Below are 71,144 nucleotides of genomic sequence, written 5' to 3'. Positions count from 1 at the left end.
GAGGGATGAAATAAGCTTAAGTGAGAGAGCTGAATAGATATATGGAAATATTGAAGGGTAATATTGTAAATTTAAATTAATAAATTAATAAATTAAGAATGTCAAGTCTTGTCAAAATATATATATAAATTGAAAAAAAAAAAATAGATGAAGAAGCAAATCGTCGGTCCCGATATGACTCAGAGCAGTACATGTGTTTTATTTACTATTTTTTTTTCTTTTTTCTTCCTGACTTTTTTTATTGAAATGACAATGCTACCCTCCTTGTGCTCTGTAAAATGACTATGATAACCTTTTACTTCTCTATGATTAGTTGACTTGTCGTGTCGTTGCCCGTAAACCTTTATATTGTTAAAAGATATTCTATTGCCACACCAACTTTTGCTAAGAGCATTTCAATTCATATGAAACTAACACTAGGGGTGCAACTTCATTCGGTTCAAACCGATAACCGAATCAAATCGTGAAATTTGGATTGGTTTGATTCGGTTTAAATTAATATCGATTCGGTTTCGGGTTTAGAAAATAAAAAATCGATGAATTCGATTCGATTCTCGATTCAGGTAATATAAAAATCCGAACCAAATCGAAAACCGAATTCCTATTAATTTTAAATAAAACATTTAATTTTTAATTTTTAATTTTTATAAAACTAACATAACCCTCATCTCTCTCGTTTCTCTCTCTTTTTCGTCTCTCACGCTTGTCTCTACAACCTGTTGCCAGCAACTGCCACCGACTGATGAATCTCTCTCTCTGATCTCTGCGACCTGCTGCCAATCTGCACTGGCTGATCACTCGTCTCTCTCACTTTCGATCATCTCTGCAACCTGTCGTCAGTGGTTGCCATGGGTTGATCAATCTCTCTCTCTCTCTCTGTGATAGATTGCCAGCCTGCCACCGGCTGATCTCATCTCTGTGACCGACTGTCAGCCTACCATCGACTGATCTCGTCTCTGCGACAGGCTGCCAGTCTGCCACCGACTGATTTCTCTCCCTCTACGACTGCGATTCACGATCAAACCGTAAGTCTCCTCGCAACCCATGGAATCGAATCGAACCAAACCGAATAAAGGTCGGTTTGGATTGGTTCGATTTTAGAATAATTCGATTCGATTTTGGTTCTCATATGATGGAATCGATCTTGATCGATTCAATTTTGCTCTAATCCGAACCAACCCGAATCAAGTTGCACCCCTAATTAGCACATATATTGGGGTACTTTTAGTAAAAGTTGAAGTGGCAATAGAAACTCTCTTCTTTTATGTTATAATTTATTTTAAAAAATTGCAACGTTGATATGCATTGTTTAATATTTCATTAAAATGCATAGAATAATTTCATATAATTTATAATATTACTTACATCCATCAATCTTGAATCCCAAATAATAAAATTGCAAATTGTAACAAAACTTTTGATACATTGGTTCAAAACAGCAATTTATTCACCTAAAAAATTAATATATTGCATACACAAAAATTTATTGGCGCTAGGATAAAAAATTGAGAGTTGCTATTGCCACACCAACTTTTACTAATGCCTCACCCATTTGTATGTAAATCACCGAAGAATTGCACACAATTGGTGTGGCAATAGTAGCTCTCTAAAAAAAAGATCACATCCGATCCCCAAACACACTTGAGTTGGTGCGTTTGTTTTCATTCACTGCCATTAGTCTTGGCTGAAGTTCCGGCTGTCCTCCTATTCAGACACGTGTCCTACAATGGAGAAAAATGGTTTGAGTGGTGGTTGCGAAATCGTGTCCTTCGGACATTAGAGTGAAAGAAAATTGAGTTGTGCTGAGGTGACACAAACGGAGGCACAAAGATGACAAATGACATGGTGTCGCCCACATTACCGTAGATGTTTTTCGACAAGATACAAATAAAAAATATCTACGGTTATGCACGCACCACCACATCATTTTTTACATATTTTTGTTTCCGTTCGTGTCATTCCAACATTTTTCAAGAAAATTAGGTAGAGAGACATGATAGGGTCAACAAATATTTGAAAACTGACAAATCCTTGCAACTGTTTACATATGAAGAAAAGAAAGGAAAAAAAAAAAACACCTCTGTCAAGAAACTTTAAACTTTGGTCAATTAACTCTTGAATTTGATGGAACTTTGTGGGTGAAAATAAGTCTTTGTACCTTAGGACAGAGTGTTATTCAGACCCCATATACATTTTGTCACCACTTGGTCTTAAAAAGCAGCAAAACTCTCTTACATACCTTAAAAATGAAAATAAGTTGGTTCTATTTAATTAAACTGTGCTTTAAAAAAAGGAATCATACATTCCATTCTTGTTCATAGTTGAGTTATAATTTCACGACGAATTTTGTAAGTCTCATAACTTCCAATTAACTATAACCAAATCTTTACTATTATAACGACACAAGACGGAGTGGCGGACTAGAAGTGGTTTGATACCAAAATTTGAATTTCAAAATTACCCCTAACTTAACATTTGAACTTAATATAATTGAAGTCATTTTCATCAAAATCCAATAAAATTGCAATCTAACGACTTCTTTACTTTTATATGATGAGAGAAAGTGGAGTAGAAATGATTACACTATAATTTGGATTCCAAAAATCCCCCTTACCTTAACATTTAAACACAATATAATCAGGGTCTCTTGGTCAAGAACAAAAAAAATTGCAATTGCACCCCTAAAATCGCGTTGGGAAAAGTTTTCAAAATATGTAATCTTCAAAATCACCTTTTATTTAATATTTTAAATTACAAATAACCCCTTTAGATACATGTGTGTTTGCACATGCCACCTTCCAGTAGTTCTTAATAAATATAATCATTTATGGGTAATAACTATTTAATAAACTTTTAACATTTATCACCTTTAGATCATATGTGCAACTAAATCTACACAGATGAAAGTTTGGGAAGATTATCAGTTAGATTAAAGTATATAAAAAAAAAGGTCTAGTTTGGAGTATTTAGTTTCTTCTTATTCAAACAAACATTCCATGGATGTTGAGCATGCAACATCACCAGATTGATGTAATGGAAAATGAGGAAAGAATCCAAATAAGATATTTGATTATCTCTATTATTACCCAATAAGTTAGGAAGATTAAAAGTTGGATTTGGAGAAGTGGACCAGAGAAATCAGATAAGTATCTACTGGGGTTCCACACAATTTCTAATGAAAATCACTTGACACAGGAAGACAAATAAAGATTTTTAGGTGATTTTAGATATGAATAATTCTGAAGTGACCTCAAGATTATACCTCACACACCGCACTTTCCTGACATAGAAGTGTGTAGGAACCATAGATACTTTTTATTGAGATATGAGTGAAAACTATGGTTCCTACACACTTCCATGTCAAAAAACTGAGATACTATCTTGAGGTCACTCCAGCATGACATTTTTTTGTTAATATAATTAAAATATAATTTCAATAAGATGGTCGAGATGACCGATGCAAAGAAACAATATAAGGAGGGCGCAATTAAACAGAGGCAACGCTACAAATATGGTCTCATCTTACAACAAAATCTTCAAAACAGCCCCCCGCCCCCCCCCCCCCCCCCCCCCCCCCCCCTCAAAAAAAAAAAAAAAACTCATTGAATGCATTGCATCAAAAAAGCAGCGAATGCAAGATACTCCACAAAAGTCTCTCGGCATCTCCAAAAAGCCCCCCAAGTTTAGATGACCCTACCCATGTTTTCGAAATGTTGATCATAACCCTATTGACCTCGCTCTTTTCCAAGATGCATATGTAAAATGATCTATATACCCTCATCGTCAACCTTTGGACAAGACCACCCCGATTCTTCCACCGAAAACCTGTTATCTTTGACCTCTCTCTCTCTCTCTCTCTCTCTCCTTCAACCTTCAAGCCTCGAGAACAAGATCGATAAAAATTTTAAGTAGAAGAATTGAGGGTTTTTTACAAGAGGTTGAAGAAGATGTATTGATGACAAAGTGTTAAACACATGAGATACATCTTCTAATGATTTGGATGTAATTACTTTTTGTTTATTTATGTAATTTTTGCTCAAATGCATTTTCCAGTCCTTGTAATGTCTATATCAATAAAACAGTAGAAAAAATGGGTGACAACTGCAATTTCTGTGCAAGGTGGTCTCTGGTCCCTAGGTTCATAAGAAGAAACCCATACCAAAGAACACAAACAAACATTCTGATAAAGAAAAAAAGAATAAAAACAGTAAAGCCCAGACTCTCCAAAATGAAAAATAAATTCAAATGTTTGTTTCTCTTGTATTTTTCTCAGAGTTCGAGGAAACTGGGTCGCATTCATTTCCCAACCCTTAACAGCCCTCTTGTCATTCTTGGAATGGTGCCAACTGTAGTTACTATTTAGGTAGTATGGTCCCTGTTTCAGAACAAAAATGCTCCACACATGCACCCCTACCCACATTTTCAACACTCTGCCTGTCCTGTAATAAGAAAGAGATGTAGCTAGTAGCCTTGTACTAAAGTATGCTATAAGTGATTTCTTGACAAGCGACCGAATTTTAGTTTAAACCAGAAATTCCAACCCAATTGTCATACTATTTTCTTTCTTAGTTTTTCTTAGGTCTTAGTATTTTTTTTTTTTTTTTTAAAGTGTATGGAAGGCGAATAGTTGTTACCTAAAGGTCACAATTCATTCATAGAATCTAGTTTATAAACATTAAACTACGTAACAAGGCACTAATTCATGCATTTTTCAACTTCAATACTTTTGTTCGTCCAGTGTTTTTTTTTTTTTTATGTTTTAGCTGTATTTTCTTTGGCCGGCAATCTCAACCAGCCTGGTTAATGAATTTTTTTTTTTTTTAAATCTGTAAAATTTTCTTTATGGCTTAAATTTCAAGTTCATTTCATTAAATTTAAAGAATAAATAAATAAATAAAAGGAAGACAAGCTAATGAATGAGCCCAGTAACTCAGACGGGAGACCTGACTGCTCATCAAAGCATCACAGTTGGGTTGTTTCTTTCTTCAAAAACCGAACTTGCATCAAATGGGTAGATTGGTCAAACTCATCCAATCAGCCAACTCTCGAAATTGGATCAATGACATATATCGTTATTTATTAATCATTATAGTGGAAATTGAAAACCAAGAACTCTGAATATTAAGAGAACGTGAAATGTTTAATTATCTACTCTCCAATTTGGCCTCTGCAGTTGGTATAGAACAAAAAAAATCGCATTCAATACCAAAACAACGGTACAGGAATGATACTGTCACAACAGTCAAAAGTTTGTAAAATTAAATAAACATGGAAGCCGACATCTTTAATGTGCATGGGTACCCGTATGCACAGGTTTTGGATAAAGCTCCATCAACCCACACTAGTAGGTCAAGGTAATATATATATGTGCAACAAAAACATAAAAGACCTGGAGATTCAAAGTCTTCTTGCTGTCCTAAGGTTGTATTCATGCTTTAGAAGATTGGCCCTGAGCAACATCGACCTAACATCACGATCGAACTCACTTCCAGTCTGTAGGACCCGTTGGAATGTCGTGTTCCTCTGATCAGCATGTCGAGCGTACAAAATTTTATTATGCGAGTCAATCCGAGCCTGTGGATTTGACCAGAGTGATCAATTAAGCATAAATGTATATTTTTTATTTTTAAGATATAAGAATATATGGAGAACAGATAAATGAAAGTTTATAGATAAAATCCCCTTGGTTAGGAAGACCATGGCCAACACCAAAACAAAAAAACCAAAACGGCAACCTAGGAATTTAGTCCAATGAGAAGATCCAATCTAAACACAAAATCCACTCAGAACAGCCGTTTTTAGTACCCATGTCAAATTAAAACTTGAACTGTAAAGGAAAAGGGGAAGATCAGTCCAAACCATACCTGAATCTGGTTGTCAGTAATCAAAGCTTCTAGTTCTTTCTCAAGCCCTGCGACATTCGTTTTGAAGGCACTGGCCATCATTCGCAGATCAACAGACAGGAATGGGTGTGTATATTGGATGAGGGCTTTGTGACGGATTTGGTTATATAGTGTCTCAACATGATCATGCAAATGGATATCAAGCAATAAATTTGCTTTGAGATTTTCAAGATACTCAAGGCATGAAGCATAATGGCTGCAACAGCAAAAAACAATTAGTCAAAAAGTGAAAGACTAGAATGTTTAAACCCTCAAGATCTATTGTAAGGGTAGACCGAGGTTATTACATGCCAATCAAAGAAAGCCATATTTGTGTCAGAAAAGAGCGGTGCAGTTGACTAAAATAACCAAGGAAGAGCTTAACAAAACATATATTTAAGGATGAAAGGGAACAAAGGATTCCCCAATAAATAGCACAACCGACACAATAACCAATAAATAACATTTCTATGCTACTTCAAATTAAGGGTGACAATGGTACCCAATTACACATTTACCCGATGTACCTGAAACTGATTAAGTCGGTTTTGGGTCTACCATGATGGACCCAATAATTTTTCGGGTCCAGTTCTGTGTAGCTATCTTAAGGACCCAATAAGAATCAGGTCTTCATTAGGTCCCCAATTAGTAAATTATTGTTTTTTTTTTTTAAATATAATATATTGCAAAAAAGGCAAGCAAAATAAGTAAATTATTGTTTTTTATAACATTAAGAATAAAATTAGTAGGCTAATTAAATGCTAACAAAGAAATATCTTGAAGTAAATGTGCTTGAACTAAATTAAAGTATAAAAAGTGACTGTGAAGTCTTTAATTATTGCTTATCAAAAAAAATCTTTAATTATTTATCTTTCCAAATGTGAATTCTTTAATTATTATTTTTTTTTCTCTATGTGAACGTCCATTCATTTTTCACATTTTTATACAATTTCAACAACAAATAAATAGTTCATATCATAATTTTCTATTATTTTATTTACTTGAAGAATTCATTGTTAATCTTAAATTTCAATTGAGGAATTACAAGTTATATAGTTACATTTATACATAACTGTCTGTTTCATTGGATACTTATTATTTTTTTATCATTTGAAAAAATATAATCCATCTTAATGGGTATCGGAAATTTTTTAGGCCGGTTCTCGTTCAGAGAATCTCACGGCCGGAACCGAAATCGATAAGAAAATCTCGGTTCTGGTTCTGGTTCTCGGTACTTGGGGAACCCATCCAGAACCGACCCGTTGACACCCCTACCTCAGATTCAAGATAAAACTACAACATATCTAATCATTGTTACTTTCTCTTCAAATTTAGTTGACCAGCCTAACTTCTTTACCAAGGCTGCAAATGGAAGCTTAAAAGTTTTTTCCTTGGAATTTTGTTCCATAACAATTTCCATAAAAAGAAAAACTAATGCTGTTTTGATACTTTTCTAAGGAAAAAAAATTGTAAGGTTCCCTACAGAGCCAAAAAATAAATATAAATGTGAAAATGGAAGAACCTTGCGGCAAAAAAGATAACTAGAGGAGGCAATTCCAGGCAAAGTTCCATGTTACCCAGACTATGCTAGTTTGTCAATTCCAACACAGCTATCGGTAATTAGGCATACCAACCTGCCCTACAAATAGGATTATCAATCATCTACACAACCTTTGAGATGCACAGACAGATGTGTAGAGTGACAAGAATAATCTACAAATACATTATCTTTTTATCTTGAATTAACAATGAGACTATAATGGGATAAAAAAAAAATATTCTCATTGTAAATGGTGCCCAATTTACTCATTTCTCCTGTCGGGCAGAATGATAACAAACACACTAAGTCATGATAGAAGTTAAGATGCAGATGACGGATAACCGAACAGTCATCAGTTTTCATATTGCTTTACCTTGAATAGAAATCATTGATAATCTCCCTTACTTCAGGTACTAGCTCTAAGAAGTTGCGGAAGTTGAGATTGTCCATCACCTTATTCTGCAGAACAAGGTAACAAAAGAAAATAATTTAGGCTCTGTTGTCTGTCCTGTAAGTTTGAGAATAAGAAAATCACAAATTTAATTTAAGAGGTAAAAATGTTAATACCTTTAACTCTGTCCTGTCAAAAGTAGCAAGTGCACAAAGTCCACCATATGTTGCTACGTCTTGGGGTGCAATGACTTCTGTGTAAGTGTTCCCCAATTCAGGACCTGTTTCCAAGAACTGCACGCAGACCCAAAAAAAAAATATTATGGTAAAATATTGTTTCCAATAGAAATCAAGAAGATCTATACAAGTTCTGTCCCTACACGACATGCATCTAGCTCTCAACTCCAAGCTTCTTTTATCATGGTCTCAATAAATAATGAATTTATCAAGAAAAGGGAAAGCAATTACAAAACTGAATCACTGAATGGCCAACATAAGTCTTAAATTTCCCTCACAAGTGAAGGAATTAACTATATCACAAGCTGCATGAAGAAAATGGACAAAATTGAACATAAAACAAATTCAAAATCTGATCAATAGCAAAAACTCATCTACATGGATCCCAACAACCACTTTATTCAAATTAATCAAAGGATAAGAGTTGCTTTATCTATAACAAAAACACGCATACACACACACACACACAAATGTGAAATTTAGTGGCAACATCCTCACTAATTGTTGTACCAGAACCTAATCATAAATCCTACCCCACTACATCCCTAGCCCCTCCTTGAACTTTATCCGCACTTTGCACGGGATATGCAAAACCATTCTTTATGAGCAGCCTACACCTCTTTTTAATTTGCAATAAAAGTCCCTCAATAATGTCCTCACCCATCCCATCTATTTCAAAATTTCCATAACAACCTCCCTCATAAATTCATATTACTCTTGACATTTCATAATACCATGCCACTAATCACGCTTGTGCACTTAAACCAACTCAAGTAAGTTCATGTCTTTCCACCCTTCCCTCCAGAATTACTCAAATTGGACATCATCTACTTTTTCTAAACTCAATTATAAGGAATTAATAATAGATGGAAAATATTTGAAAACTTATTACAGTATTATACGACCACAGCGGGGGAGAGGGAGAGGGAGAGAGGGGGGGAGAGTAATTTCCCACAATGAAATCTTTGTTTGCACTCTCACAAGTACCAACAACTTTCCATGTGCCAATTTAATATTTCATCTCTCCATGACAAAACTTCTCCCCTCACTAGTAATGAAATCATCATTTGCTCTGTATGATCCTAAATAATGATTGAGGCTTTCATTGAACTTCATCTTTTGTCAATAGGGTTCCTTGCCCAGCAATTATTAATATTACCATTGCAATCATAATACTCTACACCTTCGTTAGCATTTGGAAACATGTTTCAGATCCCGCTTTTGTCTTCCCACATTTGCGAGAAGTTTTTTATCCACCAAACATGGTAAAATTTCTCTTGTATCCTCATTTTTCAATGAAAATAACAAAATCACCCTCCTCATCCATCAAAGGGAACCACTTAACGCTTCTACTTATTTCTACTTGCACTAACCAAGCTCTAGTTGTAGTAGGCATTTATATGGAATCTCGACTCTAAGATTCCAAAACTTTGCTGCAAAAATTGGGGACAAATCATCTAAGCTGCTTCTTACAAGAACACTTCTATCATTTGTCTTCTATTTTTTTTTTTCTTTTGTTATCTTCCCTCTTCTTCGAAGTTGTATTTTTTGCATAACATAATATTACAGGAACAAATCTTAAGGGAACATGGAATGTGGTGCGAAAATTAACAAGGTTTTGCTAGGATTTCACTATACATGCTATTAACTAATAATTAAATTTTAACGCAAAATTCCAATCCCATGCTGACCCTATTTAACATTTTTTGCATTTCTATAAACTCCAAAAGAAACATATCACTGCAGCCATATCAAACAGCTATAGTTTGCCAGTTTAACATATTAAACAACTTCTTTCACGGTAAACACTTATAATGAACTATTCACATCGAAGGTACGTGGTGATGATGATGATGATGATATTGCAAGGAGAGAAAAAAAATGATTCACAAACAAACCTTGCGAGCGGCATGTTTATACTTTTTAGTCTCCAAGTGGGCTAACCCTGCAACACAACGTAGTTTCGCAATTGTAATGGGGTCCAGAGCCTCCGGAGCTTGCTCTGCTTTACTGACATAGTTTGTGACATGTGCGAACTGGCCCATCTCAATGCTGACTAAAATCGCATTCAGACACATCTGAATGATGTGCTTTGACGTAGTGCAATAATCCCGGGTACGAGCATAATTCTTAAAAGCGTCCCCAAGTGCACCATGCGCATAGTAAAAATCTCCAAAATCATTGTACCCCATTCTGATGCTCTCTTTGATCAAATTTGTCTGCTTAAAATTAAATGTAAAGGATCAAATAAACAAATGAGAACAAAAGAACTTTAGTTACATAATTTGCTAATAAAGATATCAGCAAGCCAAATCCCACAATGCACAAGGAGAAAAATATGTGAAATTTCTCTCATATGTACCAGCAAACAAAAGTCAAGTAGCAGTCTTACCATTGAAATCTGTTTTCTTATATAGGTAAAGGTGTAGTGGTTAGCAAGTGAAGCTGGGTTCAAGGGGTTTTGAACCTTAGGACATGGGTACAACACTCCACACATCTTACCAACTTAGCTAAGTTGGCACTTCAAAAACCGGCAATTATCACAAACAAGGTAAATCTAATATCACCTCACCATAGATATCTTTTTAGAAGAAAAAAATCCTTTCTAATACATCTAGTCGGATTTGGCAATATAACTATAGAAAGAAAGAGACTAAGGGTATGTTTGATTGCACATGGAAAATAGGGTGGAAAATGACATTTTTCATGTATTTGATTGCATTTTTTCATGAAAATTGATTTTCCACCTCAATCAAAAAGTCCACCAAAACATGGATTTCACTTTCCCGCCCATATGGGTGGGAAAGTAAAATCAACCCATATTTTCCATCCCCAAAATATTATTTTCTTCTTCCCCACTAATATCTTTTTCTTCCTTACTACCATAGCCACCATCACACTAACGTCGCCGTCATCTCTCTCTCTCTCTCTCTCTCTCTCTCTCTCTCTCCTTCTCATTCCCTCACCTCCACTGCCACCACGTTCTCCCATCTTCTTCCTCACCTCCGCAGCCACCACAACCACGTCCTCCCCCTCCCTCCCTCCCTCCCTCCCTCTTATCATTTTCCAAGCCTCTTCTTCTCTGCCCCAAGCCTCTCCCTCTCCTCTCATCTTCTTTCTCCTCCTCCTCCTCCTCCTCTCCTTCTTCCTCATATGTCTTAGATAATTTTTCCATGATTTTATCCAAATAAAATCAAATAGGTATATTTGATTGCATGGAAAGTGACTTTCCATGGAATTTAAAATCCATGGAAAAATAATGGTGAAAAATAGATAGGGTTGGAATATCAAATTCCATTGTTTGATTTAACTTGGATAAAATCATGGGAAAAATATCTGAGGAAGATGATAAGAAGAAAAAGAAGAAGAAGGTGAGGAGGAGGAGGAGAAAGAAGATGGGAGGAGAGGGAGAGACTTGGGGCGGAGAAGAAGAGGCTTGGGAAATGATAAGAGAGAGGGAGAGAGGAGGATGTGGTGGTGGTGGCAGCGGCAAAGAAGAAGACAAAGAGAGAGAGAAAGAGAGATGGTGACGACGGCGAGGTTAGTGTGATGGAGGCTATGGTGGTGGTAGGAAAGAAGAAGATATAAGTGGGGAAGAATAAGATGATATTTTGGGGATGGAAAATATGAGTTGATTTCACTTTCCCACCCATATGGGTGGGAAAGTGAAATCCATGTTTTGGTGGACTTTTTGATTAGGGCAGAAAATCAATTTCCATGGTAAAATGCAATCAAACACATGAAAAATGTCATTTTTCATGGAATTTGATTTTCCATGTGCAATCAAACATACCCTAAGCTAAAATATATTTCCATTTCAACACATGATAATAAATAAATATTTTTGTTCCTACTCTCCTATTTGAGCTACATGTAAAGAGATTCCACACAAATTTCACACCATCTGTCAACCTGAAGCAATTGTCCTTCATGCAAGCTTGGACCTGTGGTGCAAGCCTAAAGCTCACACACATATTCTCTCCTAATTGAATTAAACAACTTAAATAATTAAAATAACATCTGTAAACATGATTTTACGAGTTTGCTTCTGTTTTTTTTAGTGTTGGCAATGTTGGGTCTTTCAAGAAAAGGCTTTTATGGCATCAACTGCCTTTTGATGTTTGTTGGAGCCTATAAAATGAATGGAATTATAGAATGTTCGAAGGGAATGAGCATTCGGTTTAGCATCTCTGGTTTTATCTTTATTTGGTGTCTTCTTTGAAGACTTACTTTTCAGATGGGATTCGATTTGTTATCAAAGGGGCTAATCTTTGTAACTTCTCCTCATCAATGGTCAATTCAACCATCACTCTCTCAATATAAATTACACTAATGTATTCCAAAAATAAATAACGAGAAAGATGACAGCTGCAGCAAATTATTACAGAAGGGTCTTGATATATGTTGAAATAAACCAACCAAGACAATGGCAACCAACTTTGATATCAACGGTACTAATCTAGTTGAATTTGGTGACTTCATCTTTTTATTTGTTCTTAGCCTGTGACTTGATTTCATTGGTAATTGCATGTTATTCTAATTTGTAATTTCTTAACTTCTATCTGGTAATACAGTAATAATTTATTGTGTGGTGATTCTGTCACCCAGGCATTGGCATCAGTACATTGTATTTCAACCATGTACTTTTGTCTTTTAAATGCACTTGGAACAACCAAAATTGAAATAATAATATTGTAGTTTATAACTTGAATATCCCCTTCTCTCAATAACTTACCAAGGTAACATTGTAAGATTCTACATTAACCCGCTTATCCTACAATTAGGGTTTATCGTCATCTTTTTTTTTGTAACTTTGCTAGCCTTCTAATCCAAATCACAACAAAATTCAACTAACTTCATAGATTTATCAGTGAAAGCCAATCCAAAAATATCCAATTCAACCCCTTCAACACTTGTGAGTCTGAGTCCATATCAGTTCGGGAGAGATCAATTTGATAGCTTGACCCAATGAAAGTCAAAATATTAATAGTGTAGTTTATAACTTGAATTTCCCTTTCTCTCAATAACTTACCAAGGTAACATTGTAAGATTCTGTATTAATCATCTTATCCTACAATTAATGTTTATACGACCCATCCTCTTTTTTTTAGTAACTTTTCTAGTCTTCTAATTCAAACTACAACAAAATTCGACTAACTTCATAAATTTATCAGTGAGAGCCAATCCAATCCAAACCCTTTAAAACTTGTGAAGCTGTGAGTCTGAATCCAATCTCTAAGATTCTAAGACAATGAATAAACCCCTAATAAATCCAAATCAACGAATAGATTCAGTAACAGTTAAGAATGCGTACCCTACAATTAGGGTTTGTACGACTCATACTCTCGTTTTTTTTCGTAACTTTTCTAGTCTTCTAATCCAAATTAGAACAAAATTCAACGAACTTCATAAATTTATCAGTGAGACCCACTCAAATTCAAACTCATTTAACACTTACGAATTTGTGAGTCTGAATCCAATCTCTACGTTTCTAAGACCATAAATAAAACACTAATCAATCCGAAATTTCCGAATCAACAAATAATCTCTGTAACAATTAATAACTAACAGAGCTTAAAATATACCCTATAAGCGTTCAACTCGTTCTCGAGCTTCTCTTTCCTCATCTCAGCTCTTCGATCAACACTGTCGGACCAAACCTGGTCCATCTGATAAGCTGGCCCTAACCGCCCATCGATCTTCTGTACAACTTCTCTGAAGAGCTGAGTATTCTCGCCCTTCTTGATCTCGTCGTAAGCCATTCGAAGCGCTTCGAGTTGCATCGCTTGGCTTCCACATCGATCTGCTATGAAGAGAAGCCTCGTAATCTTCGTTCTTCCTTTGTAGAGACTCGCATAGGATTCTATGTCCATCTGTTCGCTGCCTATGATTGGTTTGCTTCGCTTATCATCGACTCCATTAGAGCAGATGTCCTCGATCATGGTTCCTGATCCGTCTTCTTCGCCTTCCATGGCTGCTCTCCTGCAAACCAAACCCTAGAGAGTTCTAGTTCTCAGGCCCCATGGTTTTAAAACTCGGAATTATCGTCTCGTCCCGACGGATACCGAGTTGACCCTCTTGAGTCATCTCGATATGTAGAATAAAATCCTTTAACTCAGTTTAGAGTTATTAATTAATATTTGAATTTGTAAATAATTAAAATTTTCCCAACAAATAATAACTTTAGAAGATTATTAGTCACATATTCATATTTTTTATCTAGATAATATATATTTAAACTAATTTATTAATTAATATTTGAATTTATATCAAACAATTATAATTTTTTTAAATAATAGTATTATAAAATAAATAGTCACGTGTTCATATTTTTATCTAGATAGTAGATATTTAAACTATAAACGAATAATTATTTTAATTAAGAAATACGAATAAACCTGGTTGACTTGATCGAGTTTTATTAATTCGATAGAGATTTTCAAAATATCGCCCAAGTCATCCTGGTTGTCAACCAAGACGTCGTACGAGATGATTCAAATAACTCAATCATTTTTTAAACATACCAAGAATACTATAACGAGTCATATCAGTCTCTAATGTTATTTTGAAACTGTGAATACCATTATTTTCCTCACATGAAGATTAAGACACGTGTCCCATAAATTTGGCATTCCCTGAGAAAAGTATCTTGTTCAATCTATGTGAATTCCACGAAATCATCATGTGCGGCGATGAATTCATGACTGTACCAATCACGATAATGGGAAAGGGCACTCAATCCCACCTCTCTCAACACAAAAGTACCTCACTTAGAGGAATCAACAGAAATAGCACGATACAAATTGTGCACCCTAGCAAATATAATCACTGCCACTAAAAGTGTCAAATCAGATCTTCAATCAAGTTTGATTTGAACTGGAGTCAATATGTTCATAAGTGAGAGTCAACTTGGTCAAAGTCTGACATTTGATATCAGATCGATTTGAAGTTTTCCAACGTAATAAGACAAATAATTAAAAGTGATTTGAGCTCATCCTCATGTCAGATCGTAGCATTTAATGTGATATCCAATCGTAGTTATCAAATATAGGGGTGGGCATGGCATTTTTGACTAGCCTACTCCCAAACAATTACATCGTACTAATTTATCATTCCTTACCTCGAGACACTAGTAATCCAATTCGAGTATAAGCATTAATGAGGCATGAGCACAATTCCCAAATGTAGAGTCAACAATCTTTGTCCAACGTAATCATCGATTGGCATTACACCTGGACTAATCGCGTGGTAGCACTTGTTTATGGAATTCAACTATAAACCCCCGCCCCCAAAAAAAAAAAAAAAGATCGAGAGAGGGTTTAAACCAGAATTCTCTTTAGTTTTCATATCTCTAGATTAACATGTATCCTTTGCAACCTAAAGATCATCTTCTTCTGCAAAATTACTTGTTTCTTTTATCACTGGTACTAATTAAAATTTTGACAAGCACTACACTGGGGGCTTAACCTTCTTTCATTATCTCATTCGATCATCAAAGCAACAATTAGGATCTAAAACCTTTGGATTAAGATCAAGTCATATTTCAAAGGATCGCTCTTATCTCAAGGAATGGAAACCCCAAAAAGCCTCTATAGAAACGATGGTCATACTTGTGAATTTAAAACTTTTGATTCTATCTCCTCTCATCCTGCCTAGATGTCAAGTTGATTACCCTGAGTCATATTGTGTCATGTATTAGATATTCATTTAATTTGATTATAAATTATTTACTAATATTTATTTTATATTCAAATAACTATAATCCCATTTATAAAATAAGGTAGATTAGAGAGATACTCAGACGCGACATTCAAATTCTAGTTAGACAATATAAATATCTAAATCATCTAATTTTATTTATTTTATTAAAAAATAAATAAAAGTTGATTAATTCGACCAAGTGTTATTAATTCAGATTTTCATAAACTTGGACAATGTCTCAGATGTTTGACATGCCAATTTGAATGAAGAATCACATTGATTTTTCTAACTCGTTCGTGAAGTCATCGAGATGACTCTAGCAAGTTAGTTCAATCTCGGGCCATTTTTAAAATCATGCTTGCACCTAGTGTTCGAGAATGTTGCTGGCTTTTTCTTATTAGAACCTTAGATAGAAATACCCTACGATGCCTGGCATAGGATATCTAACACCACTAAAATATTAAAATATTGTCAATAAGAGAAAAATGCCCAATTTCAATTTGGTATAAATATAATTTGTTTGTAAATAAAACATGGAAAAACAATTAGTGTCCAACCATATTATACACAAAAATGTCTACCATCATCGAGATTTCACCATCTATATTTTAAAGTAAAAAATCATGACAAGTTCCCCTTACTTCTTTTGTCTCCAATAGAGTTCTGAAGTATCACTGATAAAAATACAAAAATGTCATTGAAACAAAATTTTAAATTTTTAGTAATACAATGAATATTATTTTTTAATTATGTATAAATGATTTTTAAAAAGTAAAATTATGTTGGAAATGTCTTTATTTATAAATAACTAGAAGGTGGCATGTGCAAACACACATGTATTAGGACTTACCTGTGATTCAAAATATTAAATTAAAGAATTATTTAAAAATATATAGTAAAAATGATATTTTTGTAATTTTGAAAATAACCAACATGATTATAGGGGTATGGCATTGCAATTTTATTGGTTTTTTTTAATTATCAAAATGACCTTGATTATATTAAGTTTAAATGTAAGAGCATCTTCAACCGACTCTCCATAATCCTTAGATAAAATCATTAGGTATTTTATTATAGAAAGTTAATTTTGGATATTTAATGGGTATGTACTCCAATTGTACTACCCAAGATGACTCCCCATAAACTTATAGCCAACGATCATGTTCATTTACCAGCCAAAAGTAGAGAGGGAAAATCTAACTCTCTTCTTTTGCCTAGAGAATCTTTTTTCCTCTAAAACATTAAAAAATAGAGAGCCAGATGGAGAGTGAGTTGGAGTCCATTCAGAGCACTCCGACTCTCCAAAACAATACTTGGGAGGGGATGTAGAGCCCAACCCCGAGTGTGTTGGAGTTGCTTTATTTTTCTTACAAAAGTCCTTATTTTAATTATTATTATTATTTTTATTTTTTTGTGACTTCTATTTTAACTTGTTGTTTGCACTCCAATAGGTAACCTTTTAGGGGTTTAACCTTTATTTTAACTTGTAGCTTTGTATTATATGTACATGCTTTACTTTGCTCATGTCTTGTGATTGATTTTGTTCGTATTCTTTTTGGCTTTGACTTCATCAAAGTAATGATTTTCTAATCTCAGTTTATAAATTAATATAAAATTGTGTATTTCAAGGAAATATAACTTTGTAAATATGGTTCCGAAATAATAAAATGTTTATTGTAAAAATGATTGAACCAGCAATAATTTATGTGGGCATAATTAGGAAGAAAAAAAAGAAGAAAATAGTGCAATTTTTTATTATTATTTTTATAATTATTTTTTTGAGGGTAATCATTCAAATGGGTGCAAGGAGAATTTTTTAAGCGATGGAGTGCAATTGATGATGGGTGGTGTGCAACTAGTCGGACCTTATAATTTTAGGGCTTAAAGTGGGTCGGATTTTATTCAAAATCTGAGTGACTTGAATCTGAATTTAGTGGATTTGGTTCCTTCAAGCATATCCGAATTAAAATATGGATCGGTTATGATTTGGCATCCCATAACCTGAATCAAATACATACCCATCCCTATATTCGAATGATATATTACTTTTTTGTATATATTTCTCAAGCTAATTTTTATCAACCAACAAGTGTTAGGCATAATGGTCAAGGCCTATCTTTAAAATGGGATAGGTCTCGAGTTTAAGTCACATTTTTGTTACACCTTTTAACAATTTTCATTGAAATAACTTTAAATGGTTTGAAATTATCTGCTCAAAATTAATTAATTTGATTGGATCTGGATACGGGTTTAATGAAAACAAAAAGGTTTAGAAATGATTTTAGCTAGTAGGATCTGAGTCGGATTTATATATGGATAAAAAATCTGGATATGGGTATACTCATATCCATCCTGAACTTGACTCGTGTCAAGCCCTATATAATTTATATATGCGACTAACTAGTTGCACACCATCCATTATGAATTGCACTCCACTATTTAAAAATCCCTTTTGCACTCCATTAGGATTATTACACTCCAAAAATAATTATATATATAAGATTGCACTCCCTTTTTAATTTTTTTTGTTCTTCCTAAATTATGCCCACATAAATTATTGTTGGTTTAGTAATTTTTATAAGAAACATTTTATCATTTTGAAGCCATATATACAAAGTTATGTTCCCTTTAAATACACAAGTTTATATTAATTTCTAAGCTGATATTAGACAACCATTACAAGTTTATTAATTGCACTCCATCATTTAAAAATCCCCTTTGCACACTATATATATAAGATACTAGAAAGATACTCACGGATATATGAGAGCTCTTTAGAAATTTTTTTCTCTTGTTGTCATGGAATTCTTGACTTAACTAATAGTGCTACTGGTGTGAGAATAATCTCTCATCTCCCAAACAAATTGACATCGATTTTTGTTCTTTTTAGTTAAAAGAACACATTGAGCCCCTAGAAGAAGGCCCGACGAGTCATTTCTTCTTCTCTCTCTCTCTCTAATGTGTATCATTCTAAGATTATGTATGTACTTTACTGTAATATCAACTATCCTAAGTTGTACTTATAGGCGACTGATAGTTTATGTTGAAGGTATTTTGCAAACAAATGACATGTGGCAATCTCGAGGAATTGTAGCCAAAGAACCGAATTGTGTGATGAGCAATTGATCATCCGACTAGTATTAAAACCGATTTCCCTAGCTATATTGGTCTAGAGGTTGGATCAAATCCTGTAAAATCTAAGGTGTTAAGTGTAACTGCTCCCTCAAAAATCAAAGTGAATCGCTGAGTAGGTGTAACCACTTAGGCAAAAATCACGGAGGAAATCCTAGAAGAGTTGAGGGCAGAAAGCTCTATAAGTACAAGGGAACAACACAAAAAAAATATGAAAAATCCTCTCTAAGAATACACCGTGTGATTGACACTAGAAATTATAACTTGGGTGTCGGAGTGGTTTTGTTGCAGGCCCTCCCACGAATATAGAAAAAAGGGAAGATTTAAATCAGGGAGGATCTTGAGGTGGAGCAAGTTTTAACCTCCATAGTTTACATGTGAGCCTATTTTCACTTCAATATCTCTTTATAAGTAATTTTTTATGTTTGGTGTGCAACCAGCCATTAACGGTGTGCAACTAACTGGTCCCTTTATAATGTATTTATGAGAATAGATCGGATCCGTATCGATATTACAAATAATTGATCTAGACCCAAACTTATCGGAGCGGATCATGATTCGGGTCTGATCCTATTCGTTGACAACCCAACCCGCGCGGTAAAAAGAGTCAAATTCGAACGGTTGGACTCTCCCGAGACCGAGACGATTCAAAAAATCAAAATATTTGGTACTTTTGGGTCCAATTTGAAAATGTTGATTTTGGGCGGTTATAACTTGGAGTAGAACCCGCCAAACTCGCCACTACCATCTCCTTCCCTCACTCCATCAACCGGCGCTTCGCTCCACTTCACTTGTTTAAACATCCATCAACACTGCTCACCAAAAACTAAACTAAATCTTCAAAGAAGATTATAATTTTTTTTTTGTTGAAAAAAATGAAGATGATCCGATCAAAACTATTAAGATCTGTTCGATGGTTTGTCTTCTTGTTCTTCTTAATCTGCATTTGGTTTCTCTGTCTCAAAACCGTAATTGGACTTCAGATCCTTTCGAAATCAAAGCTTGAGAAATGCGAGAAAATTTCAGAATCCGAAACATTGAATTGCACTAAGAAAATTGTCGTAAACATGGCGGTACCAAGCGGATCGGTAAGAATTTTAGTCAAATTTTTTTTAAAAGAAACAAAATTTCGTTTTCACTTGGATCCAAAACCCTAATTTTTTTGGCCAGAGTGGTGGAGAAGCCTCAATTGTTGCAGAAATAGTTGAGGTAGAGGAGAATTCAACACAAAAGATGCAAACTGTGAGAATACCACCTGTTGTAACAGTCAGCAAAACTGCTGCTTATGCAATCTATGAAATCACATATATACGAGTGAGAGAACTATCCTCATTGCCCCTTTGAATGAGAAATGTGATTGTAAGGATCTGTTTTTTAAGATTTATTTTATTTTTCTTTTCTTCTTTGAAGGATGTTCCTTATAAACCTGAGGAGTATTTTGTTAAGACACGCAAATGCGAGGCGGATGCTAGTGCTAAAGTTGTTAAAATATGCGAAAGGCGAGTAACTTTTTTGAGTCTGATTTGATTTGGTTTTCGTTACAAATGGAACTTACATTACACCCAACCTCTAGTCAGCTTTTTTAAAATGACATGAACTAATTTTAACGTACATTCTTTGTTGCCTTTGCACAGACACACACATATACTACTAGAGATTGCCGTGCCTACAACACGAGCATCCTCTTTGGGGTTAAAGTGATAAAAGAGGAAAGGAGGGAGGAGAGGAAAAACAATAAAGTTGAAAGGGGGTGGAGAGGAATGACAAAAGACAATAAAACAGGGTTGTGTGGATCCCACTCCTTTTGTCTCAATCTTTTTACCCCACATGGGTGGACACCTTTGTGTATATAAACTGGAGTTTGCCTGTACTGGACATACTCTTTTTGGGGTTAAAAAAGTAAAAGAGAAAATATAATAAAGTTAGAGGGGTATTATTGAAAAAATGGTAAAAGAGAAAATATAGTAAAATTAGAGGGATATTATTAAAAGAAGGGGGAAGAGAGGAAAGACAATAAAGTTGAAGGAGGTGAAGAGGAAATGCAATAAAGTGGGTATTGTGAACTCCACTTCATTGTAGCTGGAGTGGGACTCATTATTGTGTTTTATTATATATATATATATATATATTGAATTTTTTGGATAAAAACCCTCCAATACTCTAATTATCCAATAATACACTTTGGTATTTTGTCTCTTAGTGACAATGTGAGGGTTTACCCTTCAATTCGAAATTGCAATAGCAATGTTTCGTTGCGTAATGAATTCCAAACATTCAAGATTTGTATGTGAAGGAGCCGAATGGTACTTGTGCAATGACACTTTTGTAAATCTCATAAATTTCATCAGTGTTTTTATAAATCTCATTTATCCTGGGAGTTTCCTTGTATGACCAATGAACCTTTTAACTGATCCTTTTAAACATTTAGAGGCCTTTATATAAGTGATTTAAGTCTTGAATGTTTGCTACTAGGCCCAAAACACCATGAGGACTTACCTTAATATATGTTGGCCGAACTGGGGAGCCTATGACACTTTGTCAAAATCAAGCTTTAACCACACCATCTCCGTCCTCCAGTGAAATGGTGGGACTCTTTCTAGTGAAATTTCATAGTAGGGGGTTCAAATAAGAGCCTAATCAGCTGCCACTAACTACTTGGTTTCTCATAAATGCTTCTCTTGGAAATTCTCAATCTTTGTTAAAATATGGTTCTTGAATACCACATTAAGTATTGTAATGTAGATATAGTTCCTCTACGTGGCTCATTTTGATAGTTTGTTGCATTTATTAGGTTGCGAGATGAAAATGGCCACATTATTGAGCATACTCAGGTGAGGTGTCTGCCACTTCGTATCTCATCATTTCAAAGTATTATTTTCAATTTTTATCCAGTATCAATATTGAATAGCACATTAGATTTCATCCTCATAATCAAAGCCTTATCCCAAAAAAATTAGGTTTGTTGTATGAAATAAGTTCCTCCATTCAATTGTGTAAAGCATTGCCTTTGTCACTGGAAGCATGTTCAATTTGTCTAAAACCATGCTTAATGTTTATCAATTGAAAGATTATAAGACAGTATTCCGAAACTATTGTATTCAAAAAAATGATATTTGGTGCTCATAGAAAAAAAAATATATATATTTAATAGCTACTTCTTACTAAAGTGGACCTCATCACACATGGTCATCTAGAACAATGTTTTATCTGCAAAGTTCAGCAGACCTTTTGTTTAACAATCCATGTATTTTTATAGTGCCCAGTAGCAACTTTTGTTCTAATCCTTTTCTATGAAGCACTCATGTTGCTACTTTCTGTTTTCTTTGTGAATAGCCTATATGTTGTCCTTGTGGGACGCGTCGTCGTGTGCCTTCCTCATGCGGGAACTTCTGTAGGTGCTTGGAAATTAGTTCAACAAACTCAATTCCACTAAGCTGCTCACATTTTGTTGATGAATCCATAATTGATTTTTTGATTAGTTGATAAGATGATGAAAGGGAAGGCCAACACTGCACATTGTCTTCGATTTCCAGGTGATTGGTATGGCTATTAGTTACTAAATCTCTAACTTCTTTTGCTGGTCAGTTGCATTTACAATCTGTAAAAAAATCATATTAGTATATGACATGCAGTTGTGGTAGTAGCTACTTTAATCAAATCACTTTCTTTTTTAGTTCTCTTATTCATAAATTTCATTCTCAGCTGATCAAAAGTCTGGATTTGTATATAATAGGTCTTTTACTCATATTGTCTGCTTACAACGCTTTGGGTGTTTGAGGCTTTAAACATGTTATTGTTTGATGGAAACGGAATCATTTTCTTTGGAATATTAATTCAGAGAGCTGCTATTGGCACCCCAACTTTTACTCATTACACCATGATTTCTTAAATTATTTATCACACCCCAATTAAAAATTAAAACACACTCTTCAAACATTACAAGGTTTGGCTCAAATTGTAATCTAAACCCAAAAAATAGAAGTCTAGCAAAAAAAAAAAAAAAAAAAAGAGAGAGAGCTTCTATTGGCACCCCAACTTTTACTTATTCTCAACTATTCACTTATTTTCTTTATTTTTAATTGAGGTGTAATAAGTAAAAGTGGGGGTGCCAATAGCAGCTCTCTTAATTTATTATTTTTATTTTCTAATATATCAACTTGTTTCCATGTTTGGATTCTCAATCTTACTTTTTTTTTCATAGACCCCATCGTACACTCGTTATTTTAATGGATATAAGCATCATATTAACCATGATTTTTACTATTAGGCTATTTGACTTCAGTAATAAAATTTGATGATGAGCTGTGCACCTTACGCACATATGCATTGTATGTGGTTGATTGAGTCCTTGTTTTTCAGTTCTCCGCTTTGCAAGTACTAGTCAATGATGCCAGTAATTTTTTTTTTTTTTCACAACAGGTTCCATGTTTTTGGTATTGGAAGGCGTTCACTAGGATTTAGTGTTCGAATTGAAGTGAAGACAGGATCAAAAATATCAGTATGTTGCATCTCCCAAGCATTATTCCATTTTTTAAATCAACAGATATCAATTGCTAATGATTCATTAATGCAAGCTTTCAATTGATGTAAAAGAAATTAATTTTTAAGTTCTTTTTTTTCCTACCAAAGATACAAAATATTTCTATTCTTAAATGTTCATGATAATATGGTTTAACTTTTGACTGTCCAAGGAATTTAGATTCAAATATGTCTGTGATGGCTTCTTAAAACAGATATGCTATTACTATGAGAATTTATACCAATGGAGATTACATACCAAATATTTGAAATTTATAGTTGGTTTGAAAGTTAAGTGTTTGCTCATAAATTATTTTTAAATTCTCGGTATAATTTTTTTGTTCAAAGTGATCAATAATATAACTTTTTGTGGATGATTTCACTAGCAGGAGGTGGTTGTTGGTCCGGAAAATAGAACTGTGTCATCCAATGACAACTTTCTGAGAGTTAATCTTATCGGCGATTTTGTTGGCTATACAAATATCCCCTCACTTGAGGACTTTTATCTTGTAATTCCTCGGGTGGTATGTTTAAATATGTGCATCCCTGATTTCATCTACTCAATAGTAGTAATTCTTTGATCATTCACCTTGCTTTGCCTATTTAATACATGATGCTAGTTTACATATTCCTACTAAGATTACTTAATTATGTTGCTAAGTGCTTTGAATTTATTGGAAGGCTGGCCCTGGTCAACCTCAAAATTTAGGGAGTAATTTTTCAATGTGGATGTTGTTGGAGAGAGTGCGATTCACCTTAGATGGTCTTGAATGCAACAAAATTGGTGTCGGTTATGAGGCTTACAATGGGCAACCAAACTTTTGTTCTACCCCACTGTGGAGTTGCTTGCATAATCAACTCTGGAACTTTTGGGAGGTTAGTCTTTGAAACCGAAATCTAGTTGGTCTTCTAGTGTACTGGAATTCATTTTCTTAGATGTAATTATTTTTATATGATATTGCAACTTTTGTTTTTGATACATAAATGGTTAGTTTAGTAAGGTGAAGATAGGTTTAAAGGGTTTTGACATGTATTTTGACATTCTTAACCATTACTTGTTAGCTCCGTAATTATGTTTTCCTTAGACACATATATTTGCTTTTCATGGAAGACATGGACAAGATTAATCTATGTTGATTTTTTACTCATCGATTTCTTGACCTTTATGGATATATTTATGTTTGTTCATCATATTGTTTCTCAAATTCAATGTTTTAGATGGTTATAAATGTTTGTTCTGACCTTGACACAAGGACTGTCTTCTGCACTAGTTTGTCTTCGTTTCCTTTTGTGGCTTATGACGTTCTTTTGAATTATATAAAAGATTTCGTGTTTATTTTGGACAGGCTGACCAGAACCGAATTAGTAGGAATCAATTGCCCCTGTATGGTGTGGAAGGAAGGTTTGAAAGGATAAACCAGCATCCAGTAATGTTCTTACAATTATATTTTGTTTTTCACAAACTTACCTGTTATTAGGACTTGAAAATAAACTTCTTATTTTACCCTCCAAAGGAAAAAAAAAAAAAAACTTCTTCTGAAGTTCTTCCTGCAATTATGTGAAGAATGCAGGGACACATTCATTCTCTATAGGAATCACTGAAGTGCTCAATACAAATCTCTTAATAGAACTAAGTGCTGACGACATAGAATATGTCTACCAAAGGTTCTGACTTTTTCTTCATATTAATCTCTCGTACAAACGACATATTTTTAAAGACATTTTATTATGGTCAAATGGTATGGCCGACCCCAACATTTTGGGATGGTTAAATGATGACGATGATGTTTTGTTGTGGATAATTGTGCTGATTCCTTTCCATTTCTTTTCAGGAGTCCTGGTAAAATCTTAAGCGTTACTATCCCAACATTTGAAGCTCTTACTCAATTTGGGACTGCTACAATCACAACTAAGAACATTGGTAAATTGGAAGCGTCCTATAGTTTAACGGTATTCTCGTCGACCTCTCTTTCTCTGTGCATTTTTTAATGGGAGAAAAAATGTTCATCATAATCTGTATTGAATCTTAGGGGACATTTGGTTTGGATTATAGAATTTGATGTTATGTTTGGTTTGGACCATAAAAATGATTTTCCCCCAAGTTTCTAGAAAACAGCGCAGCGAAACATGATTATGCGTTCTGGAAATCAATTTTCACAATCTAATTCTGTCAATCCAAAATCAGAATCTAACAATCCAAATCAAATGCTTCCTTAGAGAGTATCATTGTAGCATTCAAAAGATATTAAAATAAAATAAAGAAATTTGCATGCCGGCATCGTGACATTCCATTAAATTATATAGTATACAATTGCATACGTGGCGACTGCGTTTAATGAAAATAAGTTCAAGATATCTTTTCCTAATTTTATTGATCAAAATTTTCTTGTAGTTTAACTGCTCAAGAGGCATTACCCTCATGGAGGTATTTCTTGTCACATTTTCCATCTTTCTTATGTATAAATAAAGACTCACATTATGATTAAACATTCCCTAAGGATAATATCATCATATGTTTATAGGAACAATTCTTTATAATGAAACCGGAAGAAGTTTCCATTCGCTCATTCAAAATATATCCTACAACAGATCAGGCTGCAAGATACGTATGTGCAGGTATGACTAATTACTGGGAAGGAAGATCAAAGAATTTTATGGCAACTACGACAATAAGCCAAAAAAATCACATTGTTGTTCAAATGTTGGTTCTTGAATACAGCAATATTAAAGGACTCTGATTTTGCTGAAGTTGATAGAGCAGAGTGCCAATTCACTACTACAGCTACCATTCTGGAAAATGGGCAGGTTTGGTGGTAGTTTAAGAATTAATCTTCCTTTGTCAATTTTTTTTCGAGACATATTTTCTATATATAAGTTAAATATGCAATGTTCTTGAGAGTTTGAAGCCAAAGTATTTCAATTCCTGGCTTTACTTAGGATAAACTCTAATAACGTTCTGCACCCATGGTTTGTTTTGCTAAAAATATGTAAGAAAAACTCTGTTTTAGAACATGTTTTGCATACTAAGCAATCCAATTAGAGAGAAGAAACTCTTCCAAGAAAATTTGCATTCGCTATTAGGACCGATTTTGTAACTTAAATTGGATGGGTCTTTTCTAATTTAAAGCGAGTGGTCTCCAGGGGGTTTCCCTTTAAATATATACAAAAATAAGGATAAAACATCTCTCATCAAATCATTTGTTGGCCAATTCATTCCTTGAATTCTTTTGGCCGATATGATTGAACAATCACTTGAAACTTTTGGCATGTTACAGATTACTCCATTTGAACCACCAAAGAGCAGTGTTAAGGGTTTTTTTGCATCTATTCGAAGCATATGGAACAAATTTGAAGACGGTTTTGCAGATTTCTTTACTGGAAAAACTTGCAGGTACGTGTTCCATTACCATATCAATTGAGTTTTTCAGCTGTTAGAGCTCAAAATTTTCCTATATTAAGTTTCTTCACAAAGCAATAAGTGTTTGTCATATTTTTATTTTTATTTCTTAGTTGTCCTCATATGGTGGCTTGCAATCAATTTTCTCTTATTGTTTTCTAATATTCTTGTAATTGTCTTATGAGCAGAAGTAAATGCTTAGGTTTTTTTGACTTCAGCTGCCACATCCAGTATATATGTTTGAGTTGGATTGTGATGTTTGGTTTATTTTTGGCGATTTTCCCGACAGGTAGTTTCCTTTTAACTATTCACTTACTAATAAGAATAAATAATTAACAAAACATGCAACAAATATTACAATTATTTTGTGCTTGAGTTACAGTGATTGTTCTCCTATGGCTTTTACATCAAAAAGGACTATTTGATCCTCTTTATGATTGGTGGGAGGATCATTTTATAGAAGGGAAGCAAAGAACACTAATCGATCGAAAGCATGGAATAGATGTTGGTCGCTCCCACACATATCCTCATAAGCATCATAAGCGCGAAGTAAGGCACTATAAGCATGATGGACAACATAAGCGAAGAAGTAGTCACTATGCTCACCATCAGCTCCACAAGCATGGCCTTGCTGAGTTGGAAACTGATTACTATCACCATAATCATGATAATCATCTTCACCACGTTCATAAAGATAGAGGCAAACATGAACGTCGTAAGAACTTGGGTGTCGTGCAACAACGCTACTCAGAGAGAAGAGGTGAACCCTACTTTAGGAGACAAGGGGGCATTTCAATGGATGAGGTTTTTGAGCACCACGGACGCGAAAAAGGAAAAGCACGCATGTAGCAGGCCACATAATAATTGGTGGAACTTCTTTGCAGTATATTTTGAAGAACTTTTACACATCAGAAACACAGTTCACACAAAATGTTTATTTTGAAGACCTTTACACAATGTTACATGTAGATTATGATATTTTGATAAATTTGTTACAGTTTTGTATATTATTCTTGTCTCTAGTCTTATTTCTAGAGAAAAAATTTCATAGATGTCAACTAAAATCCAGAAAACTTTGTAGCGACCTCGAGCAGAATCCAAAGGTACTTTAAACTCCTTCCTTTTTTCAACTTGAGAATAGGATTCCTGTTTGTTGAAAGGTGGTATGAACAACTTCTTAGTAAACTGGCTCTACACATACAAATAATTTGAATTATTGATTCTGTTTTTTATGATGAAGGAGAATTTCCTCGTGGGCTGCTTTATTTAATCTTCTCCGAGACCTTAATGTGAAAACCATTCGGAAACGACAAACCAGGAGTTCGGATTATATCTCCTCCCTTGATTGGTGTCCACCTGAAAATTCCAGATGCAGTAATGATCAGTTCTTTCTCTCTATATAACGGTATCTCTCACACTCCATCTCTCTATTATATGGTGTTACTTACTGGTACTTTGTAACCAAGCAATGTAGAAATACTGACATCTGCACCTTAGTGAATTCTGTTCCAACACAAAATCTCATGCCACCACCAAAAGCCATGAAATGTTTAGATGCTCCATTTAATTCCATGCCCTGTATTATACATTTGTATTGATTGTGAATAAGAACTAAGAAACTAAGAAGAAAGGAAACAAAAACTAAACATTTCCAAATGTATGACCCAACCCACCTCCCATCTCCGTGGATTGAACACAAGGGGATCTTCATACTTAGCAGGATTCAAGTGGACAGCTGGCGGACAGACCATGACTGCCCATCCTGCTGGAATTGTATATCCTGCATCGATAGTGATTCGTCCAAATGATATTAAGCATTGGAATAAGAAAAGTTACACAAGTATAATTTGTTACACAGCCAACTACTCCAAAAGACCAATCTGTTGGAGAGGGGGAGAACTATGAATATAGGCGGGTCACGGGGCTTAAGTGGTGTATGACACACCCGAGAGTGGAGGAAAATATACACTCAACACTCCACCTCACCCACTTAAGGGTGGAAAGAATCGAACCATGACCTATACGATGTTAAACAACTAAACTACTCCAAAAGATCAATCTGTTTGAGAGGGGGAGAATTATGGATGTAAGAGGGTCCGGGGCTTAAATGAGGTATGACGCACCCAAGAGTGGAGGGAAATATACATTCAACACCATTCAAACACACACACACACACACACACACACACACACACAAAAAGAACTAAGACGAAGTGTTATTTTAGTTACAACGGAGTCAATTGAGAGTAAATATACCTTTTATCTGGATATCTATTAATGCTTTTCTGAAAATTACTGGAACAATATTCGCCAGCCTAACTGTTTCATTGATAACCTGCAGTTTCAGTGAGCCAGTAAAGTTGGTAAAACCGAGCCACTTAAAGGGAAGTTGAGGTATATCTAGCCAAGTAAGAACATAGGGTTAGAGTGCTTTACACACCTGAGCTGTAAAAGTCATTGATTTGTATTCTTTCCAAGTCAGTTTAGAATCCACATTTTCTCTGCTTCTGAGAATTGCTTCGTGCTCTTCCTGGTAAATTGGAAAAATCAGGTTTAGAACCATGTTGATTGGAATACAAGTAGATATAACACTGAATGCTGTAAAATTTAGTATTACTCACTGTTAATTCCTTCAACACGTGAGGGTGGTCTGTAAGAAGCTTAATGGCTAAAGTTATAGCCAAGGAAGTTGTCTCAAAGCTGGCAAATAGAAGCACAAACATCAAGTCCAAAGCAATCGCCTCAGAAAGGATTGTTCCTTCCTTCTTCAGTTCTTCAAGGACGTAATCGAAGAAATCCCCTTGGTGCTTCTTCGGTATTGTGGTGCGTCTTTCCTCTAACATATCCTTCAACAACTTCATTGCCTTCTTCCGTCCCTGATCAAATTTGGGTAAGTCAAGACCACCAATTAACATAAACCATATAAACTTAAAATGAAAAAAATCTTGAACGAACATAATTTATTATTTACCTGTAAACATTTATGGTAAGCAGTACCGGGAACATTAAGGGGGAAAGAAATTAGTCCTTGTATGAACGCAACAAAATTCTCCCTTAGATTCTCTTTGTGCTTCGATGGATCATATGTGTAACTAATCAACTTCTTTGCACTCAGTTCAAATATCATCTATAAAGAAGAAAAAAAAGAATCACGAAGGTAAGAAGACATTTTCCGTTAATTTCCGATTATAAAAAGAGTGAGTTTGCTTGAGTTTACGGTTGCGGTGGCTTCTTTCAATTCAACAGTGTCCTGGCTTGCCCACAATTGCAAATTTTTGAATGCCGCATGTTCCACTTCAGGGAGAAGCTTTTCTTTCAGGCTTTCAGGACCAAAGAGATTCAAAACCAAGTTCTTGAGGTACTTGTACATGAATCCATGTAAAGTGCCCACGTTCTGTCTCCCGAAGATCTCCGTAAAAGTTTCCGGATACCAGCTCTGGAATAGCTGTCCTTCTTGTTGGAAGATGAAGTGATTGACTTCTGGGTCTGTAGATACTATGACAGGTCGGCCAACCAAGTTGGTTCGAAAAACTGGACCATATCTGAAAGCAATATAACACAGCATGTAAGAGACAAGAACCATCACTTTTAACACATTTTTAGTTTTCGCTATCTTACCGTTTCATTCTTTCTTTGATGAATGGAGGAACGTCCGACGATGAGTTGGGAGCGAAGAATTGAAGGGTCTCTCCGAGAAGTGGCAAGCCCATTGAACCTGGGGGGAGTTTTCCATTACATTTGGGATTCCTCCAACTATAGACCCAATGTGTAAGGTATATTACAAGCAATGAACCAATACATAATACAACAGACCAATACATCTCTCACCTATACTTAGAGATATAAATTCAAGACAAAAGGGGTTTTGGGTTTCATAGACAAGAAACTGAACTGGTGAGACAAGAAGAATTTGAAAGTTGGGTGAAAATGTGGAGGGAAGACAGGGAGAACAAATGCTGACATATATCTCATCAACTAAGAAGTTCATACTTAAATAGACAAGCTTGAGCTTACAACTAAGATAAAAGTAATATAAATTGGGTTCTTTGTTTTTGTGCAATGGGTTTGTCAAAAGCTGTAGAAGTTGTTGGAGATAAGATTAGAATATAAAAAGAAAAAGAAAAATAGAATAATTTGTCTTGAAAACTCCCATATCATTGTCAACGTTTGTATTAAAATGTGAGTAGGGTGTTATTAAGCCTACCATGACTAAAGCATATGAAGCTTACAAGATGCTTCTTGATTCCTTCAAATTGTTAGCCAGCTTTTTGGTTCTTCTATGTATTTGTTTAAATCTTAAAAATGCTTCTTAAACTCTCTCTTGTCGGTTGCTTGTCTTCACCATTAGAGTACACAAGAGGTCTTGAATTTTGTTGCAGTGTGTGTTATTCACACAAGCCAATGCAAAACCAAGCGCACGAGTCAGAAATAATATATATATTTTAAAGAAAAGAGAGCAAGATCTTTTCCCAAGATTTTGAGAAGATATACAGAGGTTCCAAAGGATCTGAGTGACCTAAATATGTTAGGATCCAATCTTCAAAGACATCATTTAAAACTAGAAATCTAATGAGTTGAACATTTGCAACAACCTCCTGAGATCTTCCTAAATCTAAGCTAAATATACTCTGGTATCTATGTGATGGAGATAACCTGAGGAGATGCAAAACATATCTTTTTTATATAATTAGATCTCTTTCTAGATCTTTTTTTTAGTTCATCACTTGTTATTTTCAATTGGGCTCTTGTAGATATCTTTGCAACTACTATATCTGCTTCAGTTTTTTCAACCCCTCTCTCTCTCTCTTAAAAATTTTTTTTTTTTTTGGGGTGGGGGGGAGGGGCATTTTAGTCTGTAATAAAAGTCAGCTTCCAGAAGTGGGAAGCAGAAAGCTGAGTTGTTACCAAAGCGTAGTTTTGAACCCAAAAGTATGAGAAGCACTCTCCCAACATGTTTCCAAACACTACCTAAGAGAATCAAATCATAGAGAATTTGGAATTAAGAGAAAATTAACATGGAGATCCTAATTACTAGAGGTTTGTCTGATTGTTTATATGTTTCTTCAGTTAGGGTATATTTAGACTTACAGTTGAATGGGTTGCTTTCACATTAACAGTGATTGCTTAACTGCTCAGCAAATGCTTGGAAAGGTCTTCTTTAAGGGTTGGATAGGGAGGACAGCTCATAACCCATAATATAATGTTGCCACAAAGTAAACCAAGAGATAAAAAAATAGAGGATATTGGAACACATGTCTGAATTTAGATAGATTGTGGGAGATCTATAGGTAGAGATTGACCCGATTCGGATAATCTTAACCGTCGATCAGCTCAATCGATCAATTAATTGGCAATTTTGCTGAATATGGTAACATTTTTACCCTTTATCAGCAAATTTCTATTTTCTTCAACATTCAAAATTCAAGTATAGTTTAGGGTTTTCAGAGAGGTTGAAGAGGATGGATTTTGTAAAGAAATTTGAAAAAAAAAAAAAAAAATTTATTTAGATAATCTCCAAAAATTTTCCGATTTTGTTTTTTACGGAACTCTCACGAACTTGTTTGAATTAATAGAATTAAACTTCAACCTGACATTTACCGAATCCGAACTTGGTTACTACACTTTGGATAGTGCAATAACTAGTTAATCATGAGTTGGAAAATTTTGAAGAAATCTTCCTCGATACAAGACATGTGGCATTTTGAATTTATTTCACGCCCCTATATTTTCATTAATATTTGGAATACCTCCTTGGATATGCCGCATGTAATTCAATTGAGAGAGTTAATGGCCCATATAACATGGATCCAAGATAGCCCTTTATGTGGTTAATTATCTTTCAACTTATGATTTCTTACTTCTTTATGGTCATGTCGTTCTTGAAAACTGAAGCATTCGAGTCCGGATCCCAAGAGTTTGATCTTCTCTTTTTTTTTTTAATAAGCTTTAACTTCTAGTTGCTTACCTACAGCTATAGAGAAGTGAAAGATGGGCAGATATATATGATTCTTAAAGTAGAAAAATGGCTTAAATGGGTGGCCAAGAAACAAGACATGAGGTTTCTTCTCATGTACGTGGACAAAGGATGATAATGCCTTACAAAACAAACTTATGTTACATTCATGAACACAAACGTTTCTTGCGTCAGTTTTTGTGGGGGCACATGATCCACGTGCAATAGTTGAGAAGCTACCTATTGATGGGTCCAATCGAGGTTCGATCATATCTGAAAATGTTAATGATTGGTGGTTAAAATCGTCTGATTGTTTTATCTAGATATGATTTCTTAGGCGGGACATTTTAATGGCCTTCGTCCATTTCTTTCCCATCGAGACTCAATAGAAAAAGGAGAGTTATATGGGGTTGGTAGTTTGTGTAAAACCTTTGATCGAGGTGATTCTCAGAGATTTGTTGTAAGGAGATTGTGAGAACATCATTGCACATTCTTATTATAATTATTAGAATCTTCCTAGAGAAATTATGCAGGACACTGCGTTCAACACTGAGTTAATGTGGTGGTGTGCATAGAACTATTGATACATTTTACACATATCTTAAGGAGAACATATATGGTTCCGTCCACACCTCCACACCAATTTAGTGTCGAACAAGTGTCTTGCACATTGACTTTAGCAGTTTCCTTATTATTATTATTATTTGATTTAGTGAAGGAGAAGGTTCTACTGTCATGTCCCGTGGAAATAGACAATTTTGTTGAATTATACAAATCACGGTCTTGTATGATCATTCTATTTTTTTCCCTTTTTTTTTACGACTAATTGAATCATGTTTCTTCATTTTGTTTTTATCCAAAGTCAAGTCTTCTGTTGCTGAAAGTGAGTGCATATATGTAACTCACACATGCCTATAACTTCAATATTTGCATTTTTGGAAAAGCGTTTGGACATGCATGTCCATGCAGAGCTAGAGATGATGATGATTCGAGATCAACTAGAAAATTCTTACAAGAACCAACTACAATAATTTGAGGCGTCGTGTCATCGTCAATCAACTTGGACTTATTTAACTAAAGTACTTAATCGACAACTAATGACAACTTAGTACCTAATTACAAGTACGATGAGAGTGTTTAGGTCATCATTTACAAATTAAATTTCCTTTTTTTAAAAACAATGTGAAATGGTCTCTAGCTAGAAAGGAGTTCATTCTACTTAACACCTTTTTAAAATAGGGTTTGATATACTCATAGTTGGACTCAAAGTTGTATTAATTTTAGTGGAATTAGGTGCTTGTCATGAACAACTTCCTTAACTACCACAAAACGATATGGAATCCTTAGAAGAACTTCCAAGGGTTGACTTTTTCAAAGCAATGGTGATCAAGAAGACTCTTGATCACCCAAAACGCTTTATAAAAGGTTGGTGTGTCATAGATCAAATTCAGGCCGGTGATGGGCCCCATGTGGCCCATTTATCTGAACTGCTTTCAATTAGTGGGCCATATATCAGATGGACCCATTGACCCAAAACAGAAAAAACAAAAAACAAAAAATATTTGTTGTTGCTTTGGACATTTTGCCGACAATTAAGCACATTTTTTTTATATATTATCAGTCGTCCATTAACTTTTGATTACTCTTTGTTAGAAGAGTCTGAACTAAGGGCTTAGTGGACAACAAGTAATTTACAGCTGTCAATGGAGACTGTTTGGCCGGAGGTTTCATGCTGTTCTGTTCAGGAGTATACAAGAAATTTAAATGGCTCAAAGGAGGAAAAGGTGTCATCAAATAGTGATCCTTCATCCCAATCCCTGTTATGGTTTTTGGAGCCTAATAGTACTGGTCAATAAGGAGGTACTGTAAATCAAACCACACTTTCATGTCTGTAGAGAAATTTTTTAAGGGTATTTTCATAATTTCATTGATATTATGTAAAACCCTAGTTAAGTTACTTGGGGTATTTATATTTTTTGTTTTTAGGTGAAATAACATAATCTATATAGTGGGATCGGTGTGATTCATAGATATACTTCAATATTGAGGGAATCACGTAAAAATATGTGTTTCTGTATGTGATTTGTGTTTTGTTTCAATTCGGTTCTTGGTTCGATTGTCTTTGTTTTCTCAACAGTTACTTGGTTCGTCGATTCATTCATCTTGAATTTGAACGTGCAATTAGTTCCTCCAATCATATAGGCTCGCTATTTCATTCCCTTTTGTTTGCTAATTTGATTTGCTTATTTACATAATTCACACATGTAATCAAATTAAATTTTCTTCATAGTTTGTTATTGGTCCACTATACTCCCTTTTCGACTTCTACTTGTTGGTTGGGGCCTATTGGCAAAATGCACACTGAAACATGGGAATTCAAGGTCTCATGAACTACTACTACCATGAGCCATGGTTTACGAATTTTAAAAACTGAATTTTGATAGTTTAGGTTGTCGAAACTTTTAATGTTCCCTAGATTTAATGGTTTAGAGTCATTATATTCATCCTCCATGAATTTGACACTTTCAATCCGTTGAAAAAAAAATCGATAATGAAAATTTTGACGCATTGAGACGTCAAATATGGGATTTTTTCGAGTTGTGGTGGATTGATGATCCTTTTACATCTATGGGTTAAGGATTTGAGGGTGTTTTCAAGCAAATTTGATATGTTCATCAAATCCAATTAAAAAAAAAGTCATGATCCTAAAAGGTGTCCCATTCCTATCTATGGGAACAGTGTCTCCTAGGCATATTTTAATTGGAGATTAAAACACATTGGACTGTGTGCACATAGAGAATGGCTTGATTAGGAGCCCAATGTCTTCTATTCTTCAACTATAGAACGTGTTACGTAGACGATCGTTCCTACTCTTACGAACAGGACACCTTACCGAATCTTGATTCTTAAAACTAAAAAACCAATAAACTGCATTTTTGTGTTAATCAATCTGTTGATACGTGATTTGATGGATTTCATGAGCCCATAATGAATCGTAGCATGTATTAACTAGTTTACTTCATACCAATTAAGATAGCTTCTATTGGCACCCCAATTTTTACTTATTACACTCCAATTTTTTAAATTATTTATCACATTCTAATTAGAGATTAAAATATATCATTTAAACATTACAAAGGTTTTGGTCAATATATTATCTTGACGGTACAAAACATTATAACACTCATTCAAACAATTTTAGTATTATTTTTATAATTAAGATTAGGTTCAAGTAAAATCTTAAACCCAAGAAATAGAAATCTAACAAAAAATAAAATAAAAAATGAAGAGAGAGAGAGAGAGAGAGTGTGTGTGCACTTCTATTTGCACCCCCATTTTTAATTGTTCTCAACCATTTACTTATTTTCTTCATTTTTAATTGGGTTGTAATGAGTAAAAGTTGGAGTGCCAATAACAGTTCTCTAAACAAATCAAATAACTTAAATTCGAACGACTCCCTCAGGCCTCCTTCAATTTCAAAGCCCTTTGACACCACAATGCACATATAAGCATCCCATAGGCAATGAAATTAATAACACTAAAAGCTAAATGCAAAAAAGCACACCATTGTCGTTAGGTTCATTTTACTATAGAATTTTTTTCAAACCATATTTATTATACGATATTTGAAATAATCCTAACCATTCTATTAATAACCTTCATGTTAGATAAATGGATGCAATCATACCATAATGCATGAGAGACATTGTATCATTATCAACGTATCTCATCACAAAAGAAAGGTAGTGTTGGAGAATATGTGTGTAGAAATTTAAATTAGAATATTCTACATTAGGAAGTATCAATAAATTAATATAATTATATTTATATTAGGCTAGTTTCCTTATCTTGGTCGATGTAATCTCTATAAATATCCCAATAAATCTCAAAAGGATATTTATAGAGATTACATCAACCAAGATAAAAGGAAACTAGCCTAATATAATTATGAGTCCTGATAATATAACGCATGCCCCCATCACAAAACCGTAGATCATTTGCTTTGGGATACACAAGAAAATATTTATAGTTATACGTATTGCAAGGCAAATGATCTACGATTCTGTGATGAGGGATGTGTTTGTGAGGGGCGTTAGAAAATCATTACACTATAATTATTCTAATTTATTCTCCGTCACTACTTTCCTTTTGTGATGAGATACATTGATAATGATATAATATATCTTATGTATTATAATATGATTGCATCTATTTCTCTAACATTCTCCTGCAATTCATGATCATTTGGATTAGGAGTACGCAATTGGCTTCTTTAAATGATCGCTCTTGATCTTGTCAAGTGATATATTATTAGATTATCCAAAATCCACTCGTACTTCTTAGTGGCCATCGCCTGTTTGAGAGACCTATCATCATCGCATCCCGTTCTTTTTTTAGTCCAGATCTGTCATGATCTTTCCCAAGAGCATACAAAATAGGATTGTGCGATTTAAATGAAAAAACTTTCGTTGGAGAGATTTTAAATAAGAAAAAAAAAAGTTCGTAAGAGATGAATGTATAAGCGTACGTGAGATATTAGTAGAGATATAGAAGGGTGTGTGGTTTTATTGAAGAAAACTATATCAATAGTAAAAAAAAAAAAAAAAATAGAGATTTAGGTGTAAACCATATATTGTACAAATCAAATAAGTCGTGGGTCGTTATCCCTAGATTGAACTACAATTTGTTAAGACTAAATCATGTAGAATCAAATATATGTGAGTATATGTTCCTAAGAAAATAAGCATTCATCGTCATCAAGCCTGAACAAATCGTGTTCCCTCATTCGATTATTTTGTTGATTTAAGTATATTTGTATCTATTCTCACCACCTCAATCCAAATTTTTCGTGGTGTCCCTTTAAAACTTGAACTTCCATGTTCTTCTAATTGCCACTATTAACAATACCACAAGTTTAAATGAAACATAACTCTCTCTCTCTCTCTCTCATTCATGGATCTATCTTTCATTTTTTTTAATCAAAATTTAATAAGTTAAATACTCCAAAGTGTTTTTGAGATATAAAATTAATAATCAAAATGTCCAAAACTTTTAGTATAATTATCTAAATAACCAAAAAAATTAGTTGTTCATCGAATGATCCCTAAATTCTTGATCCTAAAGCACTTAGCACCATCAATTGTCCAAACCAATCCAAAATTTGATGGACCTCAAAAACCTCAACCCACCCCCAGCCCGAATTGTTAAAACTATAATACATGCCAAACCAGCCCCAATCAATTTACATCCGTAATAATGACTTAGAGTCTTAACTTATAAAATTCAATTTAGGGTTGTTAATGGATTGAATCATACCCAAAATTCATTCGGTTTTGATCCAATAATTTCGAAGGATTTGGTTTTCAATAAAGATCCAATTTGGGTTTCGATAACGATTTGATTTGATAATCAATTAGATTGGTCCTAGATCAACCATATCCATATCCAACAAGGCTTAATCCAATAAAATGTGAGAATTTTTTTACATTTTGCATATGAAATTGATTTTGATCCAATTGCTAACTGATCACATTTGGATCTTAATATTGATACCCTACAGAAACAATCGATCCGACAAGGGTCCAATCTAATTCTTATTTTAAGAATATTTGTCAATACGATCATTATTGGATTGGTTCCAAATCCGAACCCAACCCATTGACAACCCTAAGGTTAGGGCTTAAACGGGTTGGGTTCGGGCCGTATAGGTGGCTACCTATATCTATATCCAGATTTTTTATTTGGATCCGGATCCGATCGAAATAATTGATTCTGGTCGGTCGGGTCGGATAATTCCAAATCATTACAAAGCAATTTATTAAAAAGTGTGGTGTAATTTGAACTCAAGACCTCTCTATTTTTAAAAAAAAGTTTTGACCACCACACCTAATACTCATTTGTTGATACATGATAGACTAAAAAATAATAAAATACAACATACAACATACAAAATAATATATCATTCGGATATAGGGATGGATCCATATTCGACCCATATCCAAATTGGGTCAAGGGACATCAACCCATATTTTAATTCGGAAATGCTTAAAGAAATCAAGTTTGCTAAAAATTGGATTCGGATCACTAAATCTAACCCATTTTAAACCTTACCTAAGTCAAAATGATTGGCATGACATGTGTTGCACACCATTACCACATTTTTAACCTACCTTAGGTAGCAAGTTAACTAAGGCTTAGTGCAAATTCTCTATTGAGGCGTGCTGCAGTGACTTCAAATTGTACCTCACATCGCACATTTTTGAGTTACTACGGGTGAAAAAGCATCTAAAGTTCACACACACACACTTCCACATCAGGAAAGTGCGATGTGAGGTACACAGTTGAGGTCACTGTAGCATTATTCTTCTCTTTTACGAAGGGAAGAGTGGAAGCTGGGCGAAAGACCCAGACACCTAATTTGGGCTCGCAAAAGGTCCAAATAATATTCCAGACTCCAAAAATACTAAAATAGACCTAATTTCCACACAATCACAGAGAGTCTCCCAAAATTTCCATCTCTCTCTCTCTCTTAATTTGCAGAATTTAAAGTAGTTCAACATAATTTGCTGAAAATCTTGGATTCTACAATGGCGAGATCCGATCAAGATGCAATCGATATGTTTATGAGCATCACTGGTGCCTCCGAAGCGGTTGCTCTGCAGAAGCTTGAGGTATTGTTTTTTGTGATTTTGGTTAATTAATTTAGGGTTTCTTGATGTTCTGCTCATTCTGTAACCAGTTTGTAGTTTTGGATTATGTTTTATAGGATTTTAGGTTTTCAAAGGTACGAATTTGGCCTGTTTGTTAATTTCTGATGTATTGTTTTATTATTATTTATCTGAATTTGGTGTTAATCTCTAAATTTAGAGTTATGTTTATTGTGTCTGTTACGAAACATCCGAATCTAAGTGGGAATGCTTTAGTTATATGAATGGATGATATTCTTGTTTGAAATTTGAGGGTTTGTTGATTGGTGGTAATAGACTTAGTGAATTCTTAGTGTTTTATTGCATCTTTTACATGAATCACGATTGTTGAGATAAGATTTGACTTGCTATGTACAGTTAATTTAACTGTACTTGCAATTAATGAATCACACTGATTCTTTTCGGTGTTTTCGCTTGTGCTAGATGACATTGAAGAGAGGATTGAGTGGTTGTTTTCATTGGATATTTGTTCATTTTTTATTGGTAAAAATGAAAATTTTATTTATTATCATATATAGAAACTATAGGGCTAGGAAGATATATGGATTTGCAAAAGAAGGTCTTGGAAATTGAGAAGAAGTTGCATAAAAAGAAAATTGATGGTGAATCGATGAGGTCTAGGATGGTATTAGAGAAAGATGATTGTGGTACATGGCTTGGTAACGAACTTGATCCAAGCAAAATTTTGAAATGTATGGAAGTACTAAAAATGTAGTATTTAATGAGGTGTAATGTTTATGTTTTAAAAATCTATATATGTTTATATAAAAATGGGTTTTATTAACATGTTCCCTAAGGGCACGCTTAACAGATGCGTTAAATACACCTTGGAAATAAGCATATGAGGATATTTTTGGTAGAATTGTTTTTTTTAGGGCTTTTTTGGTAGGAAAATAAAGTTTTGGAGTGTATTTAATGCATCTTAACCTGTGCCCTAAGGGCACACGTTAACAAAACCCTATAAAAATATAATGTTTATATCACCTATAAATAATATGATATCTATGTCAATTTGTACCATAGTTATGTACATGAGAGGTGGAAAAGTTATTTGCAGACTTGCAAGGATGAAGGAGCGAACTGTGGGCGGTTAAAGTTAGATGCATTTTTGATGATGCTAGAGACTCTTAATAAGGGACATTGAAATTAAGGAAAGGTGGATGGATAATTTTCAAAAATTACTAAATAGTAAAACTACTTGTGATATTCAGAGGTGTGAGCCTTGAGACGAGCCTCAATATGACGCGCACCAAAAAATGCATTGAGGCGGTAGGTTGAAGCATCCATACACTCGAGGCGTTATGAAGCATAAAAAAGGCGTACACCACAGTCGAGGTGTGAATGAGGCATACGTTTTTTTGCTGAGGTGTAAGCTTTTGTTGTAAATAGAAAATAATTTTTTAACTTTTTTTTATATTTCCTTTTATCTATTATTTTACACCTATGCTTCTCATACTACTAAATATGTTGTTTTTTTTTTTTTTTTTTGAAAAGTAACTAAATATGTTGTTGTATAGGTATAAATCAGAAATTTCTGCTTTTAAACCTTATTTTCTTTTTTTATTTTGATGTATTTTCTAGAACTTTGTAGCAAATTGGGAGGGTGTATGTTGTATCACGGGAGATTAGACCCCTTGTATTTGGACGTGTTTGGTTGGTCACCTCGACCGACCATCCGCATTCTTTTTTTTAATGAGAATTTTGCTCATTAAAAAAAAAACTTTGATTTGATTTTCTAATGCCATGGTGCCATTGACACACACACACACACACATATGTATATAGGGTTTTGTTAACGTGTGCCCTAAGGGCACATGTTAAGGTGTAATAAATACACTTTGGAATTTGAGGGTATTTTGGTAAAAAATAAAATTCTAAGGGAATTTTTCAGTACAAAATCCAATTTCCAAAGTGTATTTATTGCCGTATATATTATATTCCAAAGCCCTCCAGACTTATTTACAAGGCCAACAAGTAGATTGATTTTCTACTTCCATAGTGTCATTTCCTAGTTTATATAAATTATGTATATATTTTATGTTATTTATTTAAAAATTTCATGTGCAAGAGGCTTACTCCTCAAGGCACTAGAGATCCCAACGCCTTGCCTCACGCCTCATCGTTTGTAAACATTTTAGAAGTGCAAAGAACTATTAAATGCAGAGAGAACCAATGATATATAGATTCTTGAGGATTGGTGTTAGCAAGCTGGTTGTGTAAAACTAGATTAAACGTAATTGAATGAAATTTATGAGTCACACATTCTCATTATGAACTTTAGTAGAGAAAGATGGAACACTGACTAAGGCAAGAAACAACAATTTGCCTTCATGTAAGAGAGTGGACCATCAAGGCTATTTTCTTACCTAGATACAACAAAAGTTTCAATAAGAGATGAAGAATGTCTATATAATCTTGTTTGACTTTCAAAAAACACTTGGATAGTATTTAGAAAGCGAGTTTGGTGGGTAGTGAAAAAATTAATCATGAACATGGTTTAAAATATCGGAATGTATCGGTCGATACATATCGGTATCAGCCAAGATCGATACGAAACATTGACCCCAACATGGTTTCAAATGTCGTATCGATGGAATGTTTTGGTAAATGAAAAAATCAATACAGTATCGGCCGATTCATTCGATACAAACTGATACATTCTGATACATACCCAATTCATTCCCGAAACATTGAATGTTTCAGGGTCAATGTTTCGTATTGATCTTGGCTGACACCGATACGTATTGACCAATACATTATGATACATTCCAATATTTTAAACCATGGACCCTGAAACATTCAATGTTTCGGGAATGAAGAAACATTCAATCGATACGATATTTTAAACCATGTGTATAACACACCAAATAAGGGCATAGAGGCACAAAAAAGGGTGTTAAAAAACAAAATGAAAACAAAGAGGAAGAATGGAACAGCTGCTGGATTGTAGCAACCAACCTTCGATTTCTTCCTTGATCATTCTCTCAATCCCATAATAGGTCTCTTTAGAGCTTGAAGAGCTTTTATCTTGTGAGTAGAAATCCAAATTGAGATATTTGTTGGAGAAGAAGAAATGGAAAATGGGTGTAGAATGGTTATCCACACCCCAACACCATATTTACTTTCATTGTTGAAATATATTATTGTTTTCAGTTGAATGGTTGTCTGTAATGGATCAAAATTTTCATAAGTTTTCCTTTAGTTCTCGTGCTTTAGTTGGGGGTTACTTGGTGGGAAGTGGTTAGAATGTTTCACATCTAATTCTCCCCTAACTATCCATACTCTTTTTGTGCTATGCTGTCTTTGCATCTGATTGTTAATCAGGAACATGGTGGTGATCTCAATGAAGCTGTGAATGCACATTTCAGTGAAGGAGATAGAAACATGTAATCCTACTTTCAATTTTAAATTTTCTTTTAGTTTACATTGAATTACGCCTTTCATTTCTGTGAGTTCCAATATTCTTTTTAATACTATTATGTTCCCTTGCATGTCCAGCACACATCCAACAACCAATCCAACCCCCCAAAATGATTTCATGGATATAGATGATGAACCAATTCAAGTGGAATCCCGGGGACCTCGTTTGCCACTTTTCTCCTCTGGTCAGAACTTGAGTCCTTTCTCACTCCTTGACCCTGACTTTCGTAGAAATTTCTTTGAAGGAATACGTGCTACTGAGTCTCTCAGTGGAGCACCACGGGTAACACATCCAAGAGAGGTGAGGGAGATACCCATAGAGTTCAAAGATGGGAACGACCAACCTAGTCAATCTGGACATGGGCCTTCCATTGAGGACGTCACTGAATCTGCACCTGCACATGGACCTGAAACCCATGGGAATGTCATAATTGATGATGAAGACGATGAAGGTATTCCAACTGCTCCCAGTGCCCATTCTCTTGGTCAGAATGAAAGGGAAAACGGCATTGCAGGTGACATTCTTCATGAGAGACACTCTAGACCAAGTGCTCCTGAATTAGATCATGTGCCCGACTATGGTTATGATATTGAAGAGGAAATGATCCGAGCGGCCATCGAGGCTTCAAAGCGAGAGGTTGAAGGCTTACCAAATCAGCATTTTGGTGATCCCAATGTATGTGATAACAACTCCAAATATGGTATTGTTGATGCTTAGTAGAAGCCATCTATCTTGACCCATTTTCATTTCAATTTAGGACACATCTGGTTCCAGTCTTCAGCAAAGGCAGCCTCACTTAGAAGATGCTGAGCTCGCACGTGCCGTTTCATTGTCTTTAAAGGTTTTTTAATCTTTCCATTTGTCAGATATTTTAGCTTTTTTTATTTTCATATTTCTTAATCCTTGTGTCTTCATGAACTGAGTTCAGACAGCAGAGCGAGAAAAAGCATTGCGTGAGCAGGGAGGGCTAGTTGGAACTGCAGAAAAGAGAGTTATTAATCCATCTTATGTGGAAGCACTAACAAAACTGGCGGAGGCAGATAGAAGGTATTTATCTTTTGTTGCTGTTCATATCTATGTGATATAAATCGTTTGATTTTTGTGTGTGCTTATGTGTGTAGTGAGTGTGCATGTGTTTACACATTCCTCATTTTTTTATTTTGTTTTATTTATGTGGAGGCAAGGGTTTGGTTCTTTTAACAAGGGATCTTCAAGTAAATTTAAACCAGAGGCAGGAAGCACATCCGTTCAAATTGAAGTCGAAGATGTAGAAGGGCAGCCATTGGTGAGACAGAGATCCGTACGTGTCTCTTCTGGATCTGTGGAGTCTCCCAAAGAAGCTGGAGAAGTGGCAGATAGTTCGCCATCAAGTCCTGGATTACATGACATTGGTAGTCTTCCCCAACGTAATGGAGATGCTTTCCCTTCTGATGAGGTATCATCCATCCATTAAAGAAAACTTTAACACTAACCTGTAACATCAAATCCCTGAAGGGGATCAGGTTTAGTGAAATTTGTTGTTACACTAATTAACAGAGCTGCTATTGGCATCCTAACTTTTAATTATTACACCCCAAACAAAAATAAAGAAAATAAGTGAATGATTGAAAATAAGTAAAAGTTGGGGTGCCAAAGGAAGCTCTTTCGTTTTTTTTTGCTAGATTTTTATTTTTTGGGTGTATGATTTTAGGGAAAATTATGAAAAAAATCCAAAAAAAAAATTATTTATCAAAAAGAATCTAATTTTTAAAAATTAGAAAAAAGATAAAAATCTGGTCATTGAAAGACCGGTTTCTTCTCTCTCCTCTACATTTAAAAAAAAAATCGAATTTTTTTTAAAATACCAGTCATTGAAAGACCGGTTTCTTCTCTCTCTTCACTTCTCTCTCCTCTTTCTCTCTCTACATTTAAAAAAATCGAATTTTTTTAAAAATACCGGTCATTGAAAGACCGGTTTCTTCTCTCTTCACTTCTCTCTCCTCTACATTTTAAAAAAAAAGGGAAAATTATGAAAAAAATTAAAAAAAAAAAAATTTATAGTAATTATGATTCTAATATTCATAGGAATCAAACCGGAACCGATCCATTGACACCCCTAATGTTCACGAAGTTGGTCACTTTTACACATTATTTATTTAATCTTTTTTTCATCCCTTTTTCTTATTCTACAAAATATGCCATCGCTTTTTAAAGTTAACAATAAACGATGAGATGGTAGTTAAACTCTCCTAAGTCCCAACCCTTCATACATAACGGTACAAGCTAGGCTATTTGCACCCACCATTTGTGCTCATTGCATTCACTTATAACCATAGTCACAAAAATTGGTGAATTTAAAAAAAAAAAAAAAAAAAAAATCACGTTTAAAATGCGATTTGCAATTTCTCTCTTTTTTTAAACGTGGGATTTGATGTATGATAGAATTTGGTAATTCATAAATGTAGAAATATGGGATTTGATGATGATAACTTGATTTTAAGAATTTTTATTAGATATATATTTTTTCATAATTTTTATTAGACATATTAATCTTGAATGTAGAGGAGAGAGAAGTGAAGAGAGAGAAGAAACTGGTCTTTCAATGATCGGTATTTTTTAAAAAAATTTGATTTTTTTTTTTAAATGTAGAGAGAGAAAGAGGAGAGAGAAGTGAAGAGAGAAGAAACCGGTCTTTCAATGACCGGATTTTTATCTTTTTTCTAATTTTTCAAAAATTAGATTCTTTTTGATAAATAAATTTTTTTTTGGATTTGTTTCATAATTTTCCCATGATTTTATATGAGCTTAATCATAATTGTAAACAACTACTGAAATTGTTTGAATATTTTGTAATGTTGAGATTATAATTTGAGCCGAACCTTTGTAATGTTTGAAGAGTGTGTTATAATCTTTAATTGGAGTGTGATAAATAATTTAAGAAATTGGGGTGTAATAAGTAAAAGTCGGGTTACCAATAGCAACTCTCCTGATTAATTGGTTTGCATTTTTTTACTGTGATGAAGTGGGGAGGCATATCTTCAGAGGAGCACGATGAAGCAGTTATGCTTGAGGCGGCACTTTTTGGTGGAATTCCTGAAGGGCCTGCATATGGTTTTACATTCCCACCTCATCAGCTTTCAGATAGAAACATGGGTCCCTATCCTCGACGTGTCCCTGGTCCTGCATCACCCGCTCTTGAAGCTCAGCGACTGCTACGAGAACAGCAGGTATGCCCTTCATTTAAGTAACCATCGAATGACTATAGTCATTGTCTGTGACACTATTAATGCTAGATCTAAGCTTGCAGGATGACGAGTATCTTGCATCACTCCAAGCTGACAGAGAAAAAGAATTAAAGGCCATGGAGGAAGCTGAAGCTTGTCGCTTAAAAGAAAAAGCTGCCAGAGAAGCTGCTCTGGAAGAAGAAAGATTGAAGGAGGAACAATCTCGCAAGAAATTAATGGAGGAAGAGGTAATATCGATTGAATTCCTGCTGTTATGAATAGAGTTGAGATGAGTTCTTACATAATAAATAGAACTTTTGATTTTATGATTGGTTCTATGTGTTTCCCTATCATAACATTGATACAAATCTCATGTATTTGAAACAAAGCTTGAGACTAGTTCAATAATGTTCCTTCTCCAGTTTCAACTCTACAGTTGTTTACTTTTTTGCAATGTGTATTTATCTGCTGACTCTTGTTTGTTAAAAACAAAAAAACAAAAATTTGTTTGTGCGAATATAAGATTTTATGATGTCAGTGATTCCACTTCATTTATTTTCTCTCCTGAATTGATAACGTAGCCATGCAGCATGAAATGTTCATTTTAATATGTTCTCAGGATAATGTATACTAATGGATTTGACACGCATGTATTTCCATGGCTAAGAGTACCTAATAGGTGATTTTGTGAGGAATTTCTTTAAGCTGACAACATTTCAAAAGAAAGAAATGTATGCTCTTACCAAAAGAAAGATACGCTCTTATAATAGTTTGTTACATGTGTGAATAACAACAAGAACAATGGTAACAATGACTTTGGATGTTTTTCCTAGTTTTATTTAGTTTTGGTTTGTTTGAATTAGTTATGATTATGTCATAATATTTTTTATCTCGTTTTAATAATAGTTTATATGACCCCTATTGACTTGTGTTACTTATCATAAACAAGATTAAGACTAGCTTAGCCTTAATTATCCAATTTATGATGTGTACTTATTCTAACTTATTGACATATTATATGTGTACAATAGCCATCTTCATTTTCCTCGACTGGAAAGAAAAAACTCCTTGTAATAAGAAAATTGCAACTAAAATCATATAGACTGTGTTCCTGATGTTTGACTAAATTCATTACTGATGGTAGGAGATTGAGAGACAGTTAGCTGCAAAAGAAGCTCGTCTTCCTCAAGAACCGGCTTTAGCTGACGAAAATGGTGTAACTCTTCTTGTTCGGATGCCAGATGGCAGCCGCCGTGGCCGCCGCTTTCTGAAGTCTGACAAACTCCAGGTTTATCTTCTAAACAGTACATCCTTCTATTTGCATATTTTATCGACTTAATCTCATTGTGTCTTGCATATGCAGTCTCTTTTTGACTTCATAGATGTGGGAAGAGGGGTTAAGCCTGGCACCTATAGACTGGTAATTTTTCTTCTATCTACCTTGATCTGCATTTTGTTAGAACCATCTTATAGAATTTTACTATAAAAGAAGAATAGAGTTTCTTTGTGGTTTGAATTATCATGGGATTACAGATAATAGTTGTGATTGTAAAAGTGAATTGAGGTGGTGGTAAGGTATGTATAGCCTCTCAATATTTCTAACTCTTGTTGCTTAATTTCCGTGCTGGACAGGTAAGACCATACCCCCGACGTGCTTTCAGCGATGGCGAGAGCAAACTGTCTTTGAGTGAAGTAGGTTTGACTAGTAAACAAGAAGCTTTGTTCCTAGAATTGATTTAACAAATCCTCTCATTTAAAGTTGCAGCAGAACATACATACCTGAAGGTTTGGTTTAGATATAAAGAATATATTGTTGAAGTGTGGGAGTTAATTTCAGCTTTTGTGGTATTTGATTGGAATACCTTAGAATATATTAGCAGAAACAGAGAGAAGGATGGACGAGGGAACAGTAATGAACTTGAAACAAATCTTTCAGTAACTCCCCATATATTAGTTTAGCATTTTTTAAAATTCGTGGTGGCGTTTGATTGGTTAATGGTTGGATTATACATATCGGTTAATTGTTTGAAATGAAAAGTGTCCAACTGCAATGACCTCTGTGTGTTGAAATCCGGACTGAAGCAGAAGTTGGTCTGGTTCAAATATAACAGGGTTTCTCTTGAAGAATTAGAGAGAAAAAAAAAAAAAATTTTGTGTAAAAATACATGCATTTATAAACGTCTGTGCTACATGTGAATTGGTTCCACAAAATGGAATTAGGGTCTAAGCCTAATTAATTTGTCAATTTTGTTTGTTTGTTTGTTTATTGATTTTAAGACTTTAAACATTGTCTTGTTAAGTTATTCTATATTTTCCTTAAATTTTCTAGAGTTTTAAGACATTTTAAGCATGAAACATTGATTTAGTTCTTACCTTTGAATTAAACAAAACTTTTTATTCTAAAAAATTCAAATAGTTAATGTATCTGTAAATGATACATTAACTAGGTAATGTAGCATAGATCATAGTTTTATACCTTGGAAACTCAAAAGAGTCGGAACAACTCACAAGTCGACTTGGATGACTTAAAACAAAAATAATGTTTTAAGTTTATAAATATTTAAGAATAAATAATGATATTTATTTCTTACTCTCCACAAAATAGTAAATATTAGTAAGCTGCAAATCATTAACTAATGCAAATAATGTTCTGAAATCAATTTTAGTGATGCTTAGCGGTTACACAATGTAAATGATTTGCACGAATCACCTCAATTCTTAAGAAATATTCGCAAGAGAGATTTCCATATGCATTGCAAAACATTGTAGCATTTGCATTTAAAGCAGGACCATCCACTACAGTGAAAGGTTGGGGAGTGTAACAATATGTTTTGTTTTTTAAAGAAAAAAATATTTTTCAATTTTTTTTTAAAAAATAAAGCCAGTGATCCTGTACTGAGGTAGCAACATAAATTTCAACTGACCTAACATGAACAAAAGTTTAGATAACTGAAGTTATATTTACTTGCATTCCAAGGCAAAGTCAACACATCCACTCTAAAATTTTCTCTACTTTATAAGACTCTCCTCACCTTCATCCACCACAAACAGGAGAAGAGAGAGAGAGTCTAGTTTCAATGATAAATTACTTGTTAAAGTTTAATAAATGAGTGATTAGTCTATTAGATTACCCTTAATAAAACTGAGATGGGTGTTGTCTAATCCATTTATAAGTCAAAAATGGAATTAGATTGGTTAGGTGAAAGGACATGATAAAACCTTATTTTATACACATATCAATCATTCACGAGTCTGCATCAACTTGTGCCTTATGAGTCACTCTATCTCATTCTCACCACATTATACTTAAATCATAGTCATCCATTCGATTACCCTATCTTAATTCTTCATTAGAACCTTGTCCTATACCCTTTATTTAACATATACGATTCGAGTTCAAGGTTGCTTCATCCATCAATAAAGAAAGAAAAGGTACAAAAACTTTTAAGAATTTGTTAGGGCGACTTATGAGCTTTTATTGATTATTACTACTTGATTGTCAATCAATTGGTAATTCCAGGGTAAGCTACCTGGTTCGAATTCGGATTTGAGGTTCGTGGTTTATCACTTTAGCTTGGTTTGCTTGTCACATATATATAATTCAAGGATACAAGTTATAAGTAAAATCACAATATTTAAAAAAAAATCCAAGTTAAATATAATTAAATTAATTCAAAATTTTAATATAAACAATGAAAAAAAAAAAAAAAAAACTAATAAATTGATTTGGTTCATCGAATTTTATGTTTTGGTTCGCTAACCCCAACTAAAATTTGATGGTTTCGTGGTTCGCTTGCTTTTACAAATCCAATATGAACCGCACTGCAAACTAGTTCATTTCGTATTAGTTCGTGGTTTTGACTAGTAGCAACGAATTGGATAACATAGGTTCAACTACTACCACAATAACAAAGGTTTATTCTAAAGATATGGGGTTAACTAAACGAATGATCTTCCTTTATTTCATTTTGTCCAAACTCATGATTTCTCTTATTGAAAATGAATTTATATCTATTTTCAGAATCTATATTCACGTTAGGCCCAACCGAAATGTAATAATGAAATTAATCTTCTAAATAGTGGATCCCTTAATATTTCCTAAAGGTTATTTGATTATCAAGCTGTTTGGGGTTTGATAGCCATAGGCCCTCTCTAAAGGAGAATCAAAAAAAGAAATCCAAGAAATTAGGTACTCCAACCAAAGGATAGAAATGTTTGAGACATCATTATCATCATAGCCTCATCCCAAAGTTTTGGGATCCATACACGCTCCTCCATTCCTATTTAACTTAAATATTTAATCTAATTGAAGCCTTAATCAACTTAAATCATATTTGTTAATGACTTTTTTTCTTTTAGGAAGGTAGGAAAAAAAAAAAAAAACCAAATCTTTAACATTGATCAATATTAACTTATAAGGGTAAAGTTGTCTTTTCCTTAAAAGGGGGCCATATCCATCGACCGCCTCTCAACAGTTCTATCTAGTATCTATAGCATCCATTGGCATATATCATTTTTTATTTATTTTTAATCATGATAATCTGACTTACCCATGTGGCATACTCAATCGACACCTTTGACGTGACATGTTCAAGAACGGTAGATCTGCACTCCTCAAGATATAGAATTACACTCCTCCATAAAAGTGCAATGCTGTATCTCGAGGAGTGCAAATCTATAATTTTTGAACATGTCACATAAAAGGTGTTAATTGAGTATAACACGTGGTTAAGTCAAATTATCACAACTCTTTTTTTTTTTTTTTCTTTCTAAAGTCTTTGTTAAAAAAGAATAGAGTTGTTAAAAAAGAATAGAGTTGCCATTCGCAATCCAACTTTTACTTATTACACCCAAATTAAAGATTAAAACACACTCTTCAAACATTACAAAGGTTAGGCTCAATTATAATCTTCACATTACAAAATATAATAAATTCAAATAATTGTAGTAGTTGTTTACACTTATGAATAGGCTCAAAGGGCTATAACAAGTAAATTTTAGGGTGTCAATAGCACACTGTACAGATTAATTTCTCTAACTAATTTCCTCCACATTTGCTGAAAAGCCCTTTTTTTTACTATACGATTTGCAGGGTAGTTGCTTAGTTGCAGGTCTGATGAAATTAAAAGGATGGAAAGAAGGGAATGAGGAAAGAAAGATCAGAATTTATTTATTGACTATTCAGTCCCTTCCCACCTCCAACTCATGCAGTTGGGTCCCTGTTCACCACCCTACGCTTTACTAGACGTGTTTTGTCCCACATGGGTTAGAAGTTTTGGAATAGACTGATTTTTGGTGAGGATGATTTCTATGGTGAGGAGATCATCCTCACCAAAAATCAGCCCATTCCAAAATTTCTAATCCTATAAAAAATGATTTACAAAAAATGGACGGTTCACGATTTTTCAACTTGTAAACATGGGACTAGAAATTTCGGAATGGGCTGATTTTTGATGAGGAGGATCTTCTAATCGTAGAGATCATCCTCATCAAAAATCGACCCATTCTAAAATTTCTAACCCATATAGGACAAAATACATGTTTGATAAAACGTAGGGTAAAGTGTAGGGTGTTGAACATTTTCCCATGCAGTTATCATCAAAGACAAAATAGTACAAAAGTTTCACCTAATATACTATTCCTGTGTGAACAGAAAATATTGATTTTTCGGAAGTGACACGTGGCACACATGCAGATGATAAGAAACAATCATTTCATGGGCCCATGTAAGAGGACTTTATTTTATATGAAATGACCACCCTCCAGTTTTTGACATTCTATTGATTTGGAGTACACAAGAATCTAGTCTGTTCTTCTCTGTTTTTTAGAAAAAAAAAAAAGAGTTGTTAATGGCACCCTAACTTTTATATATTATATCTCAATTAAAAATAAAGAAAATAATTGAATGGTTGAAAATAAGTAAAAGTTCCGGTGCTAATAGTTTTTGTTATTACCGTAAATGTGTTTAGCATTTTATATGAGCCTAATCGGAATTGTTCACAATTGCTGAAATCATTTGAATGAGTGTTATAATTTCTTTTTAACATTGAGATATAATAATTTGACCAAACTTTGTAATGTTTGAATGGTGTGTTTCAATCTTTATTGGGGTATGAAATAATTTAAGTCATTGAAGTGTAATAAGTAAAAGTTGGGATGCCAATAGCAGCTCTCAAAGGAAATTCTTTGGATCCAATGAAAGGATTTTCTTATTATAGAGGAGGAGGAGGAGGGGGGGATGGTGGTTCACAAACTGTGACGCCAAATTTCTTGGGGTTTATGTAGAAATGATATTTATGTAATCAAGTCGAAATATATATTCATAACTTAACCCCAAGTGGTTGGCCTAGTGGCAAGCCGAGCCTTGACAAACTCCTTGGGAAGGATAGGTCAAGTGTTCGAAACCCCACAAAGCAATGAATTTCTTGGGGTCACCCTCTAGGGTTTAGTTGACTCTTGACTCAACTAGTTGAATGAAGGATTTTTCGAGGGGGTGGTGCGTGTGACCATGGGATTAGTCTTATCCAAAGGGTGGGGCTACCAGAGAAGCCGAAAAAAAAAAAAAAAAAAGAACTTTGACCTATATATTTTGGGTTTGAGAGAAAATGGATTTGAGGAGAGAGATGGGGGGGTGGGGGGGACTGTAACTTTGTGATCATTTATTTGTGCTAGTAAAGAAGATTGATTCCCTTAAGTTTGTATTTTCTATTTTATTTCATATTTCTCAATAAGGCCTTGACACCCTTTGATTTTCATCAAGAATCTCATAACTTTGTTCCAAGAATTTGGGGTCAACTAAACGAATCATATCCCTTTAATTCTACAATGTCCAAAGCCACGCATTAGTTATTTCACACATGTTTTCGTTGTTTCCATCAACGTTATTGCTGCTCTTCTCGAACCTTCAACTTGAATATTTGTTTTGACTTGGACTTACCTTGTCTTCCATTGCTACATCCTTCATCTTGGTTATACTCGAGATATACCATTTTAGAGTGACGTCAAAAGATTGGACCTCATATTGCATATCTTGACGTGAAAGTGGATGAGAGCCATAGATGCATTTTCACTTGTATCTCGAGGAAAGCATCTATGGTTCACACACTTTCACATCTGGTCAGGGCATGTGATGTGAGGTCTAATCTTGAGGTCACTTCAGCATTACTCTTTTATTTTATTGTTGATCGGAAAATTAAGATCAACAAAGCACTAAAATTTTTGAGTCCAAATTAAGAAAACTTGACCCACCTCGATTCATTGGTGTACCCACAACTGAATTAAAAAGCTAAGATGAGAGTTTGAACAAATCATATTTAAAAGAATTGTGAAACAAAAAATGAAAAGAGACCAACAGATTAAAACATAAAACAAATTCTAAGCTGTATTAGTGTCTTCTTGTTCATGGCCAGAACTTGGAGCAGTCCAATATAACTTCTCTGCAAGTAAAAGCTTCTCCCTCTTATGGGGTCCATCTTCATGATCAGCTATACGACTATCCCATTTCAATCCATTTGTGATGCTTTTAATCTTCAACAAAACATCAACATCGTCTCTGAATATTACAGTACCTTCGGGACGTAAAATTCTATCCATTTCCAATAGAATATCTTCCATTTCACAGCTGAAACACAAGTGTAGTACAAACGATCATCGAAAAGATCAATTATATTGATTAGTACTTTTTTGAGAAAACTCTTTAATTGATTTACCTGTCTTTGTAAAGGCTAAACACTGAATCCACATGTATGAGATCATACGTCCTCGGATAAGTAGACATGGCCTCACACCTACAACATAGCAAATCATGTTGGATATGTAAGAAACTATAGAGCTTAAATCTTTTACGAACCACTTTGGGTACTAAATTTAGTGTAAAACGTACCAATTTTGGTATGTCCCGATCAACCCACGTTCGTAAATGACTCCTAAGGTGTTGATCTTTGCTTCAGTGGGGACGACATTCATGACCCACAATGGATCATCGACAAGTGCAGCAGCGAATCCTCCCAAATATGCATTCATATCTAACAAGTTACGGTACCTTCCTTTTTGTCCTAGCTGATTGATCACCGCCTCGTAATAATTTATTCTTCTCTTCCAAAGCTCTGTATCTTCTTTGAAGATCTTCTCATTAATTCCCTCGACGCTTCCACTACTAATTCTTGGTGGGGTTGAAGTCAATCTCTCGGGCCATTTCGCCAATTTTCCACCCGCGATTTCTTTTATGTCGAACACATTAGGCAGAGGAGTTATACAAGTCTCCAATCCGGTGTACCTGAAAATGTAATCTAATTGAAATTTAAACAAAATCCAAATTACAAGAAGAATCAATATAGAAGTAAAATTATTTCGTTTTTAGCTTACCAAGCCTTATCGGGATCTTGTGATGCTTGACAGAACTTTGGGTTCTTAATGACCCTTCTATTGAGTTTACAATGAATGTGATTAGTGGGTTTTTGCCAAATTGCAATATCATTCACTTCTTTGACTTTCTTCCAACATAGGCTCTTGGCTAGAGACTCGATCCTTGATTGTTCACTCTGTAGATCTTCTCGAGTTCTTTCCCAACCTTTCCAATGTCGCTTCCAATGGATCGGTGGACCCGACAAAATCCAATACCCACCAGGGCGTAGAATTCGATCGACTTCAATGAGGTATTGCCCATCTGTTTTACACAAACACATTTGTTAAAAATTGATTCTCATGCACGTAAAACTCACAAAGAGTTGTAATTATTGTAAATTTGATTTGATGATCACCATATTGTTCCCAAGGAATAAGACATCGAGAGCAATGGGCCATGTCGAAGACTCTCGATGGGTATGGAAGCCTTTTAGAAGCGAGAACTCCGATCAATGCTGGCACTCCTCGTTCGAGGGCGAATTGAACTTGTGCTTCGTGGGTATCTCTTGGTGCAAATGACATGGTTAAGATGTTTCGCGATAGAAGGTAAGCACCCCAACTTGCTACCTATAAGATCAAAAAGACCACACCTTCAAATCCATTGTAACAGTTTGAATCATAGAACCGAAGTCGAGATTCGGGAAAATTCGATAAGAGAAAAGTTTGGAAAACATCAGAAAATAAAAATAAAAAATCCTACTACTTAACATAATATAAAGCAAAATGACAAATTTTAGAATTTTCAAAGCTTTATGAATAAAATGGGATTAAATTGTCGATTCAAAGAATCATGAATTAATCGCGACATTTTAAAAAAAAATCAAAGAATTTTTCATATGGGTTGAAGAAGTTGGAGCAAAATTTGATCCAATTGGGTGATCATGACCATCCAATTTACTAAATTTTCTGTACTGTTGATCAAAAATGGAAAACCCAAGAATACCCTTGGATCTAATGGTCAAATTTATTTGATACAAGATAAAAAAGGACAATTATTTCCTCCAAATTGGAAAAAAATTTCCAATTTAGGAGGGGAAAGGTATTTATCAAGTCCCACTTTGAGTTCAAAATTTGAACCACTTGGGTGATCATAAACATCTGATTTACTACATTTTCTGGCATTTTCATCCAATATCATCGAAAATCGAAAAATACCCATGGATCGGATGGTTAAGATAATTTGATCAGACTAATGTTTGACTTAAAAAATCTCCAAAAAGGTTCAAACCTTTCCAAGGACTATGAAACCTTGTTTAACTAGGAAGACATACTCCTCAGGCTGATAGCAACACACTTCAAACCCAAATCTCAGTCTGATCTCTTACTTGCTAAAAATATATAAAAAATAAAAAATAAAAATATTATTTCTCCTGATTTCTCGTGATCTTTTTGTCTAATCCTATCAACCTAATTTATTACCAAAAAAAAATCATCATTTCCACCAAATCAAAATTTCCATAAAATCGAAAAATAGATTTAAAAAAAATTAAAATTAAAATCAATTCTGGTTCATCTAAGCCGGAACATTTGTAGCTCCGACCGATTTATCTAAAATGAGCCAAAATTAAGATATAATAAAATAAATTTCAAAGATTTCTAAAAATCCCTAAATTTTACTCCTTTTTTTTTATTCACCGAACCGGCCGGTTCAGTTCATGAACCCGCCCATCCTGTTTTTTAAAAGGGAAGCAATTGAGTTGGTAGAGATTGATGGATTACTCACCCCACAACCAGTATCTATGGCGGTTCGAATAGACCCATCTCTAAGATTTATCATCTTGTCAATATCATCGATATACGCATCAGCGCCATTAGGAAACATGGTCCCACCACCAGGAAATCTGAATCGATCACCTTCATATATGATCCAATTCTGAACCGCTTTCTCAACCGTTAGATGTTTGTGAGGTACGTTCGCATACCACACCAAATCACGACTCTGGGGCCACGGATACGGGTTCTTGTACCCAAACGGAGCGGGTACCCGACACTTCAATATCTCCTTCTTCTCGGGACAATGTCTCTCTCTGTATTTCAATCTCTCTCTATCAAACTTCAACGATCTCTTCTCGTCTTCACATGGGGTGTACTCACTGTACTTCGCGGCGCACGGAGGAAAATACTTCGTATTCATGATTGGTGACGTGGGTACTTCATCTCCTGCAGCATGGTGGGTCGAGAAATCAAGAACGTTGGATTTTGAGCTATGGGTTGTGTTTTTTGTAGGATTAGAATAACATTTGATTTGATGATCAAGTGTGGTGGTGGGGTTTCGATCTATGGTGGGGCCACTACTATGTTGCCACACACCGATGCAGTAGAAGATAGAGCAAAGAACGATGACTAGAGCGATTAAGAAGAGATTGATCTTCTTCAAATAGGGACAGAGATACTTGGTTGTACCGTAATACGATGGGTTGTGAAGCGCCATAGCCAACTACCACAGTTTCTCTCTCTCTCACAGTCACACATACAAACAGAGACTTGAAGGGTTTTTAAAGGTTGAGAAAGGAGGGATTAAAGAGAGGTTGGTCTTGATGTTGGTTGATCATGTGAGTAGTGAAGATGAAACGGTGGTAAAATATAATGGTAGGAGGGAGAGCACTAGAACAGGCTGGTGTTCATGTGGAGATCGATGTGGGGAAGGAGAAGAGAGAGGGGAGGATGGAAGTGGAGAAGAAGTGGGGGTATTATAAGATTTTTGCAGGTTTACCTAATTGGGATAATCTGGTCTTAGGTGGGACTTCGGCCAGAACGCTTTTGATCCTTTTTTTTGTTTTTGTTTTTATTTTCTTTATAATTTATAATTTTAGTTTTTATAAAATAAACTTAAATATAAAAAAATTATGTTGGAGGTTGTAGTGGGGAAAATAAGGATGTCGTGAGGTTGCTTCTGGAGGAGTTAATTACAATTAATATCTTCTTATCTGTCACAAATCATAATTTTAACTGTAAATCTCCCCTGTGGGACCAGGGAGTAGTTGGGGTTTTATTTTTATTTTTAAGGGTTTATAGGGAATGGAAAGATGTTACTGTAAGGATTAATAGTCAAAACTCGAACACTTGACTCAACTCGGGTATTTATAGAATGGGATCGACTCAAATTTTAGACAAGAATAATGATTTTTGTCTCTCCACTCTAACCTACTCTTCCATACTCTTCTGACGTGGCATGTGTTAGAATCATATATTTTTCATCGGGATACACAATTGCATGTATTTATAGAACATTACAATTATGTATTTCGAGGAAAATCTATGGTTCTAACACATATCACATCAAGTGAGTATGAGGGGAAGGGGAGTCAGAAAATCACGAATCTTTGAACAAAGGTTGATTCCAAAGATTTGGGCCGACTAAATGAGTCATGTTCCTCTCTTCCATTGTGTTATGAACTAGAAGGTGGCTATGCAAACGCACATGTAAAAGAACTTATTTATACTTAAAACTGTTAATTGAAGGGTGATTTGAAAATTACATAATAAAAAAATAATTTTATAATTTTAAAAATTAAACAATGTGATTTTCAGATTTTGTGATAATACAATTTCAATGTTTTAGATTTCGATCAAAATGACTCTGATCATATAAAATTTCAACGTTAAAGTGGAGATATTTTTGGAATCTAAATTTTAGTGTCAAATCGCTTCTACTCCACCTTCTCTCATTATAATAGTAAATATGAGTCTTTTTTTTTTTTTACCCTTTTGAAAGTTATCTTTCTTCATTATCTCTATCAACATCTTTTTTGATTTTCTCTCAATCTTTTTGGATTTTCTCTCAATCTTTTAAGATTTTCAACAATATTTATTCTAATTACCTTTGTAATAGGTATTTGTTGATCATATCCAAATCATTTAAGCAGATTTTATTTTAATTTATCACTGGTTAGAATTGTCTGATTCGTTTCTAATTTTTATCTTTTGATAATATTTTTGCCCTCCAATGCAAACAGTAGATCACGGTTCTAAATCATTGTTATCTACTCAATACTGATTTCTTATGGACAGAGAGAGAAGAAGTTTGAAAAATTCTGATTTTAAAATTGAATCTAATAGAAGAAATATTATCTAAATAAAATAATTGAGGCGTGCACAAAACATTGTTCTAAAATGAAATTCGCCCTGACCACCAAGGGGGTGGCTGAATGGTAGTAACTTGGGGCCAAGGAATTTGTTTTTTCTATGGTCTCAAAATCAAATCCCACTACCCATAAAAAACCTTGGTGGCCACGCACCGCTCCATGTAGTGGGGTATAACCTGAGTGCGGGGCGTAGGGACTAGTCTCGTGAGCGCAAGCTGGCCCGGATACCCTTCGTTATAAAAAAAAAAAAAAATGAAATTCGCCCCTACTATGATACCACAGTTTGTAGGCATTCGTTCTGCAGGATTCAACAACTTATGTCATAGCACCACAGTCTGTAGGCGTTCGTTCTGCAGGATTCAACAACCCACGTATCCAACAAAAGGGTACTCTAAATTGGAACGTAAATTCGAACTTGACGATGGATCCATAGGTATTCATCTTGGGCCCCCATGTGCGTGCATGAGCCCGCCCACTATTTCTATCCGCTTTTAAAGCTATTAGAAATATAACTATTTAAGAATTGTAAATTAATTCTTCTCCTAATTGATGTGGGACTAAAATTACTCAAGGCAAAAAATAAAACTATCAATTAAACTTAAAGCAATAAAGTAAAAAGTAAAAAGTATAAAATATAAAACAAACATATGATAGAATTATCCTATGGTTAATAGATTAATTTACCATATGTGTTAAAATTAAATGAATATTAAAGGGTTTTCAAATTCTACCCTCTAAATTCCAACAATCTTGACCGAGTCGATTTCATTCAAATTCAATACAATTTTGAAGTTAAAATTACAGAACAAATCAAGAACTTGTTAGATCATATTGAAAAATTTGCTAAGTTACGTATTATGATTAATGTATTTTTATTAAAGTAGAAATATAAAAATAATCCACTCGATCACTATTTCACTCTTATATATAACCAATATCTATAGACGACTAAAGAATTTTCGCAACGAATTTCCCTATGTTTTTAGAAAAAAGTTGGTGAGAAATAGTGATCTCACTTTAAATACCATAATCCATCTTTGCAGCGAACCCCACTCTACATTTTCTAAATATAATTTAGACATCCATGATAGTTGACTTTATAGGAGAATGGGAAACGTCAACGTGAAGATTGAACGTTTTTTTTTCCTTAACAAATTATTGAAACTTTTAATCTTTAATAAAGGACCCTCAAATACCAACCTTCTAAGCTTCTCCTAAGAAATTGTTTTTTAATTTTTTAATCATAATTTAGAGCCCTTAGATCAAATATTGTTATTTATTTATTTAATTGAATTTTATAATAAAATATTAATTAACTATTGATTTTTTTTTAATATTATATTTTTATGAATATATAAATATTTTTTAAGTTTGTTAATTGACATATATTGAATCTTGTCTGTGAGACAGACCACTGACCACTGACCACTCGTCCATCCAATACATCTCGATATCAATCACCAAGCAAACAAATAAACAAGTCAAACGTATTAAACTAAATTTAAAATCATGGTTCATTTGTCTTATTGTTCAATGAGACAGCTCAAATGTATCAGAAAATTCGTTCGGGATGACTTGGTCTCGTTAATGGGAGAGACAAGATGGTAAAACGAGTTTTAAAATCATGCCCGGAACTAGGTACGAGAAGGCGGTCACTGAAAGTAAACAGTCGGTAGCTCGATCAAGGATACTTCCGTCTCAATCCCCCCAGGAGGGGTGTATGCTGCCGTTAGGGTGTGTACCAGTTGAGACAAGCCGTACTAAACTGCGACGTTGGCTCCATACGGGGGGAACGTGGTATGGATTGCCTTCAATTACTCTTGCCGAGATATTTTGATGTAGAAACTCATAGCGACTTATAAGGTCAGGATCAGGATTTTCTCAACTTTGAACACATTAAAAATAGTGAGTAATGTATGGACCTGTCTCACACCAAATTATTTTCTCTACAGCTCATTTCCCTAGTGAGATGGTGGGGGGTGTTTGTTAACTTACTAAATTAGTGAGTTTGATATTAATGTATCCAGCGATCAGAGCCACAATTTGGAAGGATTTTCTTTTAAAAGATAGATATATAAATAGGGCATGTTGTTGCTTCTCTACTTTGGTGATTTGATTCGGTGTATCGCATCACTATCTCTCTTAATGCTGCATCGATAGTAACTGTATCACACTCGGTATTGTGTAAGAGTTCGGCCATTTAAAGTCCCCCCCATGGCCTATACCGCTTTGTAACAGCTTTTTTCTTTCTTTTTTTTTGTTTTTTGTTTTTTGTTTTTTTGTTTTTACTGTGAAGAGGGGGGTATTTATGTAATTTCAAATTATTTTAGTATGGATAAATAACCGATAAGGTCCAATGAATTTAAAGACTGGTCCCGTTCAACAATAAACATTTTGGCAAAACATTTTTTAAAACATGGGTTAGAAGTTTTGGAATGGGCTGATTTTTGGTGAGGATGATCTCCTCACAGTAGAGATCATCCTCACTAAAAATCAGCCCATTCCAAAACTTCTAACCCATGTTTTAAAAAATGTTTGGTGCTGAACATTTCCCTTAAAGACTAGTTAACTTTGACGAGTCATGATGAGTTTTCTTCGGGATACACAAGGAAAAAGATTTGTGGTTCTATGCACGTGGCACGTCAACTGCATCATCACTGAGTCAATTTATAATCAGTAAAAAAAAAAAATGTCATCTCTAACTTCTTGTACAAAATATTTACATTTATGTTCGATCTTAACATTCTATTTACTTCACAACCTTTAAACATCAAGAAGATGATGAAGTTTTAGGATGGTGGCATTTAAATAATTTTTCATTAGACTATAAGAGAAAGACATAGTTCAAGGGAATTTGAAAAAATAAGTATCTCAAATATTGACCATAACAGAGAAGGATCTGTCTAAATTATCCAATTTAAAATTGGGTCCTTTGACTATGCTGACCCTTGACTCGACTCAGCTTATTTTTTCAGTAATTATGATAATAATATCTTGGTTAATTTTTGTAAAATTAAGATGAATTCAAGATGTGATATATTTTTCTATTGTTGAAAATGTGAATGGTTTTTAAGAAATTAAATATGAATAATGATGAATGCATGCGGTTGGGTACACGGTTGATGTGGCAAGGGCACATAACCGCACATCTTTTTCATGCGTATTCCGATGAAATATAATCTATGGTTCTGTGCCCTTACCTTGTCAGCCACGTATCCAACTGCGTACAAAAACCGCATGCATTCATCATGACTCATTAAATATTTATTATTTGATATAAAAGTGGCATTTTATGATTATGATATGTGTAATTACATTTTTAAAAGAGAGATAAATCCTTTTGGATTTTGGTGAATACTTGAGATTTAATGCCTTGTAGTTGAGCATATTCTTCTCTAAAAGACTAACGAAATAGTCTAAATGCCTTGCTCTGCAATATCTAGCAAAAAAACCTTTTAATTTTTCACACCAAGATCCATTTTTGAACTTCTCAAATTTATTTTTAATTTTTACATATTTAATTTTGTTTTTGACATGTTACAAAAGGTAATCGACTTTTTTTTAATCTTAAATTTCATCTTTCTTCGGTTTTTCTTGAAAATCTTATCTTGTTCTTGAGGTTTGATAATTGGTGGAGAAAAACATGAGATTCAAAATAGGGGCATTTAGGTCATTTTCTATTACTCTCATGGAAATCTGGTATCATGGATAAAATCCCTAATATTCACCAAAATCCGGGGGGCTTTGTCTAATTAATCTTCAAATCTAAAAATCCAGGCTGCCCGTAAATGTGGAATCAAATTGGGATAGAATGACTCGGCCGGTCCAGATCTGAATCGACTCGATCAAAACCCGGATTTTCAAACCACGGCCCTCGAGTTGAGTTGCAAGTTGGAAACTCAAATAACAGCTGGCAGTGTAGGATTTCCATGTCATCAATTTAAAATATTATTTGTTTTTTACCGAGAAGCTTAGCTGGCGTTAACTCCTTACACTAACGAAGGAGGGGAGCGATTGTTCTTCTCGCCTGGGGTGACAATGCAGCACAACATTGCCCACACAGGAGACACGCGTGGTTCGAGGTAGATATTACGTAAGTGGGCCCCACTTCTACATAAGAAAGGTTGTGGTGAAACCTGTACCATAATAATAAGGTACTTAAGAGCCTCTAGCCAATAGATGTTCTGAAATCAAAATTGTTAGGGGCTTGATAAGGAGTGGTGAAAATATGATGCCCCCTTTGACACACGACCCCCATTATAGAACGATAGATCATTTGCCTCGGGATACACAAGAAAAAGATTTATGGTTATGTGTATCCTAAGGGAGCATGTGTCAGAGGGAGGTGTTAGAAAATTATTATACTTTGATAAAACCTTCATTTTTAGGGTTTTATTAAGAATAGTGATGTGTGGTTTGGGTATGCAGCTGATGTGGCAAGAGCACAGACTATAGATCTTTTTCATCGGGGTACATAGAAAAGAGATGTGTTGTTCTGTGCCCTTGCCATGTCAGTTGTGTATCAAAACTACGTGCATTCATCATTGAAGGGCAACAAATACACTTTGAAAATTTGAATGTATTTTGAAATCTTAGGGAACATTTTAGCAAGACCCAGGGTGGTTTTGCTAACATATGCCCTAAAGGCACATGTTAAGATGCATTAACTACATCTTGAAAAAAAGCATTTGAGGGGTTTTTTTTTTTTTTTGAGAAAGAAAATTTTTTGAGATAGTGTGGGGTCCACACTACCTCATTGTATTATATTTCATCTTCATCCCCTTCAATAATACCACCACTTTCCAATAATAACACTTCTAATTTTACTATCTTTCCATTTTTTTCCTCTTTAACCCAAAAGAGGAAACTCTAATCTATATAAAACATAATGATAGATCCCACTCAACTACAGTTTGCGGGTTATAAATGTTCTATTCAAACTAAAGTTTTGTGGGAATATAAACATTGAGACAAAGGAGAGGAGTCCACACCATAGTAATAAAAAGCTCTATATTTTTAAAAGTCTCATTTAAAACACGTTTTGTATATTTAACAATTAAAACAATAAAAAAAAAATTCAACTTTTGCAAAAAAGTATGTTTTAATGTTTTGAACTTGACTTTTACATTATAAACACATTTTTTTCATTTTATTCTAAAGGATAAATTAAAAATAATCCATTTTTGCAAGTCTATGGTTAATTTCTACGACTTAGGATTGTTTGTGCTCTGGTTCATTATTTAGTGTAGGATTTGATGATAATGCTTTATGTTATAGCTTTTTTTTTTATTTTCTATAGTGTGTTGTTTCGCTTAACAGATATATCGATGGTTAAATATCTTTTTATCATCATGAAATATATAATTATGTGTGAGAACAAATTATCATATAGTTATTCAATAATATTTTTTCCATAAACTTAGAATAAATGTCTAATGTTTTCCTATTTTTTCTCGTTTCTTTCGATTTTTTCTCCCTGAAGTTTTCCCTTGCCGTTTTAAACTCTTACGTTGACTTAGTGACTATGGTCTACACAATCCTACTATATTGCTTTTTCTCTTCTCCCCTTTCAATTTTATTATCTTCTTCCCTTCCCCTCCCCTCCCTTCCCTTTTTCGATTACGCCCTCTAACTTTACTATCTTTTTCCTCTTTAACTTTACTATTTTTCATTCAATAGATAATTCAAATTACAATAAATAAATATGGTGATAAAATCTCTCTTAAAATTGTTTTTATTTTTATTTTTATTAAATGTATACATATATTTTTCAATCGATTTGAATTAATTTGATAGGGTTTGACTAATCTATTAATGGATGGGCTTTGACCGGACTTGGTTGAGCCCTAACCCTGTCCTAAAGAGGTGGGCTATATCTTAAACTGGTCCTACAGTCATTGTCTTTTTTGGGTGGGTCGGACTGGGTCAGGTTGGCGGGCCAACATGATGAGCTCTTGAAGATACAATGATTCCCATTACATATATATATATATGAATCAGAAGTTCAATTAATTCATTTAAGTTATATGCTTGAAGAGATGATCTATATAGATTTGTGTTCATGGGCCTTCCTTATTGACGATTCTTTGATTTTGGTCTACTTTCGGTGGTCTGCATTGAAGTTACAACTCCTCCAAATTTGAGGGTTTGGGATGTATGAGTTAACCAAATAAATATTTGGGGGCTGTTTAGTTGTGTGGATATGCTATTGAGAGGGGTAAGACGTGGGAATGATGGTGAAATAGGTTCCTAATTTAATTTGGGCTGCGTTGTTAAAGCCCAAAATGGATCCAACCAAGTTGGTCTAATTTCCTTACTTAAAGACTGGGCCAAGGCTTAGCCCAACCTTTGTTTTTAAAATTACAAGTTTTTCTATTTCCCCACCTATGTAGTATTCACTTGTGCTGCCCATTAAAGATTTTATTTTTTATTTGAAAAAAATAAGCCTCATTAACATCATTTTAAAATAGGGTATTTTAGAAATACCATCCTGTAAAATTAGTGATATTATTTTTACCCCCTTGCAAAATGCAAGATTAGGCATACCCCCCTTGACCGTCAGTCAACGTTGTATTTTCTTGATGAGTTAATGGTGAATTTAGATTTTTTTTTTTATTATAAAAAAATGCTCTTTAAATCCTTAAATTATTAAACCAAGATTTGGAAATTTTCAAAATTTCACTGTTAAATCATTAGAAAATACCGTTGACTTACAGTCAAGGGAGTTAACCTAATATCACCAATTTTACAGAGTGGTATTTCTAAAATATCCTTTAATATTGGAATCCTATATTTCCTATAAAACCATACAATGAAATTATAAGTCTTATTTTCATGCATTAAACCAAAAAAAAGTTACCCATCATTTAAGATCAGTTCAATAATGTAAATTATATTGAATTTTATTAAATCACACAATCTTTCTCACATACAGGTGCATCCTACAAGTGATTTTACTGAATAAGTGCTGAAAATCTTCAATATCTCTACAAAGATAAAATTAGGATCTTTGCATAGAGATGCTTAAATTTCGATAATTTCAATGGTAAGGTGAGTGTCACAATGTAAGGAGCGTTATAGATGGCTATGCATGAGAAAGGTTAGTATTACGATGTAAGAAGCGTTATAGATGGCAGTTTCAAGGAAGGGCGACAAGAGAAAGAGCTGATCAACTCTTGTGGGTCGAGGTTTTATTCTCTTTCTTCAACTTTGATTAGTATTTTTCATATAGAATCTCTTATCATCGATAGAACATGATGCATTTTGCATCTTTTCTAAGGGATAATAGTTGAAAATTTTCCTTTGCATCATGTTAGTTGAGATCGAACCCATCTCTAGAGGTTTTAATTATAGTTTATAGAAATGATTATTGTGTTGTTATAATAGCCATCGTAACATTAGTCCTCTCTTTTTGTTACACAATTTATTTAGGGTGATTTAGATGTCCATTCCACATTTTGGTGAATATTATAGATACCATGTGTTTGAAACTGATGGCATGCCCTTTTAACCTTGATTTGCGTTTGTAGACAAATTAAAATGGCCTAAAATACCATTGTCTTCGATCTGTAGCAAAAAACCCTAGATTTTCTACTCAAAACCAGTCATCTTTTCAATCTTTTGTGTAAAAAATTTTATTGTCATCTTCAACCTTAAAATTCTATCTATTTCAACCTTAGAACTTCAAGAACAAGTTATATTTTTGTAGAAGTAGAAGACAATAAATTTTGGGTAAAAAAAATTAAGGATTTTCTAAAGGGAGTTGAAGCGAGGTTGAAAACAATAGATCAAATAATTTGGACATAATTTTCCATAGAGGTTTAAGAGCTTAAAGATGGAAGACTTTTGGGAAAAAAATCTAGGATTTTTGGCTTGCTAGATATTGAAGACAAAGGTATTGAGGTTTAATGTTGTGAATCAAATTGATCCGCCTTTTCTTGAATACTAGACTCACCTTAAATCGGCTAGGATTTTTCAATGATTGATGGAACGAAAATCTCTCGTAAAAGCCTTCAATGATTTGGATGTGTGCATCGTACTATAAATAGGGCCATAAGGGTTTTGTCCCTTATATAGATGAGAGGAGACGGCCTACAATACATCTTTTAAAAGAATTCTAATCCATCATAATTTTTTCTCTAAAACCTAATGCGGACTTTCTAAAATTCTAACTCAACTTAAATTCCTTAATTATTGATTTTTTATTTTAATTTAGTAGAAACCATAAAATAAAAATACTAAAACATGGAGGGCAATGGGTGCTCCCAAAACCGTGGTCTAACAAACACTATTAACTCCCTCCATCTTGTGCAACCCTCATCTCTTTCGACACCATCACTTCACTAGCAATTATGTTTCTAATCTCCCTATCGAAATTTTCCTCTATTTTCAATCAAATATAACAAAACTGTACTCCACTTTAGTGGAAATTATTGTTTTCAATATGGGACTATTGTGCTTGCCTTCTTGCTCTGTCGTAATAACAACAATGGGGTTAATTCTTGGTATCAAACCCAACAATTATCTTAAGGCATATTGTGAAGCTGTGGAGAATACAATTCACAACTACGCTTTCTTTCTCCTTCGTACGAAGCTTTGACAATCTCGCATCCTACAACTTGTTGACCACGCCATGGAATGGGCCGTTAGTAATTATGCAAGGCCAATGCCAATTTCCCGAAGATCTTGCTTGGTCTCGTCTATAATTAATGATTCACACAATGCTTAAGGTGATTGGACTTAGAAGCCAAACTCTAAAATAAGCAAGGCCATTGAAGACCTTGTTTAATGTTGAAATCTATAATGTGAAGAAGTATGAACCCCTATCTTTTCCTTCAAACACTTTATAAGCAACTCATTTAGTGTAAAATGGAGAAATTTAGGAATCAAGCTCATGTGATTGGGAAGTTGGACTCAAGTGACGATGATTTCAGATACCATTTGGAAGGTGAGTTCTCCAAGCTTAGATGGAAAATGTGTAATGGCTGCAATGTCTTTCGAGCTGATTCGACTCCACATATGCCACAATCTGTAATTGCTTTCACCACACACTTCATTCAAGAAGGGGTATTGCAGTATTTTTCTTCCAATCAACACCCATGACTTTTAGTCAAGGGGAGAAGAACTAAAGTTATATTTTAAAAATACTAGCCTAATATATATTTTATATAGATTTACTTAGCAAATCTATATCTCACATTTTTATTAAAAAAGTCTCATGGAATTTTGGCAATTCCAAAAGAACTTTTCTTCATCAAGTTTAGAGCGGAATCCATATTATTTCAAAAGATTAAATATATATAATATCTTATGTTCTTAAAATCAAATATCTAATATATCTTTTCTCTCCTAAATAAAGATTTTCTCTCTCAAAATCTTGGATCAAACTTAATTTTTTTTTTCCTTTAAATTTGAGTTTAATGATAAAATTTAGAGGTTTTTGGTGTGGATATAATATGTATTTGATTTAAAAAAATGGATTATATTATAGATATTTAATCTTTTAAAATGATATGATCATATTCTAAGATTTGTTGATCATTGAGGAACAAACTTGATAAAGTAAGGTTTCGGTAAAATTACGAAGGGAATTTTTTAAAATAAACATATAATCCATACATCTACCAAGTAAATCTCTCTTGATTTTGGGTGGTGTTGACAAGTGCCCGTTAAGATCCATTAAACCCACCTCAAAAAGGAAAAACTTGCTACCTAAAATGCCCCTCAAAACGAAAAAAAATAGTTCAAATGCTTTATTTCCAATGTTTAATAATGCATCTTAAGGGCAGACGTTAACAAAACCCCTAGATTTTATAGAGATGGTACGTCTTGGGCGATCATGGCGTTTATTCTTGTTGTAAATAAAAGCGTCCAAGGACCAATAACCTTGTGACACGTCGTATCTTGTCGTATTATATGAAACTAAAGCAAATGATGGAGTGACGTGTCGTGGACAAACCCAACGGTCACAGGAGACAAGAAGCACGTGCAGCTTACGTAACCTGTTACACAGTAGAAATGAAATGAAATCCAAGCACCCCTTCCGTACACCAACCTCCAACGGTCATATTTGACCAAATATCTCCAACGGTCATATTGACGCCATTCTCATCCATTTGATCTGCAATCAACGACCATTAAATGAAAATCTAGAAATTTCTTGTGAAACCCTTTTCCCCATCCACTTTTTTGTTTTGTTTTTCTCATGTTGGATGGAATCAAATCAATCTCAAGACCAGTAAAGCATAAGCAAGATCTCTGTGGAGATGGAGAGAAGAAACAAAAACAAAACCCTAGTTTACAAATAACTACCAGTTAGGGTTTATGTTGTTTTGGGTGGGAAGAATCAGTTTTTTTTCCATGTTTGGAGGGTTTTCACAACTGGGTTTTGCTTCAATCACAGAGTTATCAGCTATTGTTATGGAGGTGTCACAGTTTTCAAATGTTGATCTGTATTTGAGATTTCTTCTGAGTTTCATCTACAAATGCAAACAGGTATCTATCTTGATTTTCATGCAAGGTGTCACTTCTCTAGGGCAAGAGATTCATTCAATTCTTCTATGAGTTTTTCAGTAAATTCAGGAACCCAATGACCCATTTTTTCATGTAGGTAGTGAAATTTGTCTTAAATTCTTTGATTCTTTGTGAGGTTTGTTCTTAGTTCTTAATTTTTCTGTTCAGATTTCCATTTGATTCTTTCTTTAGCTTGATTCAAATTCAATTCTATTCCATTTTTTGCCCATTTTCTTGAATTTTTCAATTTCACTTGAATTATAGAAACTATACAACACAAACATACCACATTGTTCAAGCTGGAAACACAAAAGGGTAAAAAAGATAAAAAGAAAAAAGAAAAAATTGGAAACATATAGAGGATGTTGGCTAGGTGCTCTACATTGTCGTCGCCGAGGCATAGATTGAGAAGTGAATCGTCCACAACAGAGTTTCCGATTTGCCATTTACAGTTGCCCTCAATGAATACACAAAGATTGGATTTGCCGTGTGGTTTCCACCGGAAAAACACCCAGCAGTCCCAACCGATAAGACCCGTTGGCCTCTCCGTGGAGAAACCAACAGAAACAAAGACTAGTTGCTCGATTCGACAAAAATTTTGTCTCTCGCCTTCCATTACTACTGCCCAAACGGCGCTATGGGAAGGAAGGAGAGAGATCGAAGAAGGAATTTGGGAGAAAGAGAAGACGCGATTGAAGAGGTTTGCCGAGAAGAGTTCATCGGATGAGTCATGCGTAGACAGAGCCAAGAGAAAAAGATTTAGAAGTAGTACCATGGAGGAACCCATTGATTCTTCTGAGGGAGAGAAGCTGAGTGTTAGTCAATTGGGTGGTGAGAACTTTTGCCTTCCAGAGATGGTCGAGGTTCCACGTTCAATGCTAGGGATCGTAGGCCTCGGGTCTCCTTCGACTGATTTGGATAGGGAACAAAAGGTCAGTGTTGTGCCCATCGACATGATCCTACCACCGGTGCCACTCTTGAGCAAACCTTTGGTGGAGTCTATGGTGAATGAGATCACAGCCAAAGGTGAAGATGACGCCGGGACAAGCCAAGAACCTAACAAGGCAAAGTCGGGTTCAAGTACATCGTCAGACAGTCATGGTCTTACTCCGAGGCCAGACGAGATTTCTTCCGAGAATGAACAACCCGGAAATGGGTCTCGGATTCCTTACCCGTCCGAGGGATCCAGACAGATAGCAAGCGAAGAGGATATTGGGCTTGAGCATCAGGGTTTCGAGCTTTTGAGCTTCTTAGTGGCTTGTGTGGAGTCAATCAGCTCGAAGGACACGGCAGCTATCACACATTTCCTATCCCGTCTTGGAGAGCTCGCCTCACCAGAAGGGACCCCAATTCACCGTGTCACAGCTTATTTCACAGAAGCATTAGCTTTAAGAGCTGGAAGGCTTTGGCCTCATATTTTCCACGTTACGGCCCCTCGGGAGATTGATCGAGCTGATGATGAAATGGGCATCTCATTCCGGCTTCTCAATCAAACGAGCCCTATTCCTAAGTTCCTCCATTTCACGTCGAATGAGTTGCTATTGAGAGCTTTTGAAGGAAAAGACAGGGTTCACATTATAGATTTCGACATTAAACAAGGTCTTCAATGGCCTAGTTTATTTCAGAGTTTGGCTTCGAGGTCCAATCCACCGACCCATGTGAGACTCACGGGTATAGGCGAGTCGAAACAAGAGCTTCAAGAAACCGGAGAGAGACTAGAAGGATTTGCGGCGGCCTTGAATCTGCCTTTCAAATTCCATGCCGTGGTAGACAGGTTGGAGGATGTTAGACTTTGGATGCTTCATGTGAAGGAGAACGAAAGCGTAGCTGTGAATTGTATGCTCCAATTACATAAGTTGCTTTACGATGACAATGGTGGCGTCTTCAGAGATTTTTTGGGTTTGATCCAAAGCACTAACCCCTCTATTGTTATTATGGCAGAGCAAGAAAGCAAGCACAACAATCCCACTTTGGAAACAAGAGTTTTCAAATCATTGAAGTACTATTCTGCCATATTTGATTCTATCGATTCTAGCTTACCATTAGATAGCCCGGTTAGAATC

General features: G+C 34.5%; 6 protein-coding genes and 1 pseudogene across 9 annotated transcripts in view; 3 read left to right on the top strand and 4 right to left on the bottom strand.

Moving 5' to 3' along the window:
- The window catches only part of LOC147393636 (protein IQ-DOMAIN 22-like), a 3,917-nt gene extending 3,908 nt beyond the window's left edge, over positions 1-9 (bottom strand). Inside the window, exon 1 of the mRNA XM_086456326.1 lies at positions 1-9. This exon is cut by the window's left edge and continues 528 nt beyond it. The gene's annotated coding sequence lies outside the window, so the exon portion shown is untranslated.
- A 5,164-nt stretch (positions 10-5,173) lies between these two features.
- Positions 5,174-14,063, bottom strand: FUS6 (COP9 signalosome complex subunit 1). Its single transcript, XM_086455747.1, has 6 exons — positions 13,635-14,063; positions 9,948-10,268; positions 7,990-8,106; positions 7,796-7,881; positions 5,865-6,099; positions 5,174-5,574 (listed from the first exon to the last, which is right to left on the bottom strand). The coding sequence occupies exons 1-6, from the start codon at positions 14,019-14,021 to the stop codon at positions 5,398-5,400; spliced, it is 1,323 nt and encodes a 440-aa protein (XP_086311873.1). The 5' UTR covers positions 14,022-14,063; the 3' UTR covers positions 5,174-5,397.
- A 5,539-nt stretch (positions 14,064-19,602) lies between these two features.
- On the top strand, positions 19,603-28,230 carry HAP2 (hapless 2). The gene is made up of 18 exons (XM_086456886.1): positions 19,603-19,970; positions 20,053-20,196; positions 20,293-20,381; positions 21,674-21,713; positions 22,216-22,273; positions 22,362-22,422; positions 23,302-23,380; positions 23,790-23,924; positions 24,082-24,276; positions 24,747-24,827; positions 24,965-25,065; positions 25,233-25,350; positions 25,793-25,825; positions 25,923-26,016; positions 26,120-26,205; positions 26,676-26,791; positions 26,986-27,086; positions 27,180-28,230. The coding sequence occupies exons 1-18, from the start codon at positions 19,758-19,760 to the stop codon at positions 27,644-27,646; spliced, it is 2,211 nt and encodes a 736-aa protein (XP_086313012.1). The 5' UTR covers positions 19,603-19,757; the 3' UTR covers positions 27,647-28,230.
- On the bottom strand, positions 27,930-31,049 carry LOC147393633 (cytochrome P450 87A3-like). Its single transcript, XM_086456887.1, has 9 exons — positions 30,416-31,049; positions 30,015-30,339; positions 29,769-29,924; positions 29,419-29,673; positions 29,238-29,327; positions 29,054-29,132; positions 28,471-28,577; positions 28,246-28,373; positions 27,930-28,153 (listed from the first exon to the last, which is right to left on the bottom strand). The coding sequence occupies exons 1-9, from the start codon at positions 30,616-30,618 to the stop codon at positions 28,060-28,062; spliced, it is 1,437 nt and encodes a 478-aa protein (XP_086313013.1). The 5' UTR covers positions 30,619-31,049; the 3' UTR covers positions 27,930-28,059.
- Positions 31,050-39,105: 8,056 nt separating this feature from the next.
- SAY1 (Ubiquitin-like superfamily protein) lies at positions 39,106-48,092 on the top strand. Of its 4 annotated transcripts, none has more exons than XM_086455731.1 (12): positions 39,106-39,421; positions 42,782-42,843; positions 42,956-43,329; positions 43,393-43,553; positions 43,636-43,719; positions 43,807-43,925; positions 44,058-44,313; positions 45,881-46,084; positions 46,165-46,329; positions 47,226-47,369; positions 47,445-47,501; positions 47,714-48,092. In XM_086455731.1, exons 1-12 carry the CDS (start codon positions 39,338-39,340, stop codon positions 47,819-47,821), a joined length of 1,818 nt encoding a protein of 605 aa, XP_086311857.1. In that variant the 5' UTR covers positions 39,106-39,337; the 3' UTR covers positions 47,822-48,092. The 4 variants fall into 4 exon arrangements, with proteins under 4 accessions (XP_086311857.1, XP_086311855.1, XP_086311858.1 ...); XM_086455732.1 differs by adding an exon at positions 40,669-40,792 and having other exon boundaries at positions 39,111-39,421; positions 42,956-43,553; XM_086455733.1 differs by adding an exon at positions 40,669-40,823 and having other exon boundaries at positions 39,111-39,421; positions 42,956-43,553.
- Positions 48,093-53,333: 5,241 nt separating this feature from the next.
- LOC147393631 (putative methyltransferase PMT16) lies at positions 53,334-57,225 on the bottom strand. Its single transcript, XM_086456745.1, has 6 exons — positions 56,208-57,225; positions 54,841-55,051; positions 54,446-54,746; positions 53,964-54,356; positions 53,791-53,868; positions 53,334-53,702 (listed from the first exon to the last, which is right to left on the bottom strand). Exons 1-6 carry the CDS (start codon positions 56,913-56,915, stop codon positions 53,456-53,458), a joined length of 1,938 nt encoding a protein of 645 aa, XP_086312871.1. The 5' UTR covers positions 56,916-57,225; the 3' UTR covers positions 53,334-53,455.
- Positions 57,226-68,731: 11,506 nt separating this feature from the next.
- The window catches only part of LOC147393630 (scarecrow-like protein 28 pseudogene), a 3,041-nt pseudogene continuing 628 nt past the window's right edge, over positions 68,732-71,144 (top strand).

Source organism: Akebia trifoliata, chromosome 10 (genome assembly GCF_017979445.1).
Source record: "Akebia trifoliata isolate Shusen 1 chromosome 10, ASM1797944v1, whole genome shotgun sequence".
Lineage (NCBI taxonomy): Eukaryota > Viridiplantae > Streptophyta > Magnoliopsida > Ranunculales > Lardizabalaceae > Akebia > Akebia trifoliata.
The sequence above is the reverse complement of the archived record's forward strand: the minus strand, read 5'-3'. Positions and strand labels throughout refer to the sequence as shown.

What these genes read in the sequence shown, in the direction of transcription:
- FUS6 (XM_086455747.1), bottom strand. Translation starts at nt 14,021, where the DNA reads ATGGAAGGCGAAGAAGACGGATCAGGAACCATGATCGAGGACATCTGC. An exon ending in ACGAGTTGAACGCTTATAGG is followed by an intron (nt 10,269 to 13,634) that starts GTATATTTTAAG and finishes AATTTTAAGCAG; the next exon opens with ACAAATTTGATCAAAGAGAG. An exon ending in TTACTGACAACCAGATTCAG is followed by an intron (nt 5,575 to 5,864) that starts GTATGGTTTGGA and finishes TCAAATCCACAG; the next exon opens with GCTCGGATTGACTCGCATAA.
- HAP2 (XM_086456886.1), top strand. Translation starts at nt 19,758, where the DNA reads ATGAAGATGATCCGATCAAAACTATTAAGATCTGTTCGATGGTTTGTC. An exon ending in GTTGTTAAAATATGCGAAAG is followed by an intron (nt 20,382 to 21,673) that starts GCGAGTAACTTT and finishes TGCATTTATTAG; the next exon opens with GTTGCGAGATGAAAATGGCC. An exon ending in TTTACTGGAAAAACTTGCAG is followed by an intron (nt 26,792 to 26,985) that starts GTACGTGTTCCA and finishes TCTTATGAGCAG; the next exon opens with AAGTAAATGCTTAGGTTTTT.
- LOC147393633 (XM_086456887.1), bottom strand. Translation starts at nt 30,618, where the DNA reads ATGTATTGGTCTGTTGTATTATGTATTGGTTCATTGCTTGTAATATAC. An exon ending in ACGTGTTGAAGGAATTAACA is followed by an intron (nt 29,328 to 29,418) that starts GTGAGTAATACT and finishes CCAATTTACCAG; the next exon opens with GAAGAGCACGAAGCAATTCT. An exon ending in AATAGATATCCAGATAAAAG is followed by an intron (nt 28,578 to 29,053) that starts GTATATTTACTC and finishes CTATCGATGCAG; the next exon opens with GATATACAATTCCAGCAGGA.
- SAY1 (XM_086455729.1), top strand. Translation starts at nt 39,338, where the DNA reads ATGGCGAGATCCGATCAAGATGCAATCGATATGTTTATGAGCATCACT. An exon ending in ATGCTTTCCCTTCTGATGAG is followed by an intron (nt 44,314 to 45,880) that starts GTATCATCCATC and finishes ACTGTGATGAAG; the next exon opens with TGGGGAGGCATATCTTCAGA. An exon ending in GACTGCTACGAGAACAGCAG is followed by an intron (nt 46,085 to 46,164) that starts GTATGCCCTTCA and finishes CTAAGCTTGCAG; the next exon opens with GATGACGAGTATCTTGCATC.
- LOC147393631 (XM_086456745.1), bottom strand. Translation starts at nt 56,915, where the DNA reads ATGGCGCTTCACAACCCATCGTATTACGGTACAACCAAGTATCTCTGT. An exon ending in CCATAGATACTGGTTGTGGG is followed by an intron (nt 55,052 to 56,207) that starts GTGAGTAATCCA and finishes TTGATCTTATAG; the next exon opens with GTAGCAAGTTGGGGTGCTTA. An exon ending in ATCGGGACATACCAAAATTG is followed by an intron (nt 53,869 to 53,963) that starts GTACGTTTTACA and finishes GCTATGTTGTAG; the next exon opens with GTGTGAGGCCATGTCTACTT.